The following is a 72089-nucleotide window of genomic DNA, read 5'->3' as shown; positions in this document are numbered from 1 at the left end:
CTGGGGGAGTCCAAGAGCGACAACGACAGCGACGTGGACGTCTGCTTCGCGGACGACCAGAGCGACCCTGAGGCTGGGGGTGGCGGTGAGCGCGTCTCCTAACCAGTCTTCCGGGAAAAGTGTGTGTTTGGATAGTGGACAGAGAGAAGTGGGGGTTCTATTTTGGGGGGAGAACTCCTGGTGGTGAGAAGCAGGACCTGGTTGACAAAGTCGTTTTTTTTTCAAAGGTTTGAGGTGGCTTAAAGAAACCTGGCTACCTGGGCAGCCTTCGGGGCTGGGTGCCGTTGCGCTCCAGGCCTCTGGACTCCGCCCAGGCCAATTGCTCTCCAGGTTTAGGATCACATTAAAGTGAAAGTCACTGCACCCGTGAGGGCGCCGACTTTAACTGCCACGTACTTTAAAATTGTTTTTTTCCCCTGTGCCCTTTGAAACAATGTTTTTTTTGTGTGTGTTAGCATTTCACTGCATAGGCAGAAGAGTAGTAACAATTGGGTAGATGTGGCATCCATACACTTGTTTCCATTTCATCTGTTCTGTCAAACACTTCTTGGCGCATTGAATATATATTGGTAGCAGGGGTACAAATTGGTAAAGTTGCAATTATTTATAAGAGAATAATGACAAATGTAAAATATCTAAAGCATGCATTTAAGAGCATGCAATGTATAATTTTAAAGAAAATTTCCTATTTGATAGAGTACAAATGTTATGTGTGTTGTTTTGTAATGAATGATGTACGGTGGACTCAGTATTTCGTCTTGGTTCAAGTTTGTGCAATCTTTAATAAAAATAAAGATACAAATGAGAGTTGTTCACATAATGACTTCAGCAGATTCTTTAAAGAAATAGTTTAGGTTGCAGACAATTTTCAAGGAGATGCCATAATTAAATCGTACAACACTTGAATACTTTGATTATTCACAGAATAAATGTTAAGTAGTGTTGCAATAGGGAAATATACCATTTTCAATATGTACATTTCACAGGCTCCAAGATAGCAAGTAGAAAAATTGTTTTCTGAAACCATTTTTAATCATGTTAAACATCTTTATGTTTATGGGAAGAAGCTAATGACCTTCAAGAAACACACACATTTCTTGTGAAAAGGAATTATGAAACTGTAGAATCATTATGTTTTGTTATGTACCATTTTGACAGAACTTTCATCGGGAAGCAAAACAAAACAAAACAAAACAAACAAAAGGAAACTTGCTTTTATGATTCACACACTTTAATAGTCATACAACATATACTAATGGAGAAGGATCTATTTTTATTGGAGGCGCTAATCTATTTGTTCTATGTAGGTTTCTTTTCCCCCCATGTACTCCTTCCAATAATCTCATGCTGTGGTAAAGGTTCTATTTTACAGAAGTGAAAATATACTCTTCTAACTATGGGAGGCCCATAGTTAGAATAGCAAAGTTAGAAGCAGTGACTTTCTCTAAGGACATAAAAATCAATGCTAGCTAATGGAAGGCTATCCATTATATAATTCCGTGAGTTAAAATTGGGAAGTACTCTTTCCTCTTTCTCCCCCCTCCCACCTCCTCTTCACACACTGGGGGAGGATTGCTCTGCAGTTGTATAGGAAGTGTAGGATTTGCCATTCCCTCAGCTAAGGACAGGATGTATACTAAGAGCTCAGTCTGCAGTGCTCTTCCCAGAGGATGGTGGGAAGATTCTAATAAGTCATGAGAGGTTCTGAATATGCTCCCTGATGATTTAAGTCATTTAAAAATGCCCTGTATTTTTGGAATCTAGAGTAGGGCAGCAGTCTTCACCCTACTATCTCTCAGTTGGGAACATGGGCTCAGTCATTGGGTGGCTGACAGGGACTTTTTATGACTCATCACAGCAGGAGGCATGGATTGGGAGGAGGGCATCTGACTTGGTGGTGAGAAAACTTTTGCTGGAAATTAGTGTGTGTGCGCGCGCGCACACACACACACACACACACACACACACGTGTCAGCTGACCAGAAAATATTTTCCTTTGTAAAAGGAAGCCTAAAAAGAAACAAAAATATGTGGATTAACATGTACATATGGTGACAATAATCTGACATTTATTGAGGACCTATTTTGTTCCAGATCCTTATGCCATTTGCAATTCTTTCTTCTCCACAGATGATTATTGTGGGCTTGTCCCTCCACTTTCAGTGATGGCCCTGCCACACAGAACGAGGTGAACCCCAGCATCTGTCTGTTCAGCCTGGGTTCCAGGGACCAGGGCTTCTCCCCACATGCTTAGTATGATGATCCTGCCCTTTGAAGCAATCATTACTTAAAACCAAGTCTACCAGTACAGAGAAATACTGGAAAACTTTTCTGAAGTCAGATCGTGTTAGTCATCAGGGAAAGTGGGAAAGGCTGCCCAGATTTGAAACACAGGAACATTTTTTTTAATGCTTCACGAGTTTGTGTGTCATTCTTGTGTAGAGAGCATGCTAATCTTCTCTGTACATCCCAATTTTAGTATATGTGCTGCTGAAGTGAGCACAGGAAAAGCTTTTATCAGCTATGAAAATCATGTTTTCTTTCCCACTTCCTAGCTTAGTACTAAGTCGTATAACTCTTGTTGTGTGGAAATAGACTTTAAAGAAATACATTAAAACTAAATGTATTTAGTGAAAGGAAAGGAAATACATTTAGATTGATCAAGATTTAATAAAACAAACAAACACCCTCTAGCCTTCTGTTTTCCCCTTTATAAATTGATACTTGTATGTTATAAAAAATGAAAATTGAACATAGATTTAAAAGACTCTTAATCACAAGTCATTTGTAATTCTCCATCAGTTGTGTCAGATAACCTGTAGGTCCATAGATGCGCACACTCATACATAATTAATGCAATTATTTATTCCAATTTCAAAAGTCAAACCAGATATATAAAATCAGTAACAATATTACTTATTTCAAATGGTTCAGTTGAATTAGTGTTTTTCAGGTCATTTCTGTCAATCTCCTATCTCTTTTTCTCCACTCCCACCCCCCACCCTCAACACTTCTCATCCTGGTGACCACAAGTAACTTTGAGGGTTTATGCTAAAGCCACTAGAAATTTCTGAAATTTTAACGGAATATTTTGTACCAAAAGATTTTTAAAAAAGGGATTCATGCCTTTTAGAAGTGAAAGACTCTAGATTGTTTGGGCCTGGTTAATTTGGATATTAAAATAAATCAGATAGAGGTGAGGTATAGGCTTCTCTCCACCACTTTCTCACTTGACTTCCTGGGCCGCTCTCTCTTTTGCTTCCATTGTCGCATCTGTAAAACAGGTGAAAAGAAACAACAGGGTAGTTGTGAAGAGTAAAATGAGTTAATGCAGGTAAACTGCTTAGAATCAAGCCTGACACATATTAAGCTCTCAAACAATGCAGGGAGAGTAGACATCAGGAGAGGAGAAGGGAGAGAGGGAAAGAAGAGAAGAGGAGAAGAGGAGAGAACGGGAGAGTAGAGATTGAAAGAGACACAAAGAGATAAAGGTTATAAAATGAAGAGCGGGGAGGAGATGGAGAAGAGAAGAGAAACGGAGGGAAGAGCAATGGAGGGAAGAGAAGTGAGTTTGTGCAGAGAGGCTGGTGTGTGTGTGGAGGGGGAGGGCTCTCTGGCTCCCTTCCTCCCTCTTCAAACCACTCAGAGCTAGCAGTAAATTTAACACCGGGTAGGTTCCAGCTTTTTCTTTTAACATCCAAACAAGTTTTTTTTTTTAAATTATAAACCATTATAATCTATGGGCCCAGGAGCTAAATTCCGAATGCTAGCCGCCCTAGCTAAGGGTAGCTCAGTTGGTGAGAAAGTTGTCCCATACTCCAAGGTTGTGGTTTGGATCCCACGTCAGGGCACGTGCAAGAAACAAGCAACGAATGCATAAATAAGTGGGACAACAGATTTCTCCTCTCTCTCTCTCTCTCTCTCTCTCTCTCTCTCTCTCTCTCACCAATAAGTAATAAAGTAAAATAACTCTAGCAACTCTGTGATTTCATTTTGAGGACATGAAGGAGCAAGATAAAGGTTGCCTCCCTTTTATATAAGCATTAGCATCTTTTTGCAAGGACACTCCTCTCCCCTTGGTGCATTTCCAGTCCCGGGTAAACTCACATCAATTACAGTAAGTAAAGCCCTTTCAGACTTTTGCTAAAGAGAAACTTTTCAGACCCCTTAACAAGCTATCTTTCTATTTTGACCCCAGACACGGATTCAATTGGTTCACAGCGGTTAAGTGAACCGGAAGAAGAATGCCTTTCATCGGTTTTCACTAATTTTTGAAATGCTCCGAGGCGCGGTGGGTGAAGAGTTTCAAAAGACAAACGCAGCGGAGGTGAGCGCCCGTCCTTCTCTCCGGAGCCCAGCGGAGAGCGGAGCGTGCGGCCGGTGCTGCAGTTCCTCCGGCTTCTCCTCTGGGGAAAGCTTGTTGATGCCATCGCTTGTCTAGACTCCAAGGCAAGGAGGCGAGTGGCGCGGGGCTCCAGGTTAGACCTGCAGCTCGGGAGCTTTGGAGGTGCGGGTGCTGGGGTCCCGGAGCTGCCAGGGCGGTGATTGGCGGCGCCTCTTCAGTCCGAGAGATCTCATTGGCTCCTCTTTGGGAGCCAGGGTTGCTCTTGGGGGCGGGTGGCCCGTGCCAAAGTCTGGGCTGGCGCTGCCCCGCTGCCCCGTGGGAACCCCTAGCCCAGTGGCGGTGTCGCGTTTGGGCTCCTGCTACGGTGTCAACCAGTCCTGTAGGGCTCTCCCGGGTCATCGCTTGGCTCTCCCTCGGAACAGGGGTTTTGGGGGGCTGGGTTGGGGCAGAGATTTGGGAGCTCCCCCCTCCCCCCGTGTTTAAGTGTACAGTCCGGAGCCCTGGAGAGGAGGGAGACCAGGGCACCCCCCGCCCCTCACTCCCCACCCCGCGCCCAGCTAGTCCTTGTTTAAGAGCCTTTGCCCTGCGCTGGCGGGGAGCTGAGGCACCAGTCAGCGTGCCCTGGCCATCTGCTGCTCCCCCAAAGGGAAGGGGGCCGAGGCGCTGGCGCCATTGGGAAGCCAGACTTGACCCTTGGCCACCCAGGTGTGTGTTGTGAAGGGGCGCACTCACCAGAGGCGGGGCCCGCCGTGTTTAGTTCCAGAAGGAGCGTGGCGCTCGCTCTGGGCTCGGTGACCTTCCTACAAAAGATGAAAGGAGCGCTTCTGTCATCCGCGATTGTAGTTTAATTCAAATGAGGTGTAACTGGTTGTAGACAGACAACTTGTTAGTGCCTTTGGCTTGCAAGCCGAGGTCCTTTCAAAAAGGGACCGAGATTGGGTGGACTGAATATATGCGTGTGAACCCTTTGAAGACACTGATTTTATTTCAAAGTACAATTTGTTTTAATTGTTTAAATTTTAGCTTTTTATGCAAGTAGGTAAAAACTAAAGCGAAAGTTATCAAAGAATATAAAAGCGATAGCATAAAGACAGATTTTTGGTATTCACAAACAGATTAAGAGGACCATTTTTATGGAGAATGAGGAACTTTTATTAAAAATATATTGGAGCCCTAGCCGGTTTGTCTCAGTGGATAGAGTGTTGGCCTGCAGATTGTTGGGTCCCAGCTTCGAACCTGGTGAAGGGCAGGTACCTCGGTTGCAGGCTTGATCCCCAGCCCGTGTGGGCTCTCTCACTTTGATGTTTCTCTCTCTCTCTCTCTCTCTCTCTCTTCCCCCCTCCGCTCCACTATCTCTAAAAAATCAATGGAAAAATATCCTCAGGTGATGATTAACAACAACAAAATGTTAGATATCCAAATATCATGAGTATTCTCTACTTTTTTTCTGTGTACATATGCTTTTGCATAATTCAGTATTGTAGGAAATGGCTGCAAAAACACATTTCCCATCCTTTTTAAAAAAACTCTGTAGGAAATGGCTGCAAAAACACATTTCCCATCCTTTAAAAAAAAACTCTTTAAAATTTTAAATTTTTTTTTTATTGATTTCAGAGAGGAAGGGAGAGAGATAGAAACATCAATGGTGAGAGAGAATCATCAATCGGCTGCCTCCTGCGCGCCCCCTACTGGAGATCGAGCCAAAAACCTGGGCATGTACCCTTGACCAGAATAGAACCAGGGACCCTTCAGTTCACTGGTTGACACACTCTATCCACTGAGCCAAAACAGCCAGGGCAACACATTTTCTATTCTTAATGTTGGCAGTACAGTAATGTTCCTGAAAGTTACTTTAAGTGGAGAGCTATTTAAATTCCAACATTCCATGGCAAGTTACATTTGAATGGCAGACACTCAATTCCAGTGATTTGTGTAGAAAGCCTCAAGTGGAAATGTCTTATGTGACCGGAGATACAGTGAAGACAGATGCAATAGCAGATGGCTTTACATAAGAACATACTGAAGGTCAAAGATAGTTTGTAATCCTTTAAAAAAAAATCCCTGACAACAGGCAGAAAGATGAGCTTTCATACTTGACACTGAGCAGTTGATTCCTGAATTATCACCTTAAGGTAAATGGAGACATGCCCAGGTCAGGCTTAAGCTCACTTGAGTGCATTGGACCATAGCAGAACACATCTATGCACAACAAAATGCTTTCAGGTATGCTACAAGTCAATTCAATGAGAAACGAGTCAATGGAGGAGGTCACATTTTATAAGCTTACTTGTGCTATTCAGAAAGCTGAAGAAAGAAATGCCTTAGCAACCAAGAAGATGTAGAGAAAATACATTAGGTCACACACGCGCGCGCGCGCACACACATACACACACACGCTTTTTTGATTATTTAAAGCTAACATGCTGCAATGTGGTCGCAGAGTACTGGCTTTGCCATTTGCAGGTGTTTGTACATATACTGTGCCTTATGTTGTTTCCAAAATCAATTAGTTTATTATTGTCTTGAATTGGTAGTTTGGGACTTCATGATATTCATATTGGCCAATATTCTCCCCATAAAGAGAAAAATTAGCGTTGCCTTGAGGTTTTCTTGACAGCACTCATTTCATTAAATCTCCATTATCTATTTAGTCTTGATAACAACCTATTTTACAGGGAAGGAAATAAGGTTTACATTGCACAGCTAGCTAGAAATATTCCCAAGATTTATTCCTAGGTCTGTCGACTCCACAGCCTCACTCTCAAAATGCTGCTATATGTTCTCTTTAAAACACTGTCATCGATATAGGAAGTGTTTAGAAATTCAGTTTGCATTCTTTACAGCTAGATCCAGTTTTAAAGGACAAAGATGAGCTGAGCTGAAAAATGCATGGATTCTGAGACTTTTTCAACTGAATCAGAAGTAGAGTTCATTTTGGCTTGTTATGTACTTGAAATTATTGGAATTCTGGTAACTTGCTATAAGGCTGAGTTCAGGTCAGTATAGCCTGGCTTGCTCTTATTAAACACAAAGATATGTATATAGGGGTGAGTCTAGAATGACCCACCTGTGGTCCTAACAATCCTAGAAAGAAAGGTATGACAGTTGGATTCTGTTGCCAGAGAATCACCCAATTGCCAAAGTAGGACCTAAAACATTTCCCAGTCTCCTAGCCTTCTTTGAGACTGATCACCTGTGGTATAGTTCAGTTAATTTTCAAACTTTCCCCCCCTCACGCAGCAGACTGGATCCCTGGGAGTCTGGGGCAGTCAAGGTACAGGGGTGGTGCTGGGTTGGCCTAAAGCTGTTCTGCTGATGGTAGAGCTGAGGGTGATCAGGAAGAGAGAAATGAAGGGGCAAAATCAAAACCGAATGCCAGGCACATTATCATGTGGAAGGAGCCAGGCTGTGGCAGAATCCCAGTCCTTGCCAGGCAGCAGAATGAAACCAAAGTAGAATAAGAAGGTTGAGATAGAATGAAAGGGGGTGGAGAAGGAGTGAGACCTTGAGCAGCTAGAACCTGGAATTTAAAAAATAAAGTTAACTTTTAAAAATAGGTAACATGCTCACCTGTTCAAAGATAACTGTATAAATATATTTATATTTAGGAGTATTAATTCAATATCTCATTTCTATACACTCCTGTCCACCCAGAGGCAATGACCAGAAGTAGCTTTGTTATGAAACTCCCTGTAATGAGTTCTTTCCAATACCTGTACCTAATTTTGTATTCTTTTTCTTAAAGTGGTCCCCCCAAATCCTTTGAGTGTCAGAACCTACAATATCTGGATCTGTACTTTGCAACCACTTGTTTTAGTATCTTGTGTACTTACAGTGTTTCTTTTTGTCAGTATAAACACTCAAGAATAGATATATATAAAATTATCTATCCTGGTGGTCTTTCCAGACAGTCCAAAGGGAGCTTCCTTGTTTTTATTTTCATTTACTGCTGCATAGTATTCTATTATGTAGGCATATATACATAGATTATTTAACCAATTTTTCTCTTGGTGGATATTTGGGTTGTTTTCTATAAAGAATGCTTCAACGAATAACTTGTGCTAAGCGATTTTGTAAGTGGGGTGCAGGTATTTTCAGGTGTCATTGCTCTGACAGTGGGGAGGTGGTTAGTGAAAACTCTGAGCTGGCCACAGGAGTGTCAGAACCAGACCAACCTCCAGGAGATGGACAATTGACTGACTGCTCTTGCTCTCTGTGGTTGCAGATCTCAGAGTCACACCTTTAGCTCATGACCATATTCTGCAACAGGGAGACGAAAATGGAGCCTCCATCCCATTATTTTTGTGGTTTTTTTTTGGTAAACTGGTGAAGAATCCATGGGAGACCTCACCTGTAGAACTTTACTTCTCCATGGCAGGCAACATGGAAATCCGAATGTTAGCCTAACATGTAAAATGTATGTTTGTGTGCAGAGGCATTTGAACTTTTAAAGACCTCTTCTATCAACACTAGCATCAAATTTTGATTTCCTTATGATGTGTATTATTTAAAAGTACCTTATCTAAACCCATTTTTGGGATTATGATTCAGACGTGTAACTGGATGACTGGAGTGTGGGCCTATGGTAAGTAGCAGGTATAGAGCATAACTTGCACCAGCTGTAAAATAGTGCCGAGCAGTCCAATAGGGAAACAAATGAATGCAAATGAGATGCACTTGGCCATGGAACAGAGATGAAAATGACATTCACTTGTAAATGAGTTTTCTGTGTTTGATGTAAATAGAATGACATGTATTTTGTAGGAAGACCTCTGTGACCTTAGGATAGTTGTTGAATTCATTACATGGGGCTGCACGTGTTTCTGACATTTTGTCATTATTAGTGTATCTCATGATCTAACAATCTCTAGGTTTTTAATTTATTTAGAAGCATTTCCATGATTTTCTGGAAATGGTCTAAGAGTTAAGGTGAGCTGCTCATCATTGAGAGATTAAATGTCCCGGAATAAAACTTGAATTTGGCACTGTGTACTCAGATAAGGGCATGGCTAACCAGATGGCGCTCAGGAGCAAGAGGAAGGAGATGAACTTCTCAGCTTTCCTTTTATTGTTAGACATGGTCCCAGCCTAGAGATTTGCTCAAACATCCGACTTTGGTGATTGCTATGCACATAGCTTTCCTTTCCGAGCCTTATTCATCTTTCAACCCCCATTTAAAATTTCCCCTCTTCTTGGTAGCCTTCCCCGAGTGTCCCAGTCCAAGGTGGTCTTTTCCTTCTCTGAATTTCCACAGCAGATGGTTCATGATACTTATTTTGTTAAATGCATATATTGGGCATGGATTATGTCATTTTCTTTTAAAATATCCCTGGCATAAAGCTTTAGACATAAGTATTCAACAAGTATTCCAGAATTAATTGATTAAACACTCTGAGTTTCTCATTCTGATCTCTCTGATGAAGCACTAAGAGCCTGCCACATGCCAGGCACTGTACTGGCTGGGGTCACAGGATGGTTAAGATGGCCTCAAGCTGCTCATGGCCCAGGGCAAGAGGCAAACAGAGGAACAAAATTGATAACATGATGTGCTAGGTATAGTGATGGAAATAAGTACAGAAGGAGACCTCCTCAGTCAGAGAGAGAAGAGGATAAGGGTGGGGAAGGAGTTAAATGGAAAAAAAAAAGATTTCCCAAAGGAGGTGATACCTGTGCTGAGTCTTAAAAAATAGGTAGGAATCACCTAGGTTTAGGGTAAAGAGATGGAAGGACATTTCCAAGGGACAGGATAGAATGAATGAAGAGACTGAGTGGAGAAGCAGCATGGATGTATGTGAGAAGTTCCAGGCAGTGCAGTGTTGCTTGGGGGCAGAGTGCCAGGCAGGAGGTATTGCTGAGATGAGGGTCCATCTCTGAGGAAGTGTGGCGCAGTGGTTAAGAGGGTTTTAGAGCTAGGCAGAGCTAAGTTTGCATCCTGGCTCTGCATCATCCTTGCTGTGGAAACTTGGTCAAATGGCTTAACCTCTATACACCTCAGTCTCCTCATCTGTACAATGGGGACAACAACAGCATTATGTTTAAAGTCTTCTTGAGAGGGTTAGTTTAAGTAATCTTTACATAGTGCTTAACACAAGGCAAACATGCAAAGCATGTTGGCTAAATGTTTTTGAGAGACCGGAGAGTTGTGCAGGGACCATAAAAGGAGGGCCCCTGGAAGGTGTAAGCTGGCATCCATGGGCAGTTTGCAGGGCAAGAGGACTGTTTTTTTGGAAGCAGGGAGATCAGTTAGGAGGCAGTGCATTTCAGCATTTCCGCTGACAGATGATGAGGGACAGTGGTAATAGGGATGGAGAGGAGAGGATAGAATTAAATATCTGTCAGGTAACTTTGACAGGATTTCGTGAGTAGGAGTGTGAGAGAATGAGGAGTCAAGTGTATTAATGATAAGATAGTTACAAAGTGTTCAGTACTATCACACTGTGTCAGTGGGCTATTGGCAAATGCACTTTAGGTAATGGGGGGGGGCAGGTTCTATTTTGTTGATAAATATGGCCTAAAAAGTGGGGAAAAAGATGATGCATTTGAATACAGGATGTCTCCCAAAATGTATGCACACTTTAACAGCTGGTAGCTCAATTTTGAAAATGAAATGTATTTTAATAAACACTGCCTTTATAATTTCTCAAAGTGTGTGTATACATTTTTTGGGGATACCCTATATATAAATAACAAAAACATCTGTTATACCCTTACAGAAACAAAACTCAGGTAAAATAAAACAAGGATAATTATATAACAGAAGGTAATAGCAATATATAAATAACTCATTAATATTTATGAGAAAGCTTTGTGATTTTAGTAACTAAATGGCAAATAAAAGGAATTAACCAAGTTGCTGGTAAACAAAGATGTGCAAACATGTTCCTTCTCATAGAAATCAAAGATATGCACATTAAGATATCCTTAAATATAAAAATTAGATAAAAATTTAAGAAAATGCTAGTAATGTTCTGAAATTAATATACTTGTGCTCAGAACTCATATTTCTAAGGATTTATTCTTGAGAAACAATTTAGCAGCTATATGCATATGTTTTTCTATTGCAGCATTAAATCCAATAGCAAAAAAAACAAAAAAGGAAACTAACTTTAAAATTAAGGTATGGCTTTTATTTAGGGAGCATCAATATTATGGCACACTATGAAGTAATGTTAAAATAATTATTAAGATAAAAGAGTGGAAAACTCTTTATGAAAATAGTAAATAAGAAAAGCTGAATAAAAATGATTTTCTATTATGATTACAGATACTAAAGAATATGTATTTGTTTAGATAAAGACTGGAAAGTACTCAGAGGCAAGGCGGGGTGAGGGTATAGGGGAGAGAGATTAACTGGGGGACTTATATGCATAGCCCATGGACACAGACAATAGTGTGGTGAAGGCCTGGGGGTAGGTGGGTGTGGGGTGGAGGGGGTCAATGGGAGAAAAAAAGGGGACATCTGCAATACTTTCAACAATAAAGATAAATTAATAAAAAAGACTGGAAAGTAATATGCCAAACATGAAAGTAGTTGTGCTGGGCTTATGCATGTTTTCATGTGTACTACATTGCCCTTTTTTGATTTTAATTAAGCAAATCTAATTCCAACCTTATTTAATAATTGTAAACATTTTGCTATTTTTCATTGCTGAAGTATTTTAAGGTATATTATAGTTGTCATGACATATTACCCTTAATAGTTTAAAATCAAGAATATTTTCCTCCATAACCGTAGCCTCATAGTCACATGAAGCAAAGTTAACAGTTCCTTAATATCTAGTATCCAGTCCACATTTGTATGTTTCCCAATTTACAATAATTTGATAACTCTGCCTGGTCCAGTGCGATTGTTCACTGCGGGGTGGAGAGTGACTGGTGCCATGGCCGAGAATGTTCCCAGGATGGCCTGCGAGTGATGGGCCATCAGCCCTCTGGGCCTCTTGCATGGATCCCTAGGAGGAGGACAGCTGGCTCAGAGATGGTTGGCTCCATCTGCAATAGAGCTGCCTCTTTTTTCCTGCCCTCTGCTCCTGGGAGCTGGGGGCACAGGCTCTTAGACCCTTGGAGCCAGCTGGCAAGGAGGAGTGGGAAACCAGCCAGCAGGTCTGTGCTCGGGGTGGGGAACTTTGGCTCGCTGTCTTTGTCGAGCCAGCTGTGGAAGGTCCTGGGATTTCACACAAGCCTTCCCACTCTGTTTGGTGCTGCCAGCTCCGGAACGCCTGGCCGAGTTGCTGGTGTACCTTCTCTATGGTTTGTGCAGAGAACTGCCTCTTTTAATTAGCTGGGTCTTCGGAATTAAATCAGGCCTTAAAAAAATCGATGATGAGGGATATGACTACCTAATAAAGTTATCAAGGCTGTCCTGTAGTTTCTGTAAAAACCAAACCAAACCAAACCAAACCAAACCAAACCAAAGGAGAACATTTACTCTGGAAGTGTTCCGGAACTTCCCAAATTATAAAGAATGATAAAATGAGCCCCCTGATGTTTTACCAATCTCATGTCATTTGCTTTTGCTGAAGTATTTTGAGTTTCAAGCATTATGTCAATTTTCCTCTTAATACCTTACACCTGGAAGAATTGAGAGTTATTCCCTAATATCATCTAATATCCAGTCTATGTTGGAATTTCTCCAGTCATCTTAAAAATGTCTTTTTACGGTTAAATTTGTTTGGATTGGGGTCTAAACAGAATGCTTTGATTCATGTTTCTAAAGTCCTTTTGCATTTGTAATGTTCCTTCTCCTTTCACCCTCTCCACCCCTCATCACTTTTATTTGTTGAAGAAACCAGGTCATTTGTCCCTTATAATTTCCCACATTCTGAATCTGCCTTTTGCCTGACTGTGCCCCCATTGTGCTATTTAACACATTCCTCTGCCCCCCCTCATGTTTTCTGCAAATTAGTAGTTACATCTAAAGGATTGATTAGACCATGGTTCAGTGTTTTCATTTGGGAAAGGAGGCAAGAATACTTTATAGGTGCTGTTACATACTTCTGATTGTATCATATCATGAGGCATGCCATGTGGTGTGCATGTCCCACTTTTGGTGATGCTAAGATTGATTATTGGATTCAGGTAGAGTCATTATCTTGTCAACTAGTGTTTTTTGACAGCCATTGATGTAACTTGCTTAGATCCATTCTTTCATTCTTGCAAAATACTGTTTTTCTAATTCTGCCATTCCTCTGCATTTGTTATTTCTTTTGTTACCTTTCAGTCAGGCCTTTGTGGTTAATTAGCCAGTTCACTTACACTTCCCCTAGGAGTGAGCTATGGCTAAATTCTTGGCAGTGCTGTAACTTGGCTGCTCTACTTCTGATGCTGCTTTGAGAAATAGCCTGGAACCAGGATTTCAGAGGGAGATTTCTCCCTTCCTTTGCTGTTAACTTTTGAGGTAATGACAATTATAAACAGTGTCAGCTTTATGCCCTGGCAGTTTTGATAATTGTGTGGTACGATTTGAGAGAGCTGAAAGGTCGGCCTGATGAAAATATTTTCCTCTTTTCCTGCTATATAGTGTCTGACACCCCCAACAGTGGTATTCTCCCTTAAGGGCCTTATGCAGACTAGTGAACTGTGTCCAGGTTAAGGTATGATATTATCTGATGCAAGGAGCGGAGGAGCAAGGACCAGCACATTAATGAACATAGTAGCAGGAATTTGTTTATCTTATTGTTAGCTGCTTCCCACCTATTGTCTCCATTGTTGCGTCTGGAACAGGGAGCTGGGAATGCAACAAGCGGTTATTAACTTGGATGAGGGAAGGAGGCTTTCATGGCTATAGATGATGTGCATATCTGGGGCTTGGTTCAGGTTTTTATTTTTTTAAATTTTCTCTCTTTTTATTTACTTTTATTTTTTGCTCACTCCAGTGACCAGACATTACACACATCCAACATCATGCCTACTTATTGGAATATTATTGATATATTCCCTATGCTGTACTTTACACCCCCATGACTATTCTGTAACAACGAATTTGTACTTCTTAATCCCTTCACCTTTTTTACCCACCCTAACCCCCCTCCCACTTGGCACTTGGTTCAGGTTTTTACATGGGGATCTTTAAGAATAAAGACTTTTTTTTTGCCACCCCCAACCCCGCCCCAAGAATAAAGACTTTTGAGGGGGTAGAAGGAATAGGAAGAAAAATGTTGAAAGTCATGAGAAAACAAAGAAATGCTTTACACGTTTGTTGAGGTGACTCTACTGAGCTCTCAAAGTAGCCTAGAAAGTAAAATCAGGACTCTGCTTCCTAATCTTTTCTTTACTATCACGTTTGCTGGGAAGCATGAAACAGTGGGATTCTAGGTTCTAGGAGTGTTTTTCTTATAGGTCAGCATTAATAAAGAACAAGGAGCCAGAAAGCAGAAGTTAAACAAGATGGAGGGCTTGAAAGAATATGTGAGAAATGGGACAAATCACTTTTTTTAAAAGGTGAAAAATGCCAGGTTGATGTCGTGTGCATAGAAGAAAGTTTGGTTTGGCATTTTACAGAAACAGGCCATTTTCCCTTTTTACCTACTCAACAACCAGTTCTAATAAGGAAGTTTCAGTATTTTTATCTTTTATAATTGCAGAAACAGTAGCCCATTTATTTCTAATAATGTTACTGAAAAATACCAGTAATTATATAATGACTGCAGAAATCACATTTTTAAGTAAATGAAGAGAGAAATAATTTTTTCTTATTATATGTCCCCAATTTATATGTAATTACCAGCTATAAAAGAACCTTCCTGGTATGCCTAATAACCACCTTTTGTCCTTGCATGAAAAGTCGAGGTTTTTTTATTCAAGGTTTTGTTCTGCTCAGCTTATTTGTGGCTAGTTGGGGAGATAGAGGCAGCTGTTTTATGACATGTCTCACAGGCCTTCCTCAGACCAGGGAGGGTATTGCTCTGGAAACCAGCTGGCCATGTTCATCGCCTGTCAGACCCAGTGCAAGCAAACTGAATTCAGACAAACCAGTGGAAATCTGCCAGTACAGGGAGAAGTGGCTCTTGATCAAAAAACATGTCACTTTAAGCCAACAATTCCTAATTACCTGCAACTCTTCTGATTGGTAGATAATAACACATGACATATAAACATGTATGTTTTTCCCCATTAACTTTGGCTTATTGGTTATTTCCTTTTTTTATGAACCATCCTTTGAAAAAAAGGCAGGAAATTGAAGAGAAGAAAATAAAACAGCTTTCTTTTCCTTTTTAGTGATAGTGTCAGGTGGCTATACATCTACTGTTTATGCATTGCAAGAGCAATAATAGAATAATTTTTCTTTTACTTTAATAAACCTTTGCTCTTTTCTATTTTTATAGCTTTATTATCTTTCTATAACTAAGTAGTTACTATTTTTTTTGTATTTAGTAGGTTTAGATATCATATACCATAGGGTCTTCATTAAATTCTTTCTAATATTTTCTAAACTTTCACATGAAAAAATATTGATATGTGGAATAATATAGACTACAATATCTTTGCATATGCATGTATAGTATTACTTATAATGCAGAAAGAATGTGTACATATGTTGTAAAGTTTTACATTCATTCATTTGTGGGTTCTTTTGTTCATTCACTCACTCGTCCATGAAACATGTGTTGAGTGCAGGCACTGTGCAGTCATAAAAGCTACAAAGATGGGTGGTTCAAAGATCACATTGGCTGCTGAGTGGAGAAAGTATTGTGGAGCAAGGCAAGAGTGGAAGCAGAAAGGCTATCTGGAGTTGTTAAGGAGAAGACCCAGGCAGGTAAGCAAGTGTTTCAAAGTCCCATTGGAGTGCAAAAGGAGGAGAGACTAACCAATGTATAACTCAGTGATAATGTTGACTTATTTTCAGAGCCAGATGAGGGAGATTTTCATTTGTTCTGCTTGTGTGAGATATCAGGACAACTGGATCCCAGAAATGGAGCGTGCTTGTATAGACAGTGCTTGGGAGCCAGGATAAGCACACATACTCCCGATTCAGCATGAAATGAGTAGGTGACCCAGAGAGAGGAGCCTTGGGTTTACAGATGGGAAGATGAATGGGGCTGATGTGGCTGCAGGGAAACTGAGGCATGGACTGATGTTTACTAAATGCTGTCACCTCTGCTTAGAATGCTTTTTATTTCCTCAGTGTGGAGGGAGGTCCAGCTCAAATGTTATATTTTTGGTAAAGTCTTCCTGGATTTTTTTGCAATAATAATTGTTCTTAATGCATTTTGTACATATCAATATTATCATATTTATAACACATTTAAATCTTTGTTTAGGAATCTATCATCTTCATTAAAATGTGAGCTCTGCTAGGACTGAAGCTATACCTCATTTTTTTATCTATCTGTAGTGCCACTCATTGCAACAGAAAGACAGTAGGCAATTAATACATATTTTAAGAGTGAAATTAATGAATCAGTGTGTGGTTGTTCTGGCAAATGTTTTTCTACTGGGTGAAAACCCTTTTTTTTTGTTTTTGTTATTTCATTCATTTAACAAATAATAATAATAGCAAGCAGTGTTCCAGACACTATCCTAAGCTCTTTTTACATATTAACTAGTTTGAGCCTCATAATTATCCTGAGTTAGGTAATACTATTATTCTCCACTTTGTTGATGATAAAACATAAGGCATAAATTTATATTTGGTGCCAGTCGGCATTCATTCAAAAATGTTTTAGAGCCCTGGCCTGTGTGCTCAGTGGTTGGAGTGTCAGCCCACACACGAGTCGTGGGTTCAATTCCCGGTAAATGGCACATACCTGGGTTGCAGGTTCGATCCCTGGTCCCAGGGTTGCAGAAGGCAACCAATAGATGTGTCTCTTTCACATCGACATTTCTCTCTTTCTCTCTCAACAACAACAAAAAAATGTTTTTGAGTGCCTACTTTTTTGCCAAATAACATTTTAGGTACTGGTGAGTACAATGGTGAACAAAGTCCCTGCTCTCATGAAGGTTATATTCTAGTGGCAGAAGAAAAACAGGAACAAATAAGTAAATAAAAAGTAAATAAACAAGATATCCCAGCCAAGTGCTACGCAAGTAAAATTGAGTGACATGGAGGGAATGGGAAGCTTCTGTGAATCAGGTTTTCAGAGGGGCCTTTCTGAGGAAGTGACATCTAGAGGATCTCTTACCCTTTGAGACAGCATGGAGGGACCTGAAAATGACTGTGCTAAGCAAACTAAGCCAGTCAGAGAAGGACAATTATTACATGTTCTCACTTATATGTGGAATCTAATGAACACAATAAACTGATTAATAAAATAGAACCAGAGGCATTGGAACATGGAACAGACTGATGAATCTTGTAGGGAAGCGGGGTAGAGGGAGGGGGAAGAGATTAACCAAAGAATTTATATGCATATATGCATTGTCCATGAACACAGACAATAGGATGGTGAAGGCCTGGGGCCAGGCGAGAACTGGGTGGTGGGGGGCAAAGGGGTTAAGGGGGGGGAACATTTGTAATACTCTCAACAATAATGATAAAAATAAATAAATTAGTTAATTAAAAAAAGAAAAAGAAAAAAAGATGAGGTCTCTGAATGACCAGTGGAGCCAGGGACTGGATATCAAGGGAAAGTCCTTTGGGGCAAAGGGCAAAACTAATGCAAATGCCTTATGCACGCAATGAGTCTGGTGCTCTCAAGAGACAAAGGCCAGTGTGATGAGGGGAAGGCTGGAGTGAGTGGAGGCACCTGGAGTCGGCAGAGGTGAGGACAGTTAGGGCTGTGTAAGTCAAGGCAAGGACAGCGACTTTAGTTGTAATCGTGGTAGGAAGCCATTAGAATGTTTTAGGCAGGGTGTTGTTGTTTTAAAAAGATCATGTTGGCTGCTGGGAGGAGAAGGTAACTGTGGAGTGAGGCAAGAGTGGAATCAGATAGGCTATCTGGGAAGAGAAAGGACCATTTCAAGGGAGAGATGATGCTGGCTTGAACTCTAGTGTTAGCAGAGGAGGTGGTGACAAGTGGTTGGATGCTGGCGTATGTTTTGGAGACAGGGTCAAAGCACTTGCTGATGGATTTCATGTTGGAGTTGAAGGAAGATAAATTAATGTTAACTTTTAGATCTTAAGTGTGCAAACGGGTGGTTGGTGCTGTGAAAAAGATGGAGAAGGCTTGGGGAGGAGCAGCTGGGTAAATGGGGAAGTGGGAGCTCTTCATGATTATGATTTTTCCTGAAGAGCTTAGCAACAGTAGAAGATTAAGAGAATGAGAGTGAATGGATTACACTAGTTTAGTCTTTGCATAAGGGAGTTGAGGAGTTGCATGGGGAAGGAGTTTGTATAGGTCATGTACTTGGAGAAGAAGTAGGAGTTGAGGGGTCTCAGCACGATGCAATCAAGAGTGCATGTGTGCTTCGGTTGGGTGAAGCTTGAAGATGAGGGGGTATTGAGTTTGGGATTTTAGATGTGGAACCTTTCTGGGTGATGATAAGATCCAAGATATGGTCATGGATGTGGACTACTGAACTACAACGGAGGTAACATCTTTAGGGTTTAAAATGTTAAGGAAATGTGTTACTATTGGGAACATCCCCCCCCCCCCCCCAAGAAAATGATATTGAAGTCCCAAAGAATGATGAAAGGAGCCAAGGCAGAGGAAAGAAAGTAAACAGGTGCCAATATCATGGGAGGAAAGATCTGGAGGTTGGCAGCTGACCCTCATAGGAGATTGAGAGGGCGGTACAGAGGCATGGCATAGCTTTCAAAGACTTGTGTGGAAGTGGAGTTGTCTGAATGCTGGAGAGGGCAGGAGAATGCTGTCCCCAGAAGGGATTCTTCTTTTTTTAAAAAAAAGCCCTCAGGGGTGCTGAGTCCTGGGATAGTGGGAGGCCTAGGTTTCAGTTAATTCTAGAGGCACAGGGAGCACTCTGTGAAAGGTTCAGGGTGCAGGAGAACTTGCTGATGAGGGAATGTGGGCTTAAGGATTTCGACGTAGAAGGGCAGCAGAGGAATAAACCGTGGGATAGTGTTAGAGAGGTGGTAAGGCTGCAGGAAGAGATGGGGAGAGGATCGATTACCAGAGAGACTTGCAGTTGGGACAGTAATAAAAGCCATACAATTTCTGCATAAGATTATAAAACTTTGAAGCAAAGTTGTTTGCTACAACTTGGTAGTATTAAAATCTTAGTTCCACACCACAGATTATTTATTAAGTTACCTCTCCAATCTATCAAAAACACCATAACCAACATACCCAATTAACATACCAGTCATGGGACAAAGTGACTTTTGTCTCCCAATGAAATGCTCTTAGGATGACCCAACGGCAATCACGTAGTATTCCTGCCCCAAATGTTTAATCTGAATCTAATCACGAGGAATGGGCCAATTTAAACTGAGGGGCATTTTTCAAAAACAGTTGGCTTAGATTCTTCCCAAATGTCAATGTCATGAAGGACTAAAAGCTGAAGAACTGTTTTAGATGAAAAGACATTAAAAAAGTTAAATGATTGAACAATTAAATACAATGTGTGATCCTTGATTGGATTCTGAATCGGAAACAAACACATATACACACAAAATCTCCAAAACCCAGTTTTAAGGGACATTACTGGGACAATTAGAGAAATCTGAATATGATTATATATAAGATAGTAGTGTTGGGTTAATGTTTAATTATCTAAGTTTTTTAATTGTATTAAAGTTATAAAGGAGAATGTTCTTTTTTAGGAGGTATATACTAAAGTGTTTAAATGTGAAGATTATAGGAGTGAAGTGTTATGCAGTTGACTCTCAAACGGTTTAGCAATACCTATAATATCTATACTTTACACCTCTATAAAATATATCAATATGTATCTCTCTCTCTCTATACTTAGAGAGAGAGAGATACATATTGACAGATCTTAGAATTGACAGATAAGGGGCAGCTGGTGTAGCTCAGTGGTTGAACATCAACCTATGAACTAGGAAGTCATTGGTTCGATTCCCAGTCAGGGCACATGCCCCGGTTGCCCGCTCGATTCCCAGTAGGGGGCATGCAGGAGGCAGCCGATCAATGATTCTCATCATTGATGTTTCTCTCTCTTTCTCCCTCTCCCTTTCTCTCTGAAATCAATAAAAATATATTAAAAAAATTGACAGATAAAGCAAATGCTCTAAATTTACAGACTGGACTTTAAGATGTGATTGAGGTGAAAAATATTTCAATGATTACATTAAATAAAAAATTGTTAAATAATATTTAAACAAAAATTATTTTAAGACTTACATTAAAACCAAGCATAGAGCAATATCAATCTCTCAGGGTTGGTATAGTCTATGGCCAGATAAATAACCGGTCATCATGACCATCTTAATAACACAAAATGCCTTATTTTACATCCTGGAAGTCATCCAAAAAGATTGTGAAGCAAAGATAATTTATTATTTAGGCAAATCAGTGCTAATTGCTCATTTCAAAATACTTCCTTCATTGAGAAGGTAAAAGAGAGTTTTTTTAAAAAGTGGACATTTTCCTTTCCTTCCATACATCCCTACTATTCATAGTCTCTCTGGGATAGAAGTCCACAGGCAGTGTGGTGGAATTAATGCCACAGGATACATTATCCTGGCTCCTCACTTTTTTTCATTCTTGCAAAGTGGAATAGCCACTCATTCACAAACTGTATGCTCTGTTTCTGCTCTTCACAAGAGGAGAGAGTGTTCCAGAGGCAGTTGGTGCAGATTGTGGCTAAAGTGTTTAATCTTACCAATTTCAATGCTTCTGGCAAGGATAAGGTCTTTGTGGTCCTAAAGCATTTGGTGTGTCCCATTTCTTTTCTATGTTAGAAAGCATTTTACTAATTTGAGTTGTGCTATGGAAATTTCTGAGAAGTTGTAGCTGTTTCACTGCTCCATACAATCCCTATATCTCATCAGATCACACTACACAATCTTGTTAGGAAAAAGGATGATGGGGAAAGACCAAAAGGGCTAGGCTGAAAGATAAAACCACCAAATAGCTTTACAGAGATGTCAGTTGAGCACACACATAGAAGCATTAGACAATGGAAGTGGCATTCTAAACAACATGTCTTTTTTCCCCCTGGTACACACTGGAAATGCTTGTATTAATTGACAGCAGAAAGAAGGTGAAAGAATACAATGCGCAGTAACTCATGTTAAAGCTTACAGGTAAAAGACTGGATTCCTGTGTGAAATAAATGGCTTTCCACTTAATAAACTGGAGTTGTTCCAAGGACATCTTTTTATTTATGGAGCAGGTGCAGATGAAGTTTTGAGAAACTTGTGCAGTGTTTTTAAAAAATAAAGCATTTAATTAGCAAGCTTGAAAACAGTGAAGCACTTGAAGTGGGAATAAAACAATCATTTTACATTAAACAGTGCAAATCCAATTTGTGAATACAACTGCATTGAAAAGCTTTAAAAATATTAATAAATTGCTGTGGGCTTTAAAAAAGAAGTTTTAATTTTCTTTCAAGGTTTTTCCTTGAGACAAGTTCTAAACCAGAAAAGATGTTCAAATGAATGCAAAAAAGTATATTCTTTTCCAAGGTTTGAAAGCTGATTTAAAAGAAACAAGATGAAAAGGAGTTAGAATATTTATAAGCACTAAAAAATAAATAAAATGCAAATACATCTCTATATGTAGATTTTTTTTTGTTAAGGTTGTTTTGAATTGCAGTTGCTATCATGACTCTTTAGTAACTTGTTCTTGGGATTTAAACACAATGTTTTTTAAAAATAATATAATATTAAAGATACATGTTGTTTCCCAAGGGACTAAAGCATAAGGAGATCTGTGAAAACTATGTAATAAAAAATAATCTTGAGAACGATACCATTTCAAGATAAGAAAGTTTCCGGTAAAGGTTTAAGCATTCTTTACATTAAAATTTCCATAAAGCAATCCTTTCTGATTGTCAAAGGTTAAGGGGACAACATGTGCTGTTGGTCATATCCGATCTTGCTCTGGGCCACAGTGTTTGCTGGGTTCTCAGGTATTGGCACTTGAGTGACCCTGATCAGGTTAGGTGCCCTGCAAAGCATGCTGGGTCAGCTTCATGGTGACTGCCAGGTTTTTTGACGGAGTGTCCGGAATTGTCAGGCCACCAGAGCCCCTTTCCTTTGTGTCTCCTGTTTTTTTTTTTTTTTTTAAACGCAGCAGATAAAACTCACTTAACACCTTCCCAGATAGTCTTCCTGCACGGAAAGGGGAGAGGGGTGTTAATGAGATGAAAGAAAAACTTGATTCCTTTCTCCTCCTGACAAAGGAGAAGTGATCCTGAAGGGACCAGAAGAAAATGAAAGGTACATAGGATGATGTTTTCCAAGGCACTCACAGAAACAGTGGTCACTTTTACATAATCCTGGGTATTCCACAAACCTTTTTAATAACTATTCTCACTCCTTATATTATCAAATAGGTTAAAAACAGATGGTTGAATAAGAGATAATGCTCTGGCCCGGCCTGCGTGGCTCAGTGGTTGAGTGTTGATCTATGAACCAGGAGGTCACAGTTCGATTCCCAGTCAGGGCACATGGCTGGGTTGAAGGCTCCAGTGTGGAGTGCACAGGAGGCAGCGGATCAATGATTCTCTCTCATCATTGATATTTCTATCTCTCCCTTCCTCTCTGAAATCAATAAAAATATATTTTTAAAAAAATTCCTGGGTTTAAAAAATAAAAATAAAAAAAGATAATGCTCCGATTTTCCTTTTAAGAAAACTAAGAATCTTGATTCCATATGCCTAATTTTCCATGTTTTGAAATGATAATACCTGGACTCTGAGTATATTAATTTGTTTTTTGTTTAGAAAGAGAAAACAAATAACCATCAAGAAGAAAAAACAAGGCAATGAATAGAAAATAGAGAAACTGAACAGCTTAATACACAGCACATTAAGCACTCTGTGCTATTAAATTGTGTTAGTTAATGCTTACATTTAAAAAGTGCTCCATTTTCTCAAACGCATGCTGCTATTACTCCTCTAAACGAATTCCCTATTAAGCTGCTCAGTTTCAATTTCCCTGTATTTCACGTGGGGTTTAAGTCTTTTGATCTTTCTGTAGCCTTTAGCCTTCTGATCCCTTGCTTCTCTTCAACCTGTTTGCTTAATTATTTAGCCTTCTTAATCCTCACCCTCTTCCTGTACTCTCAATCAACCTTTCATCTTTTTAGATGCCCTAGCACATCTCATTTTTCTCGATAAACTTTCTTATATATTGAATGAAACCACAGAGATGAAGGATAATTTCAGTTTACCTAAAAAAAATCAAAATATTTACCTTTCCTTTCGGTACATCACCATGGGTTATGCAATGCAAATATTGTCTTGTTCACTGTTTCATGTATTACTGTTAAGTCTTTGCTAGGATATTATTCACCATGTTGAGGAACCATAGAGAATTTTAGATATTATAGCAACTCTTAACCAGAAATTAAGAGAAACTTTTTATTGGACCCTCCATCAGCAGAACTTCATTTACTAAAGTTTGAGAATGTGATGGAGGTCTTTAAGTGGTATCTGGAAGAACATTTTATTTTTTTAATTCTTTATTGTTTGAAGTATTACATATGTCTCCTTTTCCCCCCATTGACCTCTCCCCAGCCGTTCCCACCCCTCAGCACATGCCCTCGCTCATGGTCTGTTTGATGCTTCTATGTCTCTGGATCTATTTTTGTTCATCAGTTTATGTTGTTTATTGTATTCCAGAAATGAGTGAAATCATGTGATATTTATCTTTCTCCGACTGGCTTATTTGGTTAGCAAATGTTTTCCAGGTCCATCCATGCTGTTGCAAATATTAAGAGTTCCTTCTTTTTTTACAGCAGCGTAGTATTCCATTGTGTAGATGTACCAGTTTTTTAATCCATTCATCTGCTGATGGGCACTTAGGATGTTTCCAAATCGTAGCTATTGTAAATTGTGCTGCTACGAACATAGAGGTACATATATCCTCTCTGATTGGTGTTTCTTATCTGGCAGAAATTTTAAAAAATATTTTAAATTGATTTTATTTATTTTTTAAAGCTTTATTGTTGAAAGTATTAAATATGACCCCCTTTTCCCCTTTGACACCTTCTAGCCCATCCGTGCCCTCTGCCCCAGGCCTTCATCACCCTAGTATCTGTGTCCATGGATTATGCCTGCTTGTTGTAATTGTATATGCTTTTCATGATGAAATAAAGCACCTTCCATTTAAACTATAGCTTTAAACAAATAGCCCAGTATTTGCCAATGTGCAATCAGATTTTCTCATGTCAAAATGTGTACATTTGTTGATTATTCCAGCTCCCTATCCATGTTGTTGTTAACTTCAGATTTCTATTTCATTTCATCCCTTCGAATAACTAGCTTTTTCTCATTATTTTCTGCTATTGAAGCCAATGTTGCACAGAAAAGTTGATTTGTTAATTAATTTAATCGCCTCTTCTCATAATGGCGGGGTAAGATTGGCGGAGAAAGCTTGTTATCAATCCGTACTACTGGTAAGCAGTAATTACAGATAATGACACCTTTGTCTTGGCGCATTCTGAAGACAGTCTTGAAATCCTCCTCTCTGAATTAGCAAATAGACAGTTATGTTGAATTCTCCTCTGGTTTCTTCCCATAACTCATCCCCTACTCTCCCCACAATGAAACAAAATTGCAGCTTGTTAGGTGGAAGCTTATTTGAAGTCTCAATTTTCTTGAGTATTCAGCTCTCATAGGGAAGTGCCAGGTGCTCAGTCGTGGCCACAGCACTTGCCTTTGGCTGAAGGTTCAGATTCAACTGCCTTCCCACAAGTCTTTGATTTCCCTTTTTCTTGAAGAGGCAGCGGTTGTCTTGACAGCAGAGCTAAAGCCCTGTCCTTGTACTTTGATGCATATTGTGGTACAATCTAATAATCAAAGTCATTTGTCAAGAAACAGGGTGTTCACACTTTTCTCTGAAGAGATTGGACTAAACAGCAGATTTTATGGGGGTGTAAGCCAGAAAAGGTAGCCATACCACTTTAGAAATGTGCCTGGAATGCAGAGTCCAGAATAGGTTTTAACCAAGTCTGTATCTTTATATGAGTGGTTCTCATCCAGGGACAGGGTACACATTTGGAAATGTCTGGTGTTGGTTGTGATTTTCATGACTAGAGAGGAAAGGTGCTATTGGCATCTAGTAGGTGGAGGTCAGGGGTGTTGCTAAACATCCTACAATGCGTAGGACAGTCCTCCACAATAAAGAATGATCTGGCCCAAAATGTCAGGAGAGCCAAGGTTGGGAAACCCTGCTTTACGTGAGTGATCATGAAAGGGTGTGGCATATTTGATCCTCTCCCTCCTCAACAGTCAATTATTATTATTATAATTTTAAATATTTATTAATTAAATTGATTGGGGTGACATTGGTCAACATGAACATACTGGTATAGGTTTCAGGTGTGAGTTTTTATGTCACAAGATCTGTATATTGCACTGTGTGCCTACCGCCCAAAGTCAAATCTCCTGTCACTTTACATAAGGACCTCCTTCCCTCCTCACCCCCTTCCCTCTAGCAACCACCACACTGCTGTTTGTGGTCACGGATTTCAGTTTTATATCCCACACATGAGTGAAATCATATAGTTCTTAGCTTTTTCTGAACAGTCAATTATTTTTATGGTTTTGGGAATAGTTGATTCAGTAGGAAAATTGGAATTGCAAACCAAGTGAAATTTCTAGACCATGTTATGGGGACTTCTTCTGGACAAGAGATAAGGAATAAAAACCCTTTTTAAAATTAAAGTAGAAATTTGTTTATTTTCTACTGTTAAAGATATATAATAGAAGCAATATGCTAGACTCTGATATGCTTCAGTGTCATCAGCATATTCCTTAATAGAACCACATTCTTTCACCAGCAGGGAGAAATTACATGGTCCATGAATGTTACAAACAGATATTTGGCCAAAGGCTGCTTGTATCTTTCACTTCTTGAGATTAGACTCCATTTTGGGCAAACCCTAATGTTGTAGTCTTGTATGATTCCAAACCCAGTCTAATTCTGAGCAATTTAGAGGTTCAGATATAAACTCGTCTCATGACAATAAAGAGTTTGTTTGAATAGACACAGTCTCTAGGGGCCCGTTGGACTAAGGTGGATCTGGAGCTGTAGATTAGGATCTTCTTGGAATTGAGAGTTGCCATCCTTTGTAATATGTTCTGCTTAACAAAGAAGCTTATTCTTGGCACTTAACAGCCTGGCATGTGAAAATAGGGTGACATACTTAAAATATTTCTATATCTCCATAGTGCAACTTAAAGAACAATGGTAACTCTATAAAGAAGACATTTCTAACAAGTTGAGCTCCCTTTTTCTTGAGAGATGGCACATTTTCTTTCTCTCTTTGGACATTTTTTGGCAGTGGCTGTATGACCACATGTGGATATTATTTTTTATTGCACTGACTTGAAAATCATGTTAGATAATGTCTGAAGTCCTTTTTAACCCCAATGTTCTCTGATTCAATGGTTCTGTGAGTTTATCCTTAAGAACTTACAGTTGTGTAGCTTTTCAATCCCCAACTCCCCATTCATCTATGTACAGTTCTTCCTAATTTGGTTTTATCTATTGCTGTCTCCATAATCCCCCAAATGAAACATCTGCTCATATCTACCCTCCCCCTTGCACATGCGATGCTCTTTCCATCTTCCACTCCTGGAATGTGTTCTGCTCTTCTTTCAAGGCTTAGCTGCTTTCATGAAGCTCTTGTCTATTGTTCCAGCCTAAACTGATTGTTTTCTTTTCTTACTTCTCCCACATTTGTAATATGCATTATAGAACACGGGGAAGCATATCAATGTTTTCATAAAAGTGGATGTACTAGCAGAGGATAGATGAATTTCTACTGTAACTTCTATGGTTTCTATGTTACTCCTTATGAAGGACTCCCTCACCTCTTCATAATTCAGAATGATGAGACTATTTAGCACTTAATTTTATAAGTCTTTCATAAATTCTTGCCTCTTTAACTAGTCTCTAAGTTTTCTGGAGCCATGCATTTGCTTTGGTTCTCCTTTTGTGCCTCTACAGTGCTGGGGTTATGGTAGGCAGGCGATAAATAACTGCTAAATTAAATGAAGGACAGCAGAACCAGGTGACCTGGTAAGCATGATATGCCAGTGATTCCACAGAATAGGGTTTTCTGCTAGAAAGGCATACGCCAGACTGCTTTTGTGATGTTTCTTTCCCTTGTCTGAATAATTTGGGAGAAGGCTACGTTTTAGTTCTCTTTTTTCATTGTCTTTTAAAAGTAGAATTGGAACAATAGAGATGGAAGAATTGAAATGGCTTAGAAAAAAAAGAACAGGGTAGCCAATCTTTTCTGAATCATAACATCTTTTTTTTTTCTTTCCATTTCTGTCTAAGAAATGGATGGCAATATCAAAATGTCACCTCTACCTCATTTTTCCTGCCTCTGTCTTTTGATATTCTCAGAGGTAGAACCACTGACACCTCAAACTTTTATGCTGAGTCTTAACCACATGAGCCTGTTCTTGCAGAGACAAGGAGTGTCAATAAAGTGTTTGCCCTGCCATCTTATGCAGCGTAGAATCTAGCCACCTTCCCAGATTTTGGATTCAGGGACTACTTTGCTGATCATCTTCACCAATTCCAGAGTTAACTTTAGCTAATTTTGCCAGGAACTTGGTGTCTCAGGCACAACCTTTGAGTGAGAATTTTGTCTTTTAGATGAAGTTTTCTTCTACCCAGTTTTGGTCATGTTCTCTGATGGGTATCATGGTTTACCTTGTAGAATTGTAACTCAGCCCTAACCCTTAGCCTGATGACAGGGACCCTGTTGTTCTTTGCCTTGTCATGTTGATACTAGCTGTCCTTTAGGCCTGGAGACTTCCTTGTATCCTGACCTAATTATTGCTGTCCACTGTGCCAGAAGAGCCGATATTAGCTGTCCATTTCTCTTTTCACAGTGCTAACTGAGGTCTAGAGCACCATCTACCTCTCAGAATTAGGCATGGTGTTTCACTGGCCTGTTCAGTAGCTAAGTTGATTTCTCTGGGTGCCTGGACCTGGTGTATACGTTTTGAGTTAGGTTTATAGTTTCTCCCCTCCCCCCTGTCTCTGGTAACTCAATCATTTGATCATGGCACCCAACTTGAATTATGCCTCACAAACTGAATGTGGATATTCTGAAAGACCTTTGTTATGTACTGAAAGAAGTGTGTGTATGTGTAAGGGGGATTGTTTTAGCCTTCATTATCCAAGATTCCATGGGCTATTAATAGATATTATTTGCAAAAATGTTTCTGTGGTCAAATATTTTTGGGAAATACTGAGTAAACATAGTTAAATAGGTTTATTAACTGAAATATGACCTTCTGAGAAGAAGGCTAAAGTAGCAGCATTTTCCAGTTTTTTTTTAACCATGAAGACATTTCTTTCAGGAACATCTCTTAACAGCTCAGGGAATACTAATGATCCTTATTATACCCACTTCAGTTTGGGTTGTTACTTTAAAGAATAATAATGTGTTGGGTAATAGCACTACATGTCATATTAGATTTCACAGGCAGAGAATAAAAAGGTAGTCCTGTGTAAATACAATGGCAATTAAGAATAAATCACAATTAAGCTTGTTCTATGAAAATAACCTCTGTGTTAAACAATACACACATTTATATTTTAATAATTTATAGTTAAACTAGAAAAGATAAGAATCAATTTTATAGCAGAAAATACAAGAAAAACTCATATTAATGAATAGAGAGCTTGTCAGGGAAACTATATTCCAATCTTTTTCCCACTTTTTATTTTTAATGAAAAGAGCACTGATTAGCCCTAGCTGGTTTGGCTCAGTGGCTAGAGCATCGGTGTGAATGCCACATTCATTTGTGGCTAGGGTTCAGGATCTGGAAAAGGGGCTGCGCACAAACGAATACACTAGACAAGAAATATGAATTTACAAGGCATGGGGGCCCAGGTGGAAAACCTTTCTCTAGTGGAGAGGCTCTCTGACTTCTGGGTCCTGTTTGCTTTTATTCACTTGAATACACATTTGCCCTTTAGGAATGCAAACAGGCATATCAAAGGTAAAGTTTGGTAAACAGTAAAAGGATTATCAGGTTAAGGGATTGCCTTGAGCCATTTGGCCAACAACAGGGCAATATTATGCTAATTTTCAGCCCTGCTGAATATTGCATTGATATGCTAACTACTGTTGGTCTTAGTCTCCAGCACATTGGCCTGCAGACTGAAGGGTTCAGGGTTCAATTCCAATCAAGGGCACATGTCTGGGTTATGGGCTTGATCCCTAGTAGGCGGCGTGCAGGAGGCAGTGGATTGATGATTCTCTCTCATTGATGTTTCTATCTCCCTCACCCTCTCCCTTCCTCTCTGAAATATATAGACTGATTACTTGTGTCTGTTTACATATGTCACATTGTCAAATGCACTTGCCCAAAGCAAGGATTGTGTCTTTCTGATTTCTGTATGCTTGGTACCTAGCATCCTGCTGGACACAATGTGTTTGTTGTATTGATGATTGTAAATGGTTACATTTTTCATTTTCTCTAATCCTATATAATAAAGCGGTAATATGCAAATTGACCATCATGCCCTCGCATAAGATGGCCGCCTCCATGTGGGCACAAGATGGCCACCACAAGATGGCTAGCAGGGGAGGGCAGTTGGGGGCAATCGGGCCGGCAGGGGAGGGAGGGCAGTTTGGGGGAACCAGGCCTGCAGGGGAGGGCAGTTAGGGGCAACCAGGCTGCAGGGGAGGCAGTTAAGGGAGGGCAGTTAGGGGAGGGCAAGCAGGCGAGCAGTTGGGAGCCAGCAGTCCCGGATTGTGAGAGGGATGTCTGACTGCCGGTTTAGGCCCGATCCCTGTGGGGTCCCATATTATAGAGGGTGCAGGCTGGGTTGAGGTACAACCCCCCCCCCCAGGTGCATGAATTTTGTGCACCAGGCCTCTAGTGTTTTTAATAAGATTTCTAATGAGAATTTTTATTTTTACCTCCTCTTCTTAACAGAGGGAAAGATGTTATCTCTTAATTATGTTTTAAGTTGATGTAATGAAAATTGCCATAGTCCGTTGTTGAAAAGGATTTATTTCATTACTTTAAATTACATAGGTAAAACCAATCCATCTATTTTCTGAACTATTATGTATTGCTTTCCAAATATCATATTTAGGCTTAACTGGAAGTCTTATCTCATTAGTCTTACATAAAGCCATGTTCTTGGCCCAAAGACATTACTATATATTATAGCATTAAATCACAAAACTTTTCTTTGGTTGAGCAACATAAATGGAACCTGCTTAAAAGCATATTTTAAGTTTTAAAAATATATCTTTTATGTTTGAATATAACTGCTGTAGAACCTTCAAAATTAGCTTGATTATGGTGATTTTTTTCACATTGCATACAGATATCAAAATATCAAGATGTATACTTTAAAATGTGCAATGTTTATTTGTCAGTTATAACTCGTAAAGCTAGAAAAAAATCTAATTTCAAAGAAGGATCACATATGCTATACTTACAGTATGTACATAAAAGGTGGGTTGGCAAAAAAGAAAAAAACATGTTTTCCCTTCTTGAACTTAAATATATGCTAAGAACAGTTTGAAATTATGCTGAAATGTGTTTGGTACATATCAATGCACATTAGTGGACACTAGAAAGCAAGGTCACTTTTTAAGAGACACATGGTTTTGGGCAGAGCTTCTCAGGGCATAGGAGTATAATAATTTTTAGTTTCTTTCCATATCACAAATTTTGACTCAAGATCATATTCCTTAGACAAACTTAGAAAATTTTTGGAAACATTTTCCAACTTTCTTTTAAACCTCTCTGAAAGGATAATTTAGTTACATTATTCCCTCTTAGGTGTCTGCGGGTAACTTTTTTTATGAGAATAATTGTGTTTGGGAGCAGATCCTTCTTTTAATCAGGCTATATTCTTAATGTCAGATAAAAAAATTTTAAAATCAATACTTATACTATTCACAGCAAAGCTATATTTTGTTTGAAACACTGGAAAACTATACAAATATAAAATAATTAGAAACTTTTTATTGTAGAAAACTTTAAAGATAAACAAAAAAGTGGACAAAATAGTATAATGAAACCTCATGCATCCATCTCCTAGCTTCAACAATGATAAACTCGTGGCCAATCTTATTTCATTCATTTAAGCCATTTTGAGAAAAGTGTCTTTTTTCTGCTATGCATTCTTTCTTCAATTGTTCAATAGCCACAATGTAACAGTGATTTTAAATAATGTCCTTGGTGAGACAGTGACAGAGAATATTTGGAAATTTTTTTCTGCCTCTCTCGTTCTCACTTATTTCAGGTGACAGTTCAGTTCTCTGCCTTGTAAAGATATGGTTCAGCTGCATGGGGATAGCTGGAACGATTCCTGGGGCTCTTTTGGTTGCCCTTTGCCTTGGCGAACACCAGTGGCTCATAGTGAGCTGTTTTTCAAAGGGCATGCTTTTTGTCTGCAGGCGGTGCTGAGCTAAGACGGCCGGCTGTCCTCTCCCTAGCTGCCTGTTTGTCACTGCTGGGAGAGTGAAGACTGAAACACACGTGGCAAGTCTAAACCTCAGAGACAAACGCACTGACCTTCGAGGGGGCAGCATTGGAGCATTTTGCATCAATCCTCTTTCCCACTTCTTGATGAAAATAATAACAGTAGAGGGCTTTGCTCTTAAGGAGACACTTCCTTCCTAAGTACTCTCTTTTTGTGTCTTTACTGTCTCTGTTGTGTGTGTACAATGGAGAAAATAGCTCAGGAGACCCTTTGCCCAAACCTTTTATGTTGTTATTCCATCTGTCTGTGGCAAACCGGATAAGAAAACCATGTTAGGTCTTGCCTTATGGCAAATTCTGATCCACAGTTGCTGTTTTCCCACACTTATTTAAACTGCTTTGCACATCTACTGGCACAAAGGCCTGAGGGCCTCCTTCCGCGTGTGAGATACTTTTATACCTCCAGCCCACTGGCCTTGCCTCTGGCAGATGCAAACAAACAAACAAACAAACAAAAGGCTGCTTGGGGCTGACGTCCAACAGTACAAACTGATTCATGGCCAGAACAGGAGCAGGCATATTAGAACCACAAGTATTGGCAACTGTTGTGTCATTTTTTTGGGGGTAATATATCTATTGTTATGTAATCTTTTGAAGCGAATTAGCAATTAAAAAAAAAGCCCCCTTGGGAAAAATGACTGATTTTTTTATGAAGGCCTAGTTAAAAATGTGATCCCTACTGGTGATGGAGCCTGCAACCCAACCAGGTGTCCTGACCTGGAAGAGAATTGGGGACCTCTTGGTGCATAGGACGATGCTCAACCAACTGAGCCACACCGGCCAGGCCATACCTATATTCTTACAGCACCTGTAGCTTTTAAAAAGTCAGAGGGCCGAAACCGGTTTGGCTCAGTGGATAGAGCGTCGGCCTGCGGACTGAAAGGTCCCAGGTTCGATTCCGGTCAAGGGCATGTACCTGGGTTGCGCACACATCCCCAGTGGGAGATGTGCAGGAGGCAGCTGATTGATGTTTCTCTCTCATCGATGTTTCTAACTCTCTATCCCTCTCCCTTCCTCTCTGTAAGAAATCAATAAAATATATTAAAAAAAAAAGTCAGAGGTATTTCCATAGGAAGATGGAATTTCCCACCTGAAAGGTGAGAAAGCAAAGGGAAGTAAGCTTTCCCAACTGGCCTCTTCACTGTGTCTAACCTAACCCTTTGGGTTTAGTTTCATCCTGGTCCATTTAGCTTCAAGATTCAGAACTCACAGTGTTTCACTGTGGCCCATCCAGCCAAAGGCTCTTTCTTGGCAAGACTATGTGGCCTTGTGGACAAATTTGTTATATAATCTGAGTGACCATTTTGTTCCATTGTAACCTCTTATTATTCATGAACTCTAAATTGATTTATATTTTTAGTCTGTTTAATTTATTTTTTAAAATTAATTTTTAGAGAGGGGAAGGACAAGAGAGAGAGAAATCCATTTATTGTTCTATTTATTCATGCATTCATTGATTGATTCTTTTTTTTTATTATGATAAAAAACATAACATACAATTTTCCATCTTTTTTTCAATTATAGTTCACATTCAATATTATTCTGTATTAGTTTCAGGTGCACAACATAGTGGTTAAACAATAATATACTTTATAGAGTAGTCCCCCTGGTATTTCAAGTACCCCCCTGGCCCGTTCATAGATATTACAATATTATTTTTTTCCTCCATTGACCTCTCCCTGGCCACTCCCACCCCCCAGCACATACCCTCACTTCCCTAGTGACTGTGTCCATTGGTAATGCTTATATGAATGCATATAAGTCCTTTGGTTGATCTCTTAACCTCCCTCCTGCCCTGCCTTTCCTCTGAGGTTTGACAGTCAGTTCGATGCTCCTCTGTCTCTGTATCTATTTTTGTTCATCAGTTTATGTTGTTCACTACATTCCTCAAATGAGTGAGATGAGATCATGTGGTTATCTTTTTTCTCCAACTGGCTTATTTCGCTTAGCATAATGCTCTCCAGGTCCATCCATGCTGTTGCAAATGGTAAGAGTTCCTTCTTTTTTACAGCAGCATAGTATTCCATTGTGTACATGTACCACAGTTTTTTAATCCATTTGTCTGCTGATGGGCACTTAGGCTGTTGCCAAATCTTAGTTATTATAAATTGTGCGGCTATGAACATAGGAGTTCATATATCCTTTCTGATAGGTGTTTCTGATTTCTTGGGGTATATTCCTAGAAGTGGGATTACTGGGTCAAATGGGAGTTCCATTGGTTGATTCTTGTATGTGCCCTGACCTTGGACTTTCAGGATGATGCTTTAACCAAGTGAGCTATTTGGCCAAGGCCTGTTTAATTTCTTAATGTTCTACTAAACTCATACCTTCAATGGATGAAAGGGTCAGGTCATTGTTCTCTCTCTCTCTCTCTCTCTCTCTCTCTCCCCACTTCTTCAGAATCTCACTGCCCACAGAGTCCTTCAGAACCTATTGGCCTTAAGCTGCCTCACCACAATTTCATTGTTCTTCACGCCCTGATGCTTCTCCAGATGGTCATTGTCTATGCATGTGCCCCTGCCTTTCCATCTCTGTCCCTCCTAAGCAAGGGCTATTGGTTCTGAGGAGTTTATTACACATTTATCAAGTATTTACTCTTTGTCCAACAGTTTGTTAGGAGGTGGAGAAATAAAGAAAATAAGGCATGATTCCTACCGTTTCAGAGTGAAAAATCTAAGAAGAGATAAGCAAATAAGTTAATAATTTAAATATAATGTGATGTGTGATTAGAGATAGCACAGTATTCTATAGGGAGGGTTGCCATACCCAGGGTAGGACAGTCAGAGAAGGCTTCCTGGATGAAGTGAACTGAACTGAGGTTTGAAGGGCAAGTAGGAAATAAGCAGACAAAGAGGGTCATGGTATTGAGGGTAGGTTTTCCTGGTAGAGGAAACTCAACTCAGGCTGGATGACTTCCTGAAGGATGGCAGGAATAATTTATCCAAGGGTAGCAAGGAAGAAAATGAAACTGTCATTTAACAAGATGACAATAAAGAAAGCCGAGGGGTAGTGGGGGAGATGGGTGAGATTCTCTATTCTCTTGGGTTTTTCCTGATTGTCTCTATATTTGAAGAAGGTATATTTTTTGGTGATAATTGGTCCTATTAGATACTAAGCTGAGGAAAACCTGGAAGGCATTGTCTTATATCCAAATACTGGACATAGATACCCTCATGATAGCAATGAGGACTGAGGTTAGTGTGTCATTTACACAGTTTAACCATCTATTCAACAAATGTTCTTTTTCATGGGTAGGTATTGTTAGGGGCTGGGCATATGTTGACAAACAAAACAGAGACCATTCTTGTCCCCTTTCTCCCTTGGACCTTCTTATCCAGTAGGGAAGAAAGAAATTTAAAAGTAATTATAATTGTGTTATGCACAGTGGGGGATTCTGACTAGTATATAAGTAAGAGTATGCTTAGCAATGCCATTTTCAAATATTAGTGGTGGTCTGAGCACTCATACACAAGAGAAGATATCTGTAAAGAGTGTAACCCTTACCATTGGAGTAAAGGCTAGTAACTCTATGGTTGGGGTTGCCTAGTAAAACTTGCCATATAAAGGAAGATTACATCTGAGCAAAATCATAATTTTATGGTTTAAAGCAAGTTGCTAATTTGAAAACCAAATGTAATTCTTTTTACCAAAAGTCCAGGAATAGTTTAACCAAGGGCTCCATCTGTCAGTAGGGACTGCAATGTGGCATCTAGGAGGTGAGGTAATGTCGCCAGAAGCTCACTTGCTGTGGCTTGTAACCAATGACTGACATCTAGGGCCACCAACCCTGGCTGCCTTGTGCTCTGTCTGGCCCCTGCCAAGTGGCTCCTACTCTCACTTCTGATTGAACCACTCCTCTAGCCCGAGGCGGGTATTTTCATTATGATCTATAATAACATCAAATGGACTTTGTAATTGAATGAGCATCAGATACTGGAGACTTTTTGATGGACTCAGCTCAGCAGGATTTGAAGAGGCTGCTCGAGGGAGAGGGGGTGGTTTGGGGCTGGGTCTGAGATGGCAGCGAGGGGACACACTTGCTGGACTTCTGCAGTCATTTGCTGAAGCAAATCAGAAACAAGGGGTCTTCTCAGTTTACCAAGGCATGAATTATAAACAAAAATTTGTTTTTAGTAACAATGCTGAATAAAAACAGAAGAAAATTCCTGGCTGGAAAGAAAGCTTGCTGTGTCTCCTATTATAGAAGTAAACTGTCCTTGGATCTCAGGATTCTTTCTCATGATCTGTCATGGACATTAAGGTCTGACTAGAATGAAGGCAGTTCTGTCTGGCTAGGGAGTATGTGGTGTGAGCAGGAAAAGAGTGAACCTGCATGTCTTTATTCTCTTCCCCAAGCTAATTATTTCTTACATTTTCTACTGATTGAATACTTACCCTATTCACCAATGAATGATGGGACAGTTTCCAGTGCGACTGTTACATACAATGTTATGAACAGTGAATAAGGTTTAGTAAATTGCATAGTTGTGGGGTGGGGGAGGGAGAGAGAATGATTGAACAAATGCCTGTGTAGTGGGTGAGGTGAAAGAATTTGTCACTGTTTGGTCAGTGGATGTGGCCTAAATGATCGGAGAAAGAAACTTTAAAAATCATCTCTGATATAGGATGTGGGTTGTAATTTCAAATTTCAAATGTAATGTGCACATCCAGATAACTGGGAACTAACATCATGCTTGATTCATCCAGTGCCCTCAATAATGTTTGTTAAATTACTTGAGCATCAGCAAAAATAATTTTTAAAATTTCTGCCCACAACCTAGTGTGAGGTCCAAGACACTTGTATGACAGGAACCAGTAGTATGGGAGAAGGCATGAATCAAGGTCTGGAAAGCGAATGAGATAGGGGTGAGGTGCTTCCCAGAGGAAGCAGAGGGTTGTTCGGGGAAGTAGTGCTTGCCAGGAAATGGCAGGTGTCAACTTGGGGACAGTCAGAGGAAGGTTTGAGCATTAGACAGATCCTTCAGGAAATAAGGAGCTAGTGCAGGGGTGGGCAAACTTTTTGACTCGAGGGCCACAATGGGTTCTTAAACTGGACCGGAGGGCCAGAACAAAAGCATGGATGGAGTGTTTGTGTGAACTAATATAAATTCAAGGTAAACATCATTACATAAAAGGATATGGTCTTTTTTTTTTTTAGTTTTATTCATTTCAAACGGGCCGGATCCGGCCCGAGGGCCGTAGTTTGCCCACGGCTGAGCTAGTGCATGCTCTTGATCAAGGAGAGAGACAGTAGAGAACACAGAGTTGAGGCGTTGGAGAACTGAACAGCACTGATGAGGTGGGGACTCCAGATGGGTCGTAGCCTGTCGTCTGAGTACTGACACAGAGCTGAGATGGTGGGTGGACTCGAGTATGGCTTCAGAAGTCAGACATGTTTTAGATGAAGGATTGGAAAAACGTGGTGAAGAATTAGATGTGGGGAGAATGAGAAAAATGTGAGTAAAAAATAACCTCCAGTTATAAATCATGGAGTTATAATTACAGTGGTCCAAAAGAGTTAACAGAACAACACATCCCTTCAACGAGGACCTGCATTAGGAATTGCTAAGGGGGTTTCTCTGCAATGAATGAGTGGTTCCGATTATTAAAGGAGAATGGAAGAAGCCTGACCTGTGACATGCATTTTTAAGTCTGAGTTTGTTTTTTTGAAAACTTTGGATCTATAATGGAAGAATTCTCTTTTTATTTAAAAGAACACACAGAATAACTGCTACTTATACTGGTGTGTTTTTTTTTTGCAATTGAAAAATGTTTTCTCAAGAGATATAGAATTATAGAGACAAATGTCTGAGATTTTTCAGAGTGGTGCTAGGAAATGACAAGTATCTAACCCAATAGTATATTTAGAATTCAAGACAACACAAAGAAAGAGAATTACAGGCCAACATCCCTCATGAACATAGATGCAAAAATCCTCAACAAAATTCTAGCAAATCGGATCCAGCATTACATCAGAAAGATCATACACCATGACCAAGTAGGATTTATCCCAGGGATGCAAGGATGGTACAATATCTGCAAATCAATAAACGTGATACATCACATAAACAAACTGAGAGATAAAAATCACATAGTCATATCAATTGATGCAGAAAAAGCATTTGACAAAATCCAACACCCTTTCTTGATAGAATTCATACAGCTGGTTTTCCTAATTGATGCAGAAAAAGCATTTGACAAAATCCAACAAGAATTCTTTCTTGATAGAATTCATACAGCTGGTTTTCCCTCGGGAGTCCCTGTTTGTGCCTCCCGGCCAGTGGAACTACTGAAATGAATGCTGGCTATCCAAAAACAAACTGTGCCATGATATACAAGAACCCCTTTAGAATCAATCCTTAAGATCTGGGTCAGTCTTGGTTTCTGGTTCTTATCACGAGATTTGAACTTTTTTCTCCCAGTTTATATGATTTGTCACATTATTAATTGATTATTGGGTAGCTAGGAGGTAATTCCATCATGCATGAGTTTTGTAAGACTCTGTAAAACATACATGCTTTCGCCATCATTCGCTTGGGGTTGCAGACAGGGTGTCTGGCACGGTTACACAAATAGTTACCACACACACACTGTATGCAGTGTGGTCTGTGTGTTCCAGAACGAACAGAAGAGCAGGTGGGGATTTTCTTATACAAAATGTAATAGCCAATTTTTGTACCTATTCTTACCAAAATGTCTACAATCATGGAACTCTTCTGATTCTCATTGCAATGTAAATTCATATATTGTAATATTTGTTTTGAAAATTTATATACTGGCTCACCATATGAACATGTTCTCATTGCCTACTCAGGCCTTTGAGCAATTTGCAGTCTTTTGTTAGCAAATAAAGGCCCTCAGAGCCTCCTATTTTGAGCCCCAAGTTTACCAGCTGCTATCCACTACTGGGCCTCATTAGAGGCCTGCTGCTCTGCTGAGAACCACACCACATGCTACACCCTCTCTTGTCTGCATATTAGCCTGTTGCTGCTCCTTAAATTACCTGGTACAAAAGCTTGCTCTATTTCTCCACAGAGAGCTACCACTCCTATCCAGTTTGAAGAGGCTCTATATCATGATCCTCAAACTAATTAAGGTTTGTGGGCAGGCCACAGGTTGCTATAGAGGAACTTTCCTGAGGGCTGATATCTATGAGGACATTTTGTTTGTTTTTTGGCAAAAGATTACTGCTGCTGTATCTTATGTTCAAATGTCTGATTTTTAAAGTAAAAAATTATGCTTTCTTGTTTTAATCTAGGTGATATAATTCATTTATATTTTAAAAGTTATTTTCTAAGGAAAGTAGAACATGATATTAATTAAGAACAGTTGAAATAAAAAACAAAGTATTTTCAGGGATGAGGCTAGTAAACATACTGGAAAAGAACTTCCATGAATATTTATTGGCTATTATAAGTTATATTCAGTATTTATGTTAATTGGGCACTATTATTTATATTTTTTAAATGAAAAAATTACATATACACATACATAACTTTTAAGAGGAATTTAGTGGCTTAAGAAATGAATGAAATAGTGTCAGTTTCATTATACCAAATGAACGAAATAAAATGGCAGGATTTCTGGGATGAGGATTTTGATGTTTTCATTACAAATTCAGAGGGAATAGTGGAATTACAGATATTCTGAATTTCCAACAAAATAAATTGATAAAAATCTGACTTATGGAATAGAGCATTCCAGTTAATTCACACTGTCAGTGAACAGAGGATGGTGAGTATCTGCCTAGTATTGTCCTGAGAGCTTCAGAGAGATAGTAAATGCTTTGGAGGAGCAGGAAAGTAAAGAATATTTTGGTTAATCAAATCATATCATGCCAACCTTTCCTATAGGTGCAAATAAACCCTTTAAAAGTAACTGTTGGGCAGGCACAGAGCCTGCGGCAGCTTCAGCTGAGACTTCAGTGTACACAACACTTGAACCATTTGTTGATTGGAAATGAACTCTAAGGGGCCTGTTTGTGGGGGTGTGCCATGTCTTGTGGTGGGGATGGGTAGATGAGAAGAGAGTCTTCTTCCTCTTGGAAGTTGGCCATGGTGATTATTTAAACAAGTATTTATTAAGGACTTATTATGTGCCAGGTATTCTATTAGGTACTGGAAGGACAACGGCAAAAAGACAGACATAGTTCCTGTCCTTGTGAAGCTCATGGATGGGTGGGGGATAGAGACAGATAAACAGAAAATTGCTCTGAGTGTTAATTGGAGCTCTAATGGCAGAAAGCAGAGTGTGCTGAGAGGACAGATTGGTCCTGCAGGTAGCAGAAATCAGCCATGCGTAGGCCCGACCAGAGAAACAACCCTGGGGTTTCTGGCCCTCACTCTCCTATTGGGCATTTTGGGCCTGGAAACATCAACCTTCACCTGCAGTTCTAAAAACGACCATTGTGGTAGTTATCTCAGGCGGCTGCTTAGGGGCTTTTAGTTTATCAAGAACTAGGGTGATTTTATCTGTTCATTGTGTGTGTGTGTGTGTGTGTGTGTGTGTGTACACACACAACAGATATATTTTGCTATGCCATTTGAACATAAGTTGTAGACATCATTAGACTTTAGTATGCCTCTCCTAAGAATAGGGTTTATTTTTAACTAAGAATAATGTTTATTTTCTGCATAAATCGTAATAACATGATCTCTAAAAAATATTAACAGTAACTTGTTGAAATTATCTAGTATCTAGTTCATATTAAAATTTTCCCATTAATGCATTATAATTAGTTATTATATCTTGCTACTCCCTTCCCACCCTACAAGTAACCATTATCCTACTTTTTTAAACTTGTCAGGTCTATATTTTAATGCTTTTGCTACATATATTATAATTGTTTTTGCTTAAAATTTTACTTAAGAGGTCCTGTATGATATGCATCATTCAATTTTTATTAACTCAACATGTTTTCAAGATCTATCCATGTTACCACATGTAGATCTAATTCATGCATTTTTAACTGCCATAAAATACCATAATTTATCAATTTCTCTATTGAAAGACATTTAGATTGTTCACTTTTTTTTCCCGCTAGCTAAATTACTTTGAGAGTCTGTTATTAAACTAGGAAGGTGTTTTTGCAGATAAGTTAACTTCTCACTACCTCTCTCCTCTTGCGCAAGTCCTTCTGAGACTTCTGCTATGAACCTGGTGACATTTTTAGTACCTGTTTTCTTGGCAGCCCCAGTGTCAGATGGCAGCATAGTCTTCTTTGCCCTCCAGGGTCTCTCATGACCACCTTTTGCTGATATTGTACGCCAGAGGCTCTCAAGTCTGGCGGTACATTAGAATTACCTAGGGAGATTTAAAATAGACGAATGCTTCGGTCCCATCCCCGGAGACTCTGATTTATTTGTTCTGGGGATGGGGCATGTGCAGCCAGGGTTCAGAACCACACGCGGTCATTATGGGAGTCACACAGGGTCTTACTGCAAGAAATTGGACAGCTGGGTTGTATCTTAGCTCCTGATGATGTTGGCACTTAGAACCTGAAGAAGGCTGCAAAAGATAAATGGCTGAAAAAATAAAAAAGATAAATGACTGTATTTCCCCCAAACCCTAAGCTTTGGGTTATATTCCACAATTACTGAAAATCTTCCATTGGAATGTGACAGATGAGAGAACTAACTGTAAAGTCTCTTCTTTGATGTAATTTGATACATTTCTATCTAATTATTTATCTCATTGTTTTAGTATTAAAAAAAGTCTGTCTCTGAGTTGTCGATGTGTTCCTGTTATTAGATAATGAAAAAGATATTATGGTTAATGATTCCCTTTTTGTCTTGGCTCTCAGGAGTTCTTCTGGAAGGAAAACATTTTTTGAGCCAAACAACCTGGCAGGTACTTTACTTACAATATCTCATTTAATTTTTAAAGCAATCATTTGATGACATTATCCCATTTTGCATTTAAGAACATAGAGGTTTGGCTTTTTCTGCACCGCCCAGAGAGTGGCCCATACGGCCCTGCTCTTGGTTCCCAAGTAACTTAAAGGGAAACGTTCACAATGTCCCGAGTCCTTCATGTTCTGCAAATGGAGGAGGAGAACATCCTCAGGTTCCTTCAGCAGGAACCCATTTAGATGGCACCAACCTTGACTTCCAAATGGAACAGCACCTCTACAAAAGGAAAAGTGATGGCATCTGCATCATAAATCTGAGGAGAACCTGGGTCATAATAAGGTGAAATCTAGACATTAGTGCATCTGAAAGCAGAGGCTGTACAAGGTTGTTCCAGTCCTTACATAAATGCACAAACTTGTGCAGAGCTGTTTGGGAAAATAATCTTCCTATATTTCAGCTGATGTGAGAAGGCAAAGCACAATGCAGGTGGGATTGACAGGCGTCAGTGGTTGGGTTTGAGCTGATCATGATGCCAACTTAGCTGATATATTTGATTAAATAAGGCCTGAGGTAAAGTAGCTTTCATAAAGGATAGGGAATGGGAGGAATAGGGGGTATGTATCCCTGGAAATTAAACCTCATTTAAGGTGGAAAAACAATGCCTGATTAAACCACCACAATTTTGTATCTCATTGGCAGACTGTGGGAAAGGGTAAGAGAGGAAAGATTGCTGTGATTTGTTTAGGTGCCTAGAAAATTTGGAACAGGAAATACCAAACCACCTGTGAACAGAATGCCCTGCTTGTTCTGGCTGAAGCCTTGAACAAGATGTTGGCAGGGAATCCAGGTAGAGAGAGCATGTGTGGGGGCCATTTGGGGGATTGTAGGGTGCTGGAGAGCAAGCTCTGTTGTTGCTCATGGCATGATGTTCCCTGTGTCTCTCCCTGTTAATGCAGATGGCACACAGAGGGGTTTGTGTGGACTCTTTGCAACCTTGCGTACAAGCAAAGACATGTTTCCATTCCACACATCTACTCTCTGCCTGGGAAAGGTGCCTCAAGCAAAGTCACAAAGACATTGGTTATCTAAGCTTAGACAGGCTCATTGGGTTTTGATGGAAAACTGCACACCCCAATCTGTGAGACTACTTTTTAATCTTTCTCCGTACAAAATTCTCGTTTTCTTCTAGGCAGAATATTGTTTAGGCCTGATTTTAGTTCTTGGAGCCCTAGAATCTACTGGGAGCTATTTGAAGTGAAGCACCGCAACCACCCTTGACCTGGTTTTTTTTCAGGTCTGTGGAGGGAGCTTGACTTGTCCAAATTCCCAGAATGCTAGCTCCTAATATAAAATTGCTAAGTATGGCAGCTGCTATGGCTGAATTGTGTCCTCTTCAAATGCATATGTTGAAGCCCTAATTCCCAGTATCTCAGAATGTGCTACTATTTGGAGATGAAGCCCTTAACGAGGTGATTAAGTTACATAGAGGTCATTAGGGTGGGCACTAATTCAATCTGACTGGTGTCCTTGTAAGAAGATGAGATTTGGTCACATGGAGAGTCGCCAGGGATGCATGTACAGAGGAAAGACATGTGAGGACCTAGCAAGAAGGTGGTTATCCTGCAAGCCAAGGAGAGAGGCCTCAGGAGAAGCCAAATTGGCCGACACCTTGATTTTGGACTTCTAATCTCCAGTACTGAAATGAAATAAATTTCTGTTGTTTAAGTCAGCCAGTCTATGGCTGCCTCTAAAGAGAGGAGTCACTTCCTTTCTTTTCTTTTTAATATATCTTTATTGATTTCAGAGAGGAAGGGAAAGGGAAAGGGAGATAGAAACAATCAATGATGAGAGAAAATCATTGATTGGCTGCCTCCTCATCATTGATTGAATTAGTGCCCACCCTAATGACCTCTACTGGGGATCAAGCCCGCAACCCAGACACGTGCCCTTGACTGGAATCGAACCTGGGACCCTTCAGTCCTCAGGCTGAAGCTCTACCCACTGAGCCAAACCAGCTAGGGCAAGGAGTCACTTTCCATTTAACACCTTGATTAACCAATCTTGTCTCATTTCTATTACCTTAGTGAATGGGGGCAGCTAGTTATTTTTCAGTTTACTAATACTTTGAATTAGCAAAGCATTTAAAAATGTTTTCTTGTAGAAAATTTCAAACATATACAAAAGTAGATAGAAAAAAAGTAGATAGAACATTATAACTGTCAACAATTCAGAAATAACAGATGTAATTAATAAAAGTTTATTGTGCATACACCAAAAAGATACTTTGCTAGGAGCACTTCAACCAAAACATGGAATGAGGCTCAGGGGTATATTGGTTAGAAAGCAGTGACTATTTATTCTTCACAGTGATTGGTTATAATATTAGAATTTTCATATCAACCTTGGAAACAGTTCAAGTTTTGCCTATGATTGCCAGAGGCATAAGCAAGAAATGACCCAGGTCAAGTTAGTCTTGCAAAATAAGCTAAAATTGAGCTTTGTGTAACTGAAATTGTTTTGTGTGCTCAGGAAATTTTCAAGGTTGGTCTCAATTTTTTATTTAACACATTGAATCCTCTATACTCACTACCCAGCCGCAACAACCCATAGATCACAGCCAATCTGCTCTATTCACCCCTGCATCCCTCCTCCTCAAATTACCCTGAAGCAAATCCTGAGCATGATACCTCCTTATCGGCAGATATCTCAGGATGTATCTGCAAAAGACAAGAACTTGAAAGAAACAAAACCCAAATTCCATTATCAACACCTAACATTTAAAAACAATTCTATAATATGGGAAACATCTAGCTAGTATTTAAAATGTATTTCAATTATCTGATAAATAGAATAATTAAAAAACAGCAACAGTTTGTTTCTTTGAATCAGGATCCAAATAAGACGTAGCCATCTGTGGTCAGAGACTACAAGCCCGGGGATGGAAATGCCTGCTGAGGATGACAGAAAGTGAGGAAGGAGTAGGCCACCTACGTATAGCCTTTCTGTGAAAAATAAAATATGTTTATTGTTAAGCCACTGCCTGCCAGGGATTCAGTTACTAGCTCACAGAGGTAGCTTAATGATTCAGTGTGGAAACGATATCGTTGATTACAGGATATGCTAAATAGGTTGTGTGATTGTGGGGCATAGGGATGGAGGCTATATCTGGGTTTAAATATGCGAGGGCTATTTTAACTCCAGCGTTTCTTCTTGAAGAATATTTCTCTTCTACATTAAGTGAAGTAATTTCATGTCAAATTTGTAAATATCTCAATCCTCCACTGTAGAACGTTTTATTTCCTGAAGCTGAAAACTTCCAACATATCAAGATATATCTGGGACAAACAGTTTTTGGAGTTTCTCAAGTAGAAAGGAATGGGAATGTTGTCATCCTATATTGTATCACTTTGAAGGGTGAAAAACACTAAGGTTTAGAAATGACTTGAGATTTTCAGTCAATATCGCCAGCACTTTGCAACTATTTCCCAGAAAATAATTTTTTTTTTCTTTTGCTTTAGCCATAGTGCTGTTGAAGTTCTAATGGTTAGTTTGTGCGGAGTTGAATACTACTCCCTGGCTTTGCCAGTCACTGAGGATGTGGCTGGATTGCAGGTGTGAGGTAAACGTTTGAAAAAACAAACAAATTGGTAAAGGGAAAATATACTGGAATAAATAAAACAATACATATTGTTTATCTAATACATATAGAACTTTTAATATAAGCAAGGCACTTTTCTGAGCTCTTTATAGGTGTTAAGCCATGCAACCCTCACAGTTTTATGAATTTTTACTAACCCTATTTTATAGATGAGGAAACTGAGTCACAGAGAGATTGAGAAACATGCATAGTCACACAGCTATCAGTGGAACAGCTGGAATTCAAACCCATGCAGTATAGCTGAAGAGTCCATGTTCCGAACCTCTGTATTCTTGTGCCTCCTATGGATTCATATGTAAGAGAAAAGGTTGGTGAAACTCAGTACTTATGATACAGTCCATGGTTTGGTTTTCTGAAAGGATGTGGGGGAGACTTTTTCTTGAATTCCCCAGGCTCTTTCAGTCTGTTATGGCTTTATTTTATTAATAACTGTCTTAACACTTGGGCCCTCTTTCTTGGGCTGCACAGTGGCACAGCTGTGTAAGAAAAGCAATTAGAGTTTAACAAAGAGATGCTAATTGTTTATAGATGCAATGGGAAAAAAAGATTTTGGAAGTTATTGTTATGGTTGCTGAAGGCAGGCTGAGAGTGGTGGCATATACTTATTGTACTTTTATCTGGTATTCCTCAGCTCAGTATATCGTCAATTACAATTGACTGCAGATTCTCTATACAGCCTTATTTTGCTACAATTTTCAGACATTTCTTTGCTATATACACAGGATGAGCAGCTTTCAGAGCTCAGTGAGAGCAATAAAAACGTGACCATCATTAAGGACGATGGGAAAAATCTTACATTAGGTTTCCCTGGAGTGAATTTTGTATGTATGCCGAGGGTTTTTGTTTGTTTGTTAACTAGTGATTGGGATGATACAGATTACATGGAAATTAAAGATGAAGCCCGTGGTTTCTTATGCAACATGAATGTTCTCTTCTATCTATGTTTGTCAGAGTATTCTGTATCTGATATATTGAAAGAATGGAAAAAAACTTGGAGTATTTAATTTGTAACATTGGTGGTTATTCTGAGATTTTTTTAAAAAGAAGGGTAATGGTCCTTAGGGCCACTCGTAGCATTCACAGTGTCTGTGTGTGTTAAAAAAAAGGTGCAACCTCTGAGATTACAAATTGCATACAGGTCCCTGTTTAGGAAGATCGTTAGAAAAAAAGGCGACACAGGTTTGCAACAGAGTAAGGGCTGGATTTCCAAGCACATCCATCCCCCGGGGTTGCATGCCTTGGCTGAAGATGCAACCATGCGTGATGGCCCTGGGAATTCTGCAGACAATTCAGTAAGATTATAAAAGGGTATGATTTGATTTATACTGGAATAGTTGTATGATTTTACACTGAGGTAAAATTACAGATGATACCTGTCTTCAAGAAAGCGGGCACCTTTTGGTGCAGGCACGTGTTTGTAAGATTTCATTCTTTTTAAAAAAAATATATTTTGTTGATTTTTTACAGAGAGGAAGGGAGAGGGATAGAGAGTTAGAAACATTGATGAGAGAGAAACATCGAGCAGCTGCCTCCTGCACACCAGTAGTGCCTGCAACCAAGGTACATGCCCTTGACTGGAACCGAACCTGGGACTCTTCAGTCCGCAGGCTGATGCTCTAGCCACTGAGCCAAACTGGTTAGGGCAAGACTTCATTCTCTAAAACACAACAATAACAGTGTCTAATTCCTCAGATTTGCCTTGAGACTTGCCCCTTACAAATAAGATTCATGTTTTAAAAAAAAAGTGCAGGTAATCATCAAGTAGCTCTTGAATGTAAGGTATTGTACTAGATGTGGAAAGTTGGGGGCAGATGGGAATTAATGAACTTTGAATTATGATTTCCCTTAATTGGTATCCCTGTAAATTTTATAAAATTATTTAATTTTTATATTTTTAATAGCTCTTGAATAAGGACTGGGATAAGCTTGAAATTACTTGGGTTATCATAAATTTTTATTAATGGAAAGAAAGAGGATATTGGTACTAAAATCTTCTCAGTATAGCAAAAGCTTTCTGCTGGACTTCTTATGCCATAAAATTTCAGTAAGGCAAAATTTTCCTACATCTAAGAGCTCTATCTATCATCTATCTATCTATCTATCTATCTATCTATCTATCTATCTATCTATCTATCATCTATCATCTCTCTAGACACACACACACACACACACACACACACACACATATCATAAGATGTAATAATTGAGTGGTAGAATTTTTTCATTTTATTGTACTTCACAGACATTGCATTTAAAAAATTACCATTACATACAATATTATGTTAGTTTCAGGTGTACGATATAGCGATTTGACATTTATACAACTTAAAAAGTGATCACCCTGATAAATCTAGTAGAGTGGTAAAATTCTTTATACGTTTTGGCACAAGTCCTTTATCAGAATGTGTTTTGCAAACACTTGCTTCCAGTCTGTGTCTTATTTTGCATTGTATTCTTGCATTTGCAGTCTAAATATGTGGCTCGTTACAAATTAAAGCTGAAGAGCTTTTGTATAATATTGACATTCATTTAAAAAATCTTTTATTATGGAAATGTAAAAATATACATGAATTTAGAGAGAATACAGTAAAATTCACCCTTAGATGTACAGTTTGATGAGTTTTAACAAATATATAATTATATAACATATTTAAGATATGGAATATTTTCATCAGTCTCAAAAGTTGTTTGTGCTTTTTTGTAGTCAGTCCTCTCCCAATATCCCCGGGCTCTGGCAACTGATCTCTGTCCTGTAATTTTGCTTTTTCCAGAATGTTATATAAATGGAATCAAATAGCATTTTGAGTTTTTTTGCTTAGCATAATACTTTTGAGACTTACTCATGTATCAGAAGTTAATTCTTTTTTTATTGTTGAGAAGTATTCTATTTCATGGATGTAGCACAACTTATTTATCCACTAGGTAGTTGATATATATTTGGATTGTTTCCAGGTTTTGGCAGTTATAAAGAAAGCTTCTATTGTGATTTATATAAGGTGTTAATATGGATGTATGTTTTCATTTATCTTAGGTACATACCTTGGGGTCATATTGCCATTGGGTTATATGGTAAGTGTATGTTTAACTTCATAAAAAATTATCAAACTGTCCTCTAAAGTGGCTGTACCATTTTGTATTTTCACCAGGAATATATGAGGGTTCTTGATGTTGCTATTTTTTAAATTAAGTTTTAGCTATTGTAATAGTGAGGTGTAAAGTGCTGTCTTGTAAGTTGCATTTCCCTAATTACTAATGTTATTGAGCATTTCCCCATGTACTTATTTGCCATTTGTATTTCTACTTTGGTGAAATGTATGTTTTTCACCTTTCCTGTTTTTAAAAATTGGTTGTTTAATTTTTTATAATTAAATTACAATTATGTTCTGGACATAAGTCCTTTGTCAGATATGTGTTTTGCAAATATTGTCTTCTACCCCCTGGCTCATTTTGCCTTGGCTTTGATGTCATATCTAAGAAATCTTTGCCTGACCCAAGGTCACCAAGGTTTTCTCCTATGTTTTCTTCTGGAAGTTATATGGTTTTAGGTTTTACATTTAGATCTATGATCCATATTGAGTTTACTTTCGTATGTGGTGTATGGATCAAAGATTTATTTATTTATTTATTTATTCATTGCATATGGGAATCCAATTAATTGTTTCAACACTAAATTTTAAAAAATTATTTTTTACCAATTAAGTTATCTTGGCACCTTTGTTGAAAAATCAATTGACCATATGTTGTGGGCCTATTTCTGGACTCTTTGTTGTACTCCATTTTGCTAATTTCTCACTGTCTTGATTACTGTGGCTTGATAAAAAGTGTTGAAATCAGGTAGTGTGGGTCCTATAACTTAGTTCTTGTTTTTCAAAATTGTTTGGATATTCTAGGACCTTTCCTTTTTCATGTAAATTTAGAATTACCTTGTCAGTTTCTATAACAGACCCTGCTGGGGTTTTGAGATTGCATTGAATCTATAGATCAAAATTGGGAGAACTGATCTCTTAACAATATTGCATCTTTTAATCCATCAACACAGACATGTCTTTTTAAAAATTTAGGTCTTCATCAATTTCTCTCTTCATTGTTTTATAGTTTTCAGTGGAGCAATATTGCATATATGTTTTTTTAAATGTATCTTTAAGTATTCCATGATTTTTGATGCTATAGTAAATGGTACTTAAAATTTTAATTTTAATATTTCATTACTGGTACACAGAAATGCAGTTGAGTTTTGAATATTGACCTTGTATCCTGCAACTTTTCATTCCAGTGCTTTCTTTAGATCTTTGGGATTTTCTATGTAGACAATTATGATGTCTGTGAATAAAGGCTGTTTTACTTATTCCTTTTAAATCTGTATGCGTGTTATTTCTTTTTCTTGTCTTAATGCACTGCCTAGGATCTCCAGTATAATGCTGAGTAAGAGTGGTGAAAGCAAAAATTTGTACCTTGTTCCTGATCTTAGCAGAAATCCATTCAGTCTTTTGCCCTTAAGTATGACATTAACTGTGGATTTTGATAAATGCCCTTTATCAAATTGAGAGAGTTTTCTTCTATTTTTAGTTTGCTGAGAGTTTTTATCATGAAATTATGTTGAACTTTGTTGTCTTTTCTATATTGATTTTTAGCTTTTATTCAATTGATAGGGTGAATTGCATTGATTGACTTTCTAATGTTGAACCAACTTTGCAGACCTGAGAAAAACCTTACTTATTCATGGTGAATTGTTAATTGCATGTTTAGCTAGATTATCCTATCTAATAATAGACAAACATGGTAATTGACCATACCTTCTCTATGCCTCCCATGGGCTAATCAGCACGATATGCAAATTAACCGCCAACAAAGATGGTGGTTGATTTGCATACATAGGCTCCAAGTGGTGGAGCGGAAGCCTGATGGCCCAGGGCCAGCAGAGCAGCGAGGCCTCAGGGCTCTGGGCCGGCGGAGCAGCGAGGCCTGATGTTTCCTGGGGCTGGCGGAGCAGCGAGGCCTGATGTTTCCGGGGCGGCTCTGGCCAGAACTTGGCCAGAGCGAAGGCCTGGGCCCCGGGTGTCGGAGCAAACCGGTGCCAGCAGCCAGGGGAAAGGAAGGCCTATTGCACGAATCTCTTCGTGCAACAGGCCTCTAGTTTTGTTAATAATTTGGTAAGATTATTTGTCCTGAAATCTGCTTTACCTGATATGAATATAACCACCCATTTTTCTTTTAATGTATTTGTTTGGATTATCTTTTAGATTCCTTTACTTTTAACCTATGTATGTCTTTATATTTAAGGTAAATTTCTTATAGATAGCATGGCTTGTTTTTTAAATCCAATATGACAATCTGTCTTTTAATTGAGGCGCTTATATATTTTAATTAAATCACTTATAATTACTTATATCATCTTATAGCTATTTCTAATTACCTCATTATTTTTGTTGATTTTTTTCTTTTCCTGCCTTCTTTTATGGTTCCATTTTATCTTCACTATTGGTTAATAATCTCGTTTTAAAAATAGTGGTATCACTCTGGTTTACAATATGCATTTTTAAGTTATAATAGTCTATCTTCAAATGATATAGTAAAATGTATGGTATAAGAACCTTTTAACAGTAAACTTCATTTCCCCTCTCCCTTATTATGTGCTATTGATGAATATATTTTACTTCTTCAAATGTTATAAAGCCCATAATACGTTATAACTATTTTTGTTTAGTCAAATATACTTTAGACTAATTAAAAATAAGAAAACAATGAATGTTATGTTTATCTTTATTTATCCCATTTCCAGGCTCTTCATTTTTTTTTTTTTGTAGATACAGGTTTCTGTCTGTAATATTGTTACTTTTTGTAATATTATTTTTTGACTAAGAATTTTAACATTCCTTAAAGTGCAGTGTTTTAAAGAGCTTTCTCCTTGATCACTTGCATAGCTTTTATAATAAGTCTTCTATAAGTCTTATTTTTGTTTCTCTGTATAACTTTTTTTGTGTCTTTTTGTCTTTTACTGTCAGCAGTTGACTATGATGGGTCTAGATGTGTGAGTGTGTGTGGTGTTATTCATCTTGTTTGAAGTTCTCTGGGTTTATTGTGTTGGTCATTTGTTTTCTTTCCTTATTTTTGGAAAATTTTGGCCATTACCTTTAAAGAAATTTTTACTTTGAAATGATTTTAGACTCACAAGAAGTTGCAAAATATTGGTGATTTCACATGTATCCTTCACACGGCTTCCTGCAATGGAGAATCCTAAATAACCAGTACTATCAAAACTGGGAAATTGACATTAGTATAATATTCTTAAATAAGCTACAGATCTTATTTGGATTCTGCCAGCTTTACACTTTTGGGGGGGGGGGCTGTATATTTCGATGACATTTCATGACATATGTAGATTTGTGTAAATGACATTACAATCAGGATCTAGAACTGTTTCATCACCAAATAGAAACTCCTTCATGCTACCCCTTAAGTCAGTGGTTCTCAACCTTCCTAATGCTGCAACCCTTTAATACAGTTCCTCATGTTGTGGTGACCCCCAATTTCATTGTTACAAATTGAACGTAATTAAAGCATAATGATTAATCACAAAAACAATATGTAATTATATATGTGTTTTCCGATGGTCTTAGGCAACCCCTGTGAAAGGGTCGTTTGACTCCCAAAGGGGTCGCGACCCACAGGTTGAGAACCGCTGCCTTAAGTCATTATCTTTTCCCATATTATTTCTTGCCTATTCTTTTTCTTTTGTCCTTTGTGACTCTCAATAAATGCATGTCAGAACATTTGATATTGGTTGCTTCTTTCTCTCTCTCTAGTTTGAATAATTTCTGTTACTTTATATTTAAATTCACCAATTCCTTTTTCCTCCAGCTCTGTTTGGTCTGCTGATTAGTTTATTAAAGACATTCTTCATCTTAGATGCTGTGTTTTTATTTCTATCCTTCCCATTTGGCCTTTTCTTACAGTTTTCACCTGACATTTCAATCCTTTTATGCATATGTTCACTTTTTCCCCTAGAGCCTTTAACATATTAATCATAGTTATTTGAAAGTATTTTAATATCTGGATCATCCTTGAGTCTGGTTCTGTTGATTGCTTTATTTCTTGACAATAGACTATTTTCCTTGATTTTATGTTTTATTTGATGTTTTTGAATGATTATTAGACATTGTATATAGATATACATTTACTTTAATAAATGGCATTTTGCCAAAAAATGGGCATGCCTCTTTTTTCCTAATGGTAGACTGATGTTGCTTGTTATTCAGTGTCGTAATTGTGTTGGGATCACTGGAGTGTTCTCTGCTGTCCTAGCCTAGCCTTACTCTTAGCAGGCTCTGTGTGCTTGGGCATAGGGTTGATATTTTCTCATATTCTTGCCCTTCCTCCTATGGCAGCCAAACTCTGCCTGTGTCTCTGGTTGGTCCTGAATGGGACACAGTTTCCTGATGATCATCTTTACTCCTGTCCCACTGAGAGAGGCTGTCTTGTTTCCTAGCCTGCCCTAAGCTTTCTTATAATCAGCTGGTGGAAGCCTGTGGAGAAAGATCTTATGAATAAAGGCAAATCCCCTTTGTATCTGGACCTCCTCCCTATACCACATTGTCATGCTAGCCCACACTTGGCAATTATGAATAAACATTTGAGCTGAGTTCTTATCTACTTTTGTGGCGGCCATTTCTCTCTCCTATGTTCTGCCAAAGGTGAAACAGTACATGGGTTCTTTTTGTTTGTTTTGTTCCTCTTTGGGATTTAGTTTACTTTGTTTGCTTTCAACTTCAGCTCTCTGCCGGGGGAATAAAACTTACGACTTCATAGATGACTCATTTTTTTTTTGATTGTCAGTGTGGGAGTGACCTTGTCTTGTGCTTCTATGTCCTAAGCATAGAAGTGAAACTCCCAGCATTTATTTTTAATGCTTCACGCATTCAGACAATATTATTGTCTATATTGTGAGCCAGAAACTGGGACTACAATGGCAAATAAAAAATAAGTGAATATAATTTGGAGAAAGAGTTGGCAGGACTTGATGTTAGATTGGATGTAAAAGGTGAGGGGAAGTGAGGGAACTGTGGGCCAGTGGATTGGTCTGCCTGAGGCAGGAGAGAGTAAAAAGGGTTTTATAAGGAAAGGAGCAGGGGATGACCGGTTGTAGTCCTAGAGGGTAATATTTGAATTGACATTTGTTGGGGGTGGTGCAGTTTCTGGTAATGACAAGGTCTGGAGAAGAGCCGTGTGAGTGGGTGTCCGTGGTGGTGAGGAGAAAATGATCATTAGGTGTGGAAGGTGAGAAACTGAGAAGCCAGGTTGTTTGTGGTTCACACGAGTCGATGCTGAAATCACTGATGATATCAGAAGAGGGGAGAAGAGAAGAGGACTGTAAGGCAGGAGTTAATATCTTTTCTGAACAAGAGGGTTGAAAGGATGGTCAATAGGTAGGATCGGAGCTGAATGCTTGGGTGTCAGAGAAGGAGTTTGCAAGGGCAGGCAAGGAATGCCTGGAAAGTGACATTGAGGAATAAGGAGAATCCTTCCCCTTTATCTGGTGCTGAGGTGTGTAGCATCTTGGAGACCAACAACTGTACACTTGGGCAGGCTGAAAGGGGACACAGTGCCTTCAGAAGCAGGCAGGTTTCAATTAAGGCAAAAAGGTGAAGGGAAAGGTTTTGAGAAATGGTTGGGAATTCGAAGAGATCCAAGTTTTTGTGTGATAGATGAGACTATTGCTCTGATGAGAGGTGGGCGTTTATAGTGCTTTAAGAGTTACAAACATGTTCATTTCGTGGATTAAAATAGTGCCCAGGACTCCATCCCTGTCTCTGACATCTTTGGCTTGTGGGGTGGGGGGTGGGGAGTCAGGCGAGAGGCAAAGAGCCAGTCCTGGACACAGTTCTGTTTCTCCTGAAGCAATGACATTTTGTGCAGGCACCACTGTGAGCGTTTCCTCACAAAGCCACCTGATGTCGAGACAAGCCTCCAGCAGCACGGCGGTGACATGGGCTCCAGGTTTTACTGCGGCTGCAACAACCAGGTTGCTAATTAGGCCCAATTGTGAGGGTAGTTTTTGTGCTTTGGACACCTGTCCACTAGGAACTGGACTGAGACCACCAACTCATTTCCCACAGGTCACGGAACAGCTGTCAGATGGTATAATTTGGTCGAGTTCATTGGGAGCTGCTCGCAGAAGCTTTCTGAAGCATTATGCTCTACATAATGTGCATGATTAATGCTTGTTTATTTGGACAATCCTGTGTTGTAACTAAAGTGGTGGCCTATTTTATGCCAGTTATAATATACCATTCCATTCACGGAACAGAGTTCTATTGAGGGTATGAAGTAGAGCGATAATGTTTAATCTGTTTACGAGGGAACCAACTCATTGCAGCCATTCTGCAAGCTGCTTGCTCCATTGGAGTGATGCTTCTGTGCTTAACTCTTTGGAGGAAGGAATCCGGGCTCATTTCCATTCCCAAGGGTAGGTGGGACACATGTCTGAGAGCAGCGGTCACTGTGCCAGCAGGGATGTCCGGCTCTGCCTCAGTGAGGGGAAGAATGTAGCGTGCTTTCTGTCCTTAGGGGGAAGTCCTTCTGCTTTGACAACCTTGGAATTTATTGTTAGCCAAGACACATTGTTTGCAGCCTTAGAAACCTTTGCCTTGTCCACTCCAGAAACTCCCCTTCTTTGCAGACATACACACAAGCTTCCCTCCCCCGCCACCCCCCAAACAAGAAAGAGCTCTGAACTGAAATTCATAACTCAAGTTTGGTGTCTACCTCTAACTGGGTGTGACCTTGGACAGGTTGCCTAGGCCAGTGGTCGGCAAACTGCGGCTCGCGAGCCACATGTGGCTCTTTGGCCCCTTGAGTGTGGCTCTTCCACAAAATACTGACTTCTGCGCATGGGCCACGAAGTTTCAATCATACTGTACGTGCGCGCCCACACGTGGTATTTTGTGGAAGAGCCCACACTCAAGGGGCCAAAGAGCCGCATGTGGCTCGCGAGCCACAGTTTGCCGACCACTGGCCTAGGCTCTTTATTTTGTCTTTTGCAAAATGTTGGAGCTGGTGAGGTGGCCTTTTGGGTCCCTTTCGGCTGCACCCACCTGGGGCCCTGTGATTGTATGTAGTTAGTGGTATTTAGTTGGTGATTATGCTACATGGCGGCAACTCTCTGGAAGTTGGTTCTGACTCAATCCTCCTTATGTCGTATTTTATTGGACTACTTCTTGGGAGCCAGCTTCCCGGGTGCATGCTGGTTCAGAGGGAGGCAAGTACATGTATGTTACTTTCAGATGTTTTGTTTATCTTAAACATACTTTAGGCAAAAGTATGTTTTTGGCCTATTTTGTCTTCACATTTTATTTTACTTTATTTATTACTAGAGGCCCGATGCATGAAATTCATGCATGGCGGGGGGTCCCTCAGCCCGGCCTGCAACGATGCCAGCATCCCTTGCCTTGGACTCTGGCCTGAGGCCCCTCCCCTCTCTTCCCTCCACTTGGGCGCAGATGCTGGGCTCACGTCACTGGGAGCCCAGCATCCCTTGCCGAGGACTCCGGCCCAAGGCCTCTGCACTCCCCTCCCTCCCTGTGTCTGGGGCACAGACTCTGGCCCCAGGCCCCCCCCTCCCCTCCTTTGGTGTGGACAGTGGGCTCGCATCGCAGCAAGCCCAGCATTGCTCACTGCGGACTCTGGCCCAAGGCCCCTGCCCTCCCTTTCTTCTGCCCGGCCGGGGCACAGACGCTGGGCTCGAGTTGCTGTGAGCACAACGTTCCTCGCCACAGACTCTGGCCCGAGGCCCCTCCCCTCCCCTCCTTCGGCACGGATGCTAGGCTCTCATCACTGTGAGCCCAGCGTCCCTCGCCCCGGACTCCAGCCCAAGGCCCCTGCCCTCCCCTTCCTCCACGCAGCCGGGCCCAGACTCTGGGCTCACGTTGCCGGGGCAACACTTCCAGCGTCCCTTCCTGGCCACTATGGGCACCGCCATCTTTGTCGCAGAGTGATGGTTAATTTACATATTACTCTTTTATTAGATAGGATTTTTTTTTGAGGAGTGAGCCCAGTTTAATTTTTTTAAAATATTTTTTATTGATTTTTTACAGAGAGGAAGGGAGAGGGATAGAGAGTTAGAAACATTGATGAGAGAGAAACATCGACCAGCTGCCTCCTGCACACCTCCTACTGGGGATGTGCCTGCAACCAAGGTACATGCCCTTGACCGGAATCGAACCTGGGACCTCTCAGTCCGCAGGCCGACGCTCTATCCACTGAGCCAAACTGGTTTGGCAGACCAGTTTAATTTAGAAATAAGCTTTGAACCACCTCCAGATCAGAAGGGAGCCTAAGGCTGAGCCTTGGAGAGAAAGGCCCCCAAGTGGGGAGGGAACAGCATGGGAGCTGGCACAGGAGGTGCCACGAAGCTGGTCCTGTGCTCAGCAGGTACTGGCAGAACCTGAAGTGATGAGCGGATAGCTTTCTCAGATAAGGGGCTCTGCTGCTGACTGTGCTTGCATTTGCATTTGCTACTTAGGGCGAACACGATTCCAGCGACGCACAGGAGCCCTGCACAGGTCATCCCGCCCAGCTGCAGGTCCCCCCAGTCCGGGAGAAGGAACTGTCTATCTATCAGGCCCTCGACTTCCAAGGCAGGCAGGCCTGCCAGCACCAAGAGAAGGCCCCAGGCCACGCCCTCCAAGCCACAGCTGCAGGGCAGGGCTGAGAGCCAGTTGTCCTGAGCTCACCTGAGGGCAGGTGGCAGAGCGTGTCTGAGGAGGCTGCTGGGCTCTGTTCAGCTCAGTGGGTTCCAGCTCTTTAAGCCCAGCAGGCTCGCCCAGGGCAACAATACCCACTCCAGGTATGCCTTCCTCCCCCATACAGCAGCATGGAAAGAACTGGGACTCTTAACAGCAAAGAACTCCCCTATTCAGCATCTCCAGGAAATACTCGCTCTCCTACAAAGAGTATTAAACCTGCAGACATAGCTGTATTTCACCAAAAGAAAATTGACAAATTTTACTCAAATGCCACTTTCTCACAAAATAAATACTAGTATCTGTTGACATCTTCACAGACAGGATGAGAAGGGGACTTTCAGCTTCTTCTGCTCGCCTAGATCCTAAAAGAGCCCCCCCCCAAAAAAAAATTTAAAAGAGAGGCCCTGGGGTGTGCTGAAGGGGATAGAGTGGGATCTTGTGCTGCAGAGGGAGCCTGAGGAGGGTTGAGTTTGACACCGGGCAACCAATAGGTCGAGGCTGCTTGTCACTACTTCTTGTCTTCACGTTTTGTGCCTTTTCCTTCCTACGAGTACGATCTTCCTTCCTCTTTTAACTTTCTGCTTTCCTCTCAGTTAAGTTGCCTGTATCAGTTAATTAGATCATAGTTAGAATTCGAATTCATGTGCCTCTTCTCTTGAGGATATATAGCTGCATTATACATGTTATAGAGACACATCTGCAATTTATTGAATGCTGACCATATGCCTAATCACTGGACTGGCCACTTCCATTCACCACCTCACTTACTGAGTATAACAGTCTCCGGAAGGAAACACTATTATTCTCATTTTATAAAGTTAGAAACCAAAGCCTGCAGAGTTGAATCAGAAGCCAGTTCTCCTGACTGCATATGATGCTGATGGTGGACCGAAGGACCCTGTCCCTCTTGAAGGACTTCCGGCCTGCAGCCGGCAGGTAGAGCCAGAGAGAACCCTCTGGATGACTGTTTTCCAAATCCACTTGATTGTGAATCTCTTTCACAGTCATTTATAATCTGGTAAATCCCCTTAAGAACTGCTTGTGATTTTTGATGGATATTCTACAGAAATTATTTTAAGTAAAAGTGTTTTAATTTAGAAAAGTATGTGGTACTTCTTTTTATGTGGTACATGTGGATACATTTACTTTAATTACCTAACAAAAATGATTTATTGAAAAATTAGTAAATGATATATTACTTTGGGTTTAAAGTATTTAATATATATTTACTTGGACATAAAAGTTTAATTTTGTCTTAAAGCATAGATAAAATTGCTTTACAATTCTTGTTACAATTCTTGTATTTTGGATTTAAAATTATTTATTTGTTATAGTTTTCTTTTTTTATGAGATAATCAGAGAATTCTTTAGCTTGCTTTCTGCAAGCTTTCCAATTCAAAGAGCACATTTATAGTGTGGTCTTTGTTTCCAACAAATGCAAAGACAAATTGATAGTTACTATAATTTATCTTTTTGATATTATTTTTTAGAGACATCTTGATGTACGTTTGGAGAGTTATAAACAGGTGGTTGCAACTTATTCATTGGGTAAAATAATCTTTGTATAATTTTATTTTCATTTTTTATGTGCCTTACATCAACCTGTTGGGTTCAATGGCAGTAACCCTTATACTTCTTTTTTTTAACAAATGGTCTTTATTTATAAATTAAATACTATGTGACTAAGAATGGAAACATCTAAAACTATATGATAGTCAAAACCTCAAGATTTTGATTGTACTTAGCTAAATGGTGAACGACTGAATAACTTGGGCTTTAGCAACAGTGCTCATTTGATGCATACCCATAGACTCCCAAATCATTCTGTTTTATTGGATAAACTAGAGGCCTGGTGCATGAATTTGTGCACAGGTGGGGTCCGGCTGGCCCATGAGGCCGATTGGGCCCCGCTGGCTGGGGGTGGGGGAAGGGAATGTGGGAGGTTGCTGGCCAGCCCCGCCCCAATGGGGGTAGGGGGGTGATTGAGGGTGGGGCTGGCCGGGGGGAGGGGCCAGCCAACCCCGCCCCTGGTTGAACTCCCGGTTGAACTCCCTGTTGAGGGGACAATTTGCATATTAGCCTTTTATTATATAGGATTATTTAGATTAATATTTCAAGTATTAATATTCTTTTTTTCTTGAATGATATATTATTTAAAAAATTAAAAACATTATTTATTGAACAAACCCTAGGTTTTTTTCAACTTACATATCATCATAATTAAAGTTTTTTATTTAATTAAACTTGTTAAATAGATTATTTCAGAATTTATTTTTATTATTTATTTATTTTTTAATATATTTTATTGATTTCTTACAAAGAGGAAGGGAGAGGGATAGAGAGTTAGAAACATTGATGAGAGAGAAACATCCATCAGCTGCCTCCTGCACACCCCCTACTGGGGATGTGCCCGCAACCAAGATACATGCCCATGACCAGAATCGAACCTGGGATCCTTCAGTCCGCAGACCGACGCTCTATCCACTGAGCCAAACCGGTTAGGGCCAGAATTTATTTTTAATCCATGGATACAGACTATAGTGCAGTATGCCTGGAGGGAGGGAGTCAAAGGGGGGAAAAAGGGGACATATCTAATACTTTGAACAATAAAGATAAATTTAAAATAAAAAAATGAAAATAAAGATAATTGTAAAGATTGGAAATAATTGTAAAGTTATCTTTATCAAAATACTTAAGAGACTTCTGTATATGATACTGATAGGAAACTAATTCACTCCTCCCACACCCTGATCACTATTGAAATTAATAACAGAAATATAAGAATCAAGAAGGGCCCCAAAATGACCCCAAAACTTGGAAAAGTTTTTATCCATGTGCCAGAATCTTTTACTTGTAGGATGAGGCTGCAGTTTTGGGAAGTGGAGGACAGAGCTGGAATATGAGGTTGGGGTGCAGTGTATGTGAGACCTTCTGGGTGGGAGAAGGAGCGGGGTGTGGGGAGAAGAGGAGGGTAGGCTATGGGCTGGGCGTCTGCTCTGTTTTCAGCACCATATTCTGTTGTGGAGTTCTGAGGAGACTGAGATTTCCAAATCTGAACCTGACCTTCCAATTTGTTTCAATGTTACATTTAACTTGGAGGGAATATAGAACTTATTTCATTTAGCAATTTATTAGCATGATTTTAAAGTTTTAAATGTTTGGATCTGTGGTATGTGGTTTTCTACTTGTCCTCTTACTTTGGAGCCCCACAATAGTAGGGGTGAGACTATCTGTAGAGAACCACCAAGTTTTAGAGGGATTGTTATATAATCAGTGGCAATAACATATGGTATTGTTATCATCCCTTCTCCACTGTCAAGAACAGTGAGATTTGGAGGCTGGCTGAAAGGTAGTTTATAGCTCCTTCTAAATTTCTAGGATTTCTAGGATTCTCGTCCACCCCCACCGCTACCAGCACGTTAGCTGGCATGGCCAGTGCTGCTCTGTGCTATGACCACTCATCTCTGAGGGGTTGAGTCTTACTGTATTCTCGTTGGCTCGCCCATGTCTCTGGCTTTAATCAAGCTGCAGAAGCCAAAAAGTGACACTACTTGAAGGAGAAGGAGCTTTCCGAAGGCGAGAACATTTTGCTGTACAACGTGGGCTGCTCATTGAGACCCAGCCTAGCCTGGCACCGGTGTCCTAGGGAAACAATTCAGTGAGCTTGTGAGTGGGCTGAGAGCCAGTCCAGCAGATGGTCATGAGAGAAGGGACCGTGTACCTTGCGATCATCAGATGTGCTTGCCCAGGGCGGGAGTCCTGCCAGAAAGGTCCAAATGCCTGCCCTTAGAGCTGGAGTCTTATTTTTATAAGGATACCTAAAATAAAATAAAAATGCCTGGAAAAAAATGAACAAGCACAACAAATTTTTATTTGAGCTGGGACCACGAGGAGAAGCGAGCTCTGCTGAAAGAGGTGTTTTTCGAGAGTTGAAGTGCTCCCTGTGCAGCTTTCCCCCTGGGTTGACAATAGCTGTGGAACGAGAGAGTGTGGCTATTCACGATGCATGAACGGAAGTTGTATCCCAGGCCCATAGCTGTATCAATGGGGTACTTTGGGGAACACCTGAGGCAAGAGGAGGCCAGTGTCCATGGCTCACCTGTCTGGGAACAGGAGTTCAGCAGATTAGCAGGCAGTTAGGCTGCGGGACTCACTGAGACCCCAGCGGTAAATACCCCATCCCTAGAGCCCTCTTCCCTTTCCTTGGTCATCCAGCAATCTAGAAGTTCATATCTGCCTCACCCTCCTCTTCCCAGCAAGTCTGAGCCCCATGCAACATTTTGGATGTTAAGCACCCATGAAATTATGGTCACCACCAATGGATTTTTCTTTTGAAAAATGTTGATCCCCATTTACTCTTGTATTCATACACAGATATTCATGTATTCATTCATTTTTTCCAGAAATTACTTATTTATCTTTCCTCATATTATAAGATAATATACTTCATGGTAATGGAGATATCTAGAATTAAAATCCAGTCTCAGAATTCAAAGGTGCTTAGTAAGTAAATAAAATAATAACAAGATATGTATGAAGCATGACGTAAAAGGCCTATAACGAAGTTACAACATAATACTATGGAGAGTTAGAGGAGTAAATGAGGAAACAGGTCACTTGTTTCTTTTAGTTGCTTAAGCCATGCCTGTGACAGTGTTTACAATATACAGTGGCTGTTATTGCTATTTCTTCTTATGAAATACATGTGTATTGAATAATACTTAGAAAATATAAGCAATCCAATAGAAGGAGGTGAATATTTCCTTTAACTTTATCATCTACAGGCAATCATTCTGCCTACTTGATGTCTACATTTTAGTCATTTGTATGTGCACATCACACACACACACACACACACACACACACACACACACACAGACACCAGAAGCACACCAGATATTCTGTTATTCTGTTTTGTAACCAGCCTTTTGTTGCCCAATTGTAACTATTCTAGGACATAAACACTTACATAATTTTAAGTGGTTGCATAATATTGTATAGATATACATCCAATGAATTTTCTGTTTTTGGACTTTTAGCATGTTACCTTTTCCCCCTTATTGTAAACATGTTGAGTGAACATACTAGTATCTTGGGATAAATTTCCAGAAGGGAAAGGATTGGAATAAAGTGAATCTACATTTAGATACTTGTCAGATTGCCCTTAAGAAGGGCAACCTTCAGTTGCATGAAAGTTTGATGTCTCTGCAGTTTCAAAGACACTAAAAATTACCACAAACTGAACATTTGCATGATCACCTCTTTCTAATTTGCATTTTTTTCAAAAATATTTTTATTGATTTCAGAGAGGAATGGAGAGGGAGAGAGAGATAAAAACATCAATGATGAGAGAGAATCATTGATTGGCTGCCTCCTGTACGCCCCACGCTGGGGATTGAGCCTGCAACCTGGGCATGTGCCCTGACCAGCAATCGAACCATGACCCCCTGGTTCATAGGTCTACACTCAAGCCTTGAGCCACACTGGCAGGGCTAATTTGCATTTCGTTGATTACGAAGAAGACTGGGTAAGATTTACAAAAGATTATGTAAAATGGAAATAGTTGACTTAGAATCAAGGTTTTCCAGGTACCAGTAAGAATGCATTGTATTAATAATAAGCTGAAACAGACAATTTCATTTAACTTTTTGGGGTTAATAAACAAATGGGTCAGAAAAATATGACAGGTATATTTTTCTAGCTTGTTATTTTGACAATATAAAGGTAAATGTAAATTATTTTAAATTGCCATCAAAATAGAGAACTATGGTTAGAGGACAGTTTCCTTAATTGGACTTCTACTTGGTTGGATGACTGTACCTGTCCACTCAAGGGAGGTCTCCAAGGGCAACCTCAGGACGCTGTCCTCAGACCTATCTGTTCAGTAGTTCTATCAGTGCATGGGCGGAGTCATGCTGAGTAAAGTCAGAGATGATGGAAAACTGGGTAACAAAATTGGAATTCCCAAAAGAGCATAAAGGGAAAAAATAAAACTCTTATCAGCAACCACACTTGTTGTTTGGTAGTAGCATGTATAAAGAAATGTTGGCACTTTAGTGAAATCAGTAGATTTTGAATCTGCAGTGTGATACAGCTCAGAAAAAAGCAAACGTAGCAGAAGACTGAATTAATGGAAATAGGAATACAGTTACTTCTAAAATGTGGGAGGAGAGAGCACTCCACCATACTGCCCTGGCCAGACCCAGTTGGGAAGATGTCTGATGTTCTGGTTTCTACACTTTTGAAGGGTGTGAGCCTCTCTCTCCTTTCCATACCTAAGAACCTTCCATACAGGCATGCAGTGTATTTGGGCCTATAATTCAATGCACTTAGTTGGAAAACCCAAGGGAAATCACAGATAGACTTTAGAATTTTTCAGGCATTTCAAAGTCCCAGGGGACCATCTTATTTGTTAAACTGGATATCTACATGATGATTATTTTGTATCTTTTTATTTCATCTACTTCCAGGGATCTAGAGATTTCTTATTCAAGAGGATCGTTAATAGCATATTCCCTCGAATGTCTGTATATGTTTGTTGAAGAATCAGGATGGTAGCATTGTTTCTATGGGGCACAGGGATGAAGAAGGAATGGAGGAAGATGATTACATTTTTCTTTATACATCTTTGCTTTCACTACTTACAGTGAGCATGCATTGATTTTCTTTTTTGAAAAAAGAAAATGTTAAGACATGTCTGTATTATTATTTTTTGAAACAATCACAAACTTATAAAAAGTTGGAAATACATTGAAAAAAACTTTTTGAAAAAGTCCTCAACCATTTGAGAGTAAGTTGCCAAACTGAATACCCATCATCCATCTGTACTTCAGTATGTATTTCCTATAATTAAGAACCTACATAACCACAGTATGACTGTGAAAGTAAAAAAATTAACATTGCTAGATTACTACACTGAAAGTTCATACCCATTCAGGTTTTACCAGTTGTCTCAATAATGTTGTAGATAGCAAAAAGGTTTAGATCAGAATCATGTTGCATTGAGTGTTGTGTATCTTTAGTCTGATTTGGCCAGTGTAAAACCTTTCAAGCTGGTTTCTCTGGTCTTTTCAGATGTCCCCATCATTCTTTGAGTACTTTCTTGCTTTCTGACACAACAAGATATTTGAGGCTCATCTTGTACTTTCACTGCCTCAGTCTTGGAACTGACCATTTTTCAAAGGATTTTGGTTCTTAGAGTGGGAAATGGTACTTAGAAACCATGTCTGAGTAATAAGGTTGTTCACTGGCATTGGGGTGTTGCTGCTCCCTGTGGAAAGAGCTAGGGTATATATAAACATGTGTGTGTATGTATGTACATGTATACATATGTGTGTACACTCACATATACACACATTTAACATTTATATTTATTTGTATATTATGTATATTGAAAACCATAGTTTATACCAATACATTAAATTCAATCTAACACCAGGGTTTATACCGGTTTTCTCCCTTTCTATATTTGTAACTCCCATCCCTGACAGTGGGAAAGCCAGCTTGCTTTATTCTTATTATATTTACTTATTTGATCAACCTGCCTGTATGTTACCAACTTTCCATCTCTGCCATGACTCCCTCTTGTTCACAGATCATCCTGCTTGGGATCTAACTCCCCATGCCAGATCACTCTCCCTGCTCCCTCTCCCCCCATGTGGCTGTCTTTTTCACCTGAATCTGGTTCTGATGTCACATACCAGGTTCTCTTGTGAGGATGCTTTTCCCATCCTGTTTGGGTTCTAACTCCCATCTGGCTGCCCTTCCTCTACCCCGGTGATACCTTACCTTGCTTTGCTCTTGCTTACAGATATGCTATTACCATCGATTCTAAGGTCCTTTATTTGTTAAAGATGCCCACACTCTATTTTCTCAAGATTAGGCAATAACAAATGAACATCACAGCCAGGAGTTTTAGAAGAGTCAGAATGGAGAGCAGATGGGAAAAGGTGGTCAGTACATCTGTTCCTGCTTCAGGGGTGAACTGTGACAAACTCCTTCACAAACAGTTCACTGAGTTGACAGTCCAGGGCTTCCTTCTTGGCCATTTCTTTTCGAAGGGACTAGTGTTTGAATAAGCTGTAACCAATGCCAGGAAGGGTTTCTACCCTGGTCCCGATTTCTTCAGTGTGCTGACGTGCACATTTTATTTTATTTTTTATTTCATTTTATGTTTTTTAATCATCACCCGAGGATATTTTCCCATTGATTTTTAGAGAGAGTGGGAGAGGGAACGACAGGGAGAAATATTGATGTGAGAGAAACACATTGATTGGTTGCCTCCTGCACGCACCCGACCAGGGCCCTGGCCGAGGAGGAGCCTTCAACCCAGATTCCTTGACTGGAATCGAACCTGGGACCCTTCAGTCCTCAGGCCGATGGACGCTCTATCCACTGAGCCAAACTGGTAGGGCTGACATTCAAATTTTAGAGGAGTGTTTTTCCTGGACTATCTGTGTTAGAATCGCCTTAGATATTTTTTTCAAAACGGAGCTTCCCTTCCATCGCAGATCTTTGATTAAAAGTCTCAAGGGTGGAAGTAGGGGCTGGAAATGCAAATTTTAAACAAGCTTCTTAGAGGTGTCATAAGCACTCTTAAGTTTGAAACATTAAGAAAGGTAAACAACAACAATTTGCTTAAAAGGTATTTTTTTTTAAAAAGATTGCTCCTTTATATACTCTATATGCTTTTGGTGTGTGTGTGTGTGTGTTTTTTTTTTATTCACAAAGAGATCTATTTTTGATGCTGACAAGGAGTCTAGCACTGTTAATGACTGAGTCTTGGTACCAAATTTGAAGAGACTAAGTAAACATTTGGCTATTTGACCCACACTGCCATCTAGTGGCAATTATTTCAATTACAGCTAGCTGTAGGACAAGTATATGACTTGAACCCTATAGGGAGTTGATAACTAGGCAATTCATTCTGATTCAAATGTATCCACTTCCTGAGTAAATGTTTAAAGTATAAAATCTCTTTTATTCATATTGATTAGTCTCACTGTCAGTGAACCATGATATTATATTATGAGATTTCTCAGTAAATATTTAGAGTTTGTTGGCCTTTCTCCCTTATGTATTTTGTTGGGCCATTCTGGCAGGGATTTGGTATAATTTGCTCAGAAAATCATGAATAAGAACCCTATGTACTTTTTTAAAAAACAATTTTGCCTTTAAAAAGTGTAATGAGTTTTCATTAAAATCAAATAAGTTCTCCGAATAAACTTTTAGATACTTTTTGTTAACTTAAGAGGGGGAAAATATAATATTAGAAAAAATTTGAGGGAATAGCTACTAGATTTTAACAAAATTGAAATACATGAATTACTATTTATCTTTATGAGACAAATACCATATGATTTCACTTATATGTGAAATCTAAAGAACAAAATAATTGAAAAACAAAATTGAAACAGATGCATAAACACAGAAAGTGGACTGGTGGTTGCTAGAGGGGAGGGAGGTGGGGGACTGGATGAAAGAGGTGAAGGGATTAAGAATACAAATTGTTAGTTACAAAATAGTCATGGGGATGTAAAGCATAAGGAATAGAGTTATAGTGTTGTGATGACTATGCATGGGTCCAGGTGGGTGCTGAGAATATTGGGAGGAACACTTTGTGAAGTGTAGGATTGGCCACTGTTCTGTATACCTGAGTATACCTGAGACCAATACAGAGTAATGTTGAAGGTGAACTGTAATTGGGAAAAAAGTTCAAAAGACAGAGGAAAAATTATATTAACATTGACACATTTATAATAAACTCAGAATAGTTTTTATAAAATTTACTATACTCTTGTATCATTAATGTAAATCTTAAAAGCTTCTAATATAGTATGTTAGTGGTAAATTGAATAAGGTATTAAAATAGTGAAGATCCATAAACTCAATATTATCTTGTGGTTCTATACCTATGAATACCTATGGTTATTATTTAAGATTTATGAAAATATTCAATTGTATGATTACATAGCCATATTCATATATATATGGTTATCCTATTAATATCATATAAAGTATTTCTAATGAAACCTCAAGTGTATTGCATTACTCTTATATAATTGCATGTTAAGATATGTACTAACAGAGTTTTGGATGGTAAATATCATGCAATCATTTTCATAGAAATGTTGGACCTAGTAAAAATTGTTTTAATAATGGCTTCTATTATTCAGATCTGGCCATGGTTAGTCTAATGGTAGAAAAAGTTTTGAGCGACATAAAGACAAGGATAAAGAATTTCAATAGGAATAATGAGATGAATGATTCTTACTTCTGTATTTTCTTACAATACTTGAAATTCCAGAAATATTTAAACTATATTTTTATTGTTTCTTTTGATTTTATAAGTACACAAACTCATGACATTGCTTTGTTCACTGCTACATCCCTGGCACTCAGAAAATTACTTGACACTTAATAAATATTGATCAATGAATGATTGAGTCATAAATGTTCAAACAATATAGAGTGCAACTTGTTAACTTAATCCCATGGAGATAATCACTGTTAACAATCTGATGTATATTTCTCTACATTTTTTAATATATATATTTACTTATATACTATTTTTTTAAAAAAAGAGACTATGCTTCATCTAGTTTGTGCAGCTTTGGCTTTTACTTACAATATTCTGTGGTAGTGCATAGATACCTACCTTATTCTTCTTAATAAATATATAGTACTTAATTACATGAATAAATTATCACTTATTTAGTCAGCCTTCTACTGGGACAGTTGGTTTGTTACCAGGATTTTTTTCTTTGTTTGCAAATATGTAATATGGTATGACAAACATCTGTGTATATGTATCTATGTATACAAACACCTGTGTGTGTGTGTGTGTGTTTATGTGTATGCAATTCTTCAACTAGAGGATATATTCATGAAGGTGGAATTGCTGAATCAAATTGAATGACATTTAAAATAGCCAATATTGCTAAACTTCCCTCCATAATTAGCTAACAATATGGGAATTTATTTTCCCTAACACTTTTGCCAATAATGGTTAAAAATCAATCTTAATTGAAATAGAAATAAATGGAATAATTATTACTTACTCTGATGAATGACATTTAAACTCTGACTATTCCGTAGTAAGAAAAAATTTCTGGTAGCAGAATGCTTAGCCTCCTATATAGGGGTTTATGAAATTATTGGTATTTTCACAGTGGACCAACTTTTAAATTTATATTGCAATTAAAGTTCCACATTATCAAATAGTTTTTGATTGTTTAGGCTTTGATTAATATAAGCTTTAAAGCTCATAAATGTAAACTAATAATTCACAGGACTCACACATTGTTTCAAAGAATAAAGTAATTAATTTTGCACATCAGTTTTACAAACTCAAACCTCTCAACATAAATGTTATTTTACAAATGACATTTACTTAATCCTTAAACAGTGTAATTTCCTAGAGGAAGAATTTACATTTTTACAAAAATAGATTATTATAAAGAGAGACATCAGTCCTGCTTGCAATCTTACTAAAAAAATCAGTAACATTTATACTTATTATTCCTATTGCCTGTTTTCTAAAACATTGGAAAAATAATACTAAATTGCAAGAAGAAGGTACAGATAAAGCAAGACATTTTTGGTGAGCTTATTTTCGTGGTCTTGCAGTTTGGTGAGAAGGGCGACTGGAACATTTACATCTTGTATTGCATAATGAGACCAACGCAAGATGATCGCAGCTCATGTAAAAGACAGGGTGGCATGTTTTCAGGTTTAATGGGGACACTCAGAAAAGTTCCAATTCTTCCTGACATTTCTTATAGCCAGATAAACGTGGTCTAGGTTGGAGTGTCTATTAGGAAAATAAGAGGAGAGCAAGTCAATTATATTTCAATGACTGAATAGCCAGGGGTCCTCATTAAAATGATCAGGAAGATTGTAGTGTTGCTTTCCTCTGGGTAGCTGCTGATTAAGTTGTATAAGAATGACATGGCCTTTTGGGGAGCAAGCCACAGCGTGTCTTAGTATCTGGAGCCAGAAAGCGTTGACCCCTCTCAGAGTGAAACATGTACTACCCTGAGAAAGAACAATATTTTTTCTCTAAGTGGATGATGGATTCTGGAGTTATGCATATGGAATTCGTTAAGGTTATTGTATAAAAGCTTTAATTTGCTTAACATGGTAATGATGAGGGATACTTCAGTCCATTAGATCTAGTTTACTAGAGCAATGTTTATAATGCAAATAAATGAATGTGTTTAAGAAATATTTAGGCCCTGGCTGGCTTGGTCAGCGGACGGAGCGTTGGCCTGAGGACTGAAGGGTCTCGGGTTTAATTCCAGCCAAGAGCACATGCCCGGGTTGCGGGCTTGATCCCTAGTGTGGGGCGTTTAAGAGGCAGCCTATCAATGATTCTCTCTCATCATTGATATTTCTATTTCTCTCTCCCTCTCCCTTCCTCTCTGAAATAAAAAAATATATATTAAAAATGAAATAATAAGAATATTTTAAAAAGAGAAATATTTAGTTCATGAATCCACAACTATTCTTTTTAAAATTTTTACTAACCAGGTTTTCTTTGGGGTGGGGGGGTGGTGGAGAGGAGGTATAAAATATTTTGAGGAAAATTATCTCTGTTTCTCCTTTTATACTTGCATGCAGAGACATATAGCTTAATATAGCAACATAACTTAAGAAGAACGAACCCATTGCTTAAGAGGACAGGCCCTTGCTTGATTTTTATGTATATTTTTAACAGCTGAGAATAGTGGTCTCTGATTCTAAATCAGGTCTTAGTAGTCAAGATCCTACTCCTCAAGGAGATGTGGCGTACAAGTTAGTCCACACAAGCCCCTGGATCTTCATTTAGTTGAATTTCTAATGATGTATATTTTTTATAATGAGAGATGATCTTCAAAATTTATAATATGATTCAAGCTCACAATATAAAGCAACTGAATTTTAATTTTTTAAAAAATTTAACTTTAGTGTTGAAAGTATTACAGATGTGCCTTTTTTCCCCATTGACCCTGTAAGTGACTGAGTTTTTACTTCTTGAATAACAATGATATGAACTATGATCGTGTTTTTAATATTATCTATTTTTTCTCAATCAATTCATGGTATTTTAATTAATTACTTGTAATTTGTTTAACATAATAACAAAGAAAGGTGTTGACATTACAAGCATAAACGGCACTAAGACATAGTAAAACTACAACAACCCCAGTTAGTGTGTTTCAAATAACTGAAAAAAATTTCTAAAAGTCACAAAGATAAATAATGAGGTCAAAGTCTTTTTTTGTGTGTGAGTACAAACTTTCTCTTTTTCTCTGCTAAGTACGACGACACAATAACAGGAGCACCGTAGCTGAATTTTATTTCGATCAGACTTCATAGAATCATATATCATTAAAGTCACCTAATGTAAATATTTAATATTTAATATTATCAAGTGCTTTCAGTTTGGGGTTGATTTTCTTGATGCTAGTCAACGACAGTGCTAGTCAGGACTCCTTTATGTTACTTCTACTACATAACCATATTGCAAAGTTGACTGCACTATCAAGTACATTTCAAAATAATAGAGGAAAACAAGGTTATCATGATGTCTTTTTTTTTTTTTTTGGTGGCTATTCTGACAGCAATTCACTGTGAAAGAAAGAACACAATGGGTTGCACTAGCCTGGATTAAAGGAACCCAATTATGTGCCTCTCAAATACACCACAGAATTTAGCAGTGCACAGATTTTATAATAGTATCATTGTGCTCTGTAGTTTTCATCAAATTTATGCCTTGACCAAATAAAATTTGAAAAATGTCTGTGCCCTTTCTATATTCAAAGGGAATAACATTTCTATGTAAACCATTCAAATTGGTTCCTGTTCATATCTATATTGCTTCTGATTTTAGGATATAAATGCTGTTTCTGTTACTGAAAGATACTGCATAGAATCAAGCAAATTGTTGCAGAATCGCCCCTCAAAAAAGTGCTGGTTTAGAGGTAGCAAGGATGGCTGCAAGGCCTGCACTTCCCCAAACCGCCGACAGTGTGTATTACGCGTGCCCTCATGGGGGGATATAGTCGTATCTAAAGCAGGCCCAGGCTTCTCTGAGGTTATCAAGTTGTGTCTCACTGCACACTCATGTACTTCAAAACCAAATTGTGATTAAGTTGTAGAATGTATTGTTTAACAACAGAGTGCATATATGATACTGTCCTGTGATGTATATAAGAAGACACATAGAATTGAAATAGGATGGTATGCACCTTGCTGTAAGGCTGAGGTATTATTTAGGGTCAGGCCAATGCATGTTCATTGGGACATGTGAGAACGTGGCCTTGTGAACATATGAGAGAGAAGTCAGAGCAGCAGGTAGATCCACTGCCAAACAACAGAATTCAAGGGGAATAAAGTAATATAATGCAATAATGGTGAATGAATGTTTAGACACTACGGATAAGTTGCATTAGTGCTGGTTTGTAATTGTAGCTGTCTGATTACTGGCTCTTTGAGTCACTTATTCCCTTTAAGCCTGCTGTTAGTGATTCTAGTACTCAGAAGTGTGCTGTGGACATGGAAAGGTGAGAGGCATTGCTCTATGCTTTGCTTCATTTTCAAGTGTTAGAGCCATTTTGAAGGGAAAGTATTCTTTCACAATAATATAGTCAAATAGACTTGGAAGCAAATAAGTTCAACAGGTTTCTTGATTGCAGGGTTTCTTAACTTTTAAAATATTCTCATGTGCATTTTGACTCTGGGTGAAGTATCTGGGTTTTCTGAATCTTATTTAGCCCCAGACTCCGTCTTTTAGGAACAAGTAGCTTGTGGTACACAGTTTAGGAAAATGGTTGGAAAAGACTATGAAGTCTCCCTGTCCCCTCCCTCCCTCTCAATAAACAGAATTGGTTGCAGGGGAAACCTTAACATTCTTTGTGTTTACAGTGGGTCTCAACCCTGCTCAGTGGAATCACCTGGGAAGATGAAAAAAATTTTGTGTGTGTGGTAAAAAGCACATATCA

The 72089-nt window shown here is 39.2% G+C and overlaps 1 protein-coding gene across 1 annotated transcript in view; it reads left to right on the top strand.

Moving 5' to 3' along the window:
- PRDM13 (PR domain containing 13) overlaps nt 1–102 on the top strand; it is a 9430-nt gene extending 9328 nt beyond the window's left edge. The window contains exon 7 of the mRNA XM_005871479.1: nt 1–102. This exon is cut by the window's left edge and continues 299 nt beyond it. Within this exon, the coding sequence (XP_005871541.1) occupies nt 1–102 (102 nt within the window).
- Nucleotides 103–72089: the final 71987 nt, after the last annotated feature.

Source organism: Myotis brandtii, unplaced genomic scaffold, assembly GCF_000412655.1.
Source record: "Myotis brandtii unplaced genomic scaffold, ASM41265v1 scaffold343, whole genome shotgun sequence".
Lineage (NCBI taxonomy): Eukaryota > Metazoa > Chordata > Mammalia > Chiroptera > Vespertilionidae > Myotis > Myotis brandtii.
Note: the sequence above shows the minus strand (reverse complement) of the source record. Positions and strands in the feature narration are given on the sequence as shown.